This window comes from Gymnoscopelus microlampas, assembly GCF_963454915.1.
Source record: "Gymnoscopelus microlampas genome assembly, chromosome: 7".
Taxonomy (NCBI): Eukaryota; Metazoa; Chordata; class Actinopteri; order Myctophiformes; family Myctophidae; genus Gymnoscopelus; species Gymnoscopelus microlampas.
In genome coordinates, this window is record NC_139944.1 from 49,287,074 (window position 1) to 49,358,332 (window position 71,259).

Below are 71,259 nucleotides of genomic sequence, written 5' to 3' on the forward strand. Positions count from 1 at the left end.
ACACTAGATGGGGCTCTGACATAAAAACAGCATTTTATTTGGGTTTAGTAGCCCCTCTCTCTCGTTGACGCTTTAGAGCAGTTGCTTAGTGACGGAAAGCTGTGTAGAAGCCACTGATATGGTTTCCTGTGTTGTTTTGAAAGTCGTCTTGTTGGCACTTTGCTAAAAACAGAGATTTATCCAGAGATAACAGTCCAGATTCATAAAGTTCACCTTGCATCCACAAGATGAGAACAAACCATCACTATCACTAAGTGCTGATTGTAAAACGTTAGTGTTTCGGACTGGATCATTATTATGGGATTATAGATGATGAATAACTATGTTTTCATCAGGGTGGTTGGTAAGGGCAGCTATGGAGAAGTTCACCTGGTGAGACACAAGACAGACCGAAAACAGGTGAGAACTAGAGGTTTATGACAGAACAGCATATTTTAAACCTGTATTTTCTCATTCATCAAGGTTATTATGGTACCTAGTAGCCTGCTAACGTTGAGCTAAATCAGCTAAAGCTAACTATTCAAACTTGTGACGACAATAAATAAATCTTAAACAGCTCACTTGTAATCTGCAGTACGACGGTGTCGCTTGGCAAAAATAACCAATGGTTTTGTAGGTCATTTCTTTTTGACAAAGCGACACCATGATAAACTTTGGACAACAAACGAATTTGTTTTATAGCCTACTGTTTAGACTGATTATATGTTCTTAAGGTTCACCTATGATCCTATCCTAGATCCTACTATTTTTATGCATTTGATGTATTACCTCTTGTTTATGTAAATCGTTCTGGATTAAGAGGGTCTGCTAAATGCCTAAATTGTTGTTGTACATTTTGTTCAATTTTAGTTAATTAAAGGGGAATATAACTGGTCCTAGAAAAGTTTGTTTTTGTTGATTGAATACTTTATTAACAGTTTGCAAAAAAAAGCACAGAAAGTACAGTTCCACACAAAAGGATGCTAAAAGTGAGTCATCTAAGCTTAACACCAGAAATGTATACTGTACAAACTGTTTACTGTACATACCTGTACGTTTATTGCTACTAATGATGATGATGTCTTGTATATCACTGTACATTATTCTATGTGTTTAAATGTCTTGTGATGAATTGAATACTCAGACTGGACCACAATGGAAACACTTTTTGTGTTATCCTTTTAGCATCATGGTAAAATCGTACCACAGTATTTGCAATCTGTTAGTAAAGTATTCAATCAATCAATCAATCTATCAATGCCACTCAAAGAAAGGTGGTTATGTCCAGGACCAATCAACATCAATGTTACATTTACCTAAAATAAAGTAGAAAACCTGACACCTCATCATACTGTGCAATAATATGCTTCACATGACAGAATTACTCCAGACAGATTGTATTGATGACTGTCAGGAGGACGTGGTAGTTAGATGATAGTACATTTATAAATGATGAATTAAATACAAAACTACTGTAAAATTATTCTTATTGGGAATTGGGCACAAACAAGACAAGACAAGCCTACTCTTTAATCTAAGAATTGATCAGTCCATGATTTCACATCTTAATGAAATAACACTTTTAAATCTTAGCACTCTAGCGCTGTGGTCCTCAAAGTGGGGTCTGGGGGGGGGTGTCCAGGGTAGGGCTGAACGATTTTGGGAAAAAATCTAATTGCGATTTTTCTGACCGATATTGCGATTGCGATTTGATTGCGATTTTTTAATAAAAAAAATAAAAAAATCTTAAACATTTTTTTAAAGTCAAGCTTCAGTTTAGTATTCACTGTGTACGTTTAAAAAGTAATTGGAAGTAATGGAACATTACCAAATGGCATACCATTTATTTACTGTTCTAGATTCTAATAAATAAGGATGAGAACTAAAAGATATGAATTGCTTCATTGCTTCCAACATGTATCTTCCAAGTACTTTTTTCCCATGTATATATTTAAACATTTAGCTGGAATAGAAATAGCTTATTTTTGTAAACAACCCAACATTGAACTTGTTAAGTCATTAACTTATGGCTCAAGAAGAGAAGCTTTTTCTGAATGAAGTTCAATAAATAAAAATAAAATCAAACAAATAATTACCATTTTGTGTAAACAATTCACAGCAGTGAAATAAGTAGGTCTTTCACTTATGGCTCCAGAAGCATATTTACTGATATCCAGTATTTAGCTTATGTAGATTAACATTCAACTAAAATGTAACACTTTTTTTGTCTCACAAGGCAAAGTCCTCTCCTACTGTACATTGTATTACTACTACTCCTTAGAAGTGAAAAACTCAGAATACATAACGCAGTGGTGGAAAGTAACTACTGTAAGTACATTTCCTAAGTACTGTACTTAAGTACAATTTTGAGGTACAGTATTTGTACTTCACTTGAGTATTTCTAATTTCCAATACTTTAACTCCTACTCCACTACATCTCAGAGGCAAATATTGTACTTTTACTCCACTACAATTATTTGAGAACTTTAGTGACTAGTTACTTTGCAGATATAAATTATAATATTATAAAACCTACATTAACCACCTTAGCCCTATTTTATACCTAGGTAATTTGAAAATAGCCGATCTACAAGCTCACAACTCGCCGCGATGCGACGCGTGGTGAGCTTGTAGATCTGCTATTTTCAAACATTAGTACTTTCACTTTTGGTACTTTAAGTACATTTTGATACCAATACTTTTGTAGGCCTACTTTTATTCAAGTCAATTTTGAATTTGGGATTTTTACTTGTAAGAGAGTACTTCTACATTGCAGTATTGATAATTTTATTTAAGTACAACATTTGAGTACTTTTCCCACCACTGTACATAAGTGGCAAAGATACAGTTCATAGTCGCTTATTTTGTTTTGGGCTTGTTTTCATAGACAGGGTTGCTTATTTCTCTCACAAAACCTGGCAACACTGACCAGGAAGTGCTTTACTGTTTACATTGGATCACAGCATCCAACAGTAATAGTTTAATAATGATGGGAAAAATATAAGTTACACTTACAGAAACAAACATAGATAGGAGCAACATTACTACTACACTACTTGTGTCGCACCGAAAATAATGTTTTACCGCTACGCGCGACATCGGGGACTTCGGGGACACGGCCGTTCGACAAACTTTAAATACTCGCAGCCGACGGCGAGGGGGCTCTATGATGAGAGGGACAGAGCGAGAGAGGGGGGGGGAGCGGGGGGCGCTACCCTCTCGCTCCCTGTAGAGAGGCAGACACTCTGGAGAGAAGGAGACAAGTCCCGCGGGTGCTCTGGGATTAATATTAATATTAAAATGATTTATTATGATAAAATAAAAATAAAAAAAATCGCGGCCTTTGCGATTAGCTAATCGCGTGGTTTCAAATCGCGATTTCGGTTTGAAAACGATTAATCGTTCAGCCTTAGTCCAGGGGGTCCCCAGCTAAAGTAGTTAATACAGCATCACAATCATTTTAAACCACTTTATCCATTTATATGTTGTCTATTCAAAAATAGCATATCTAGCTCACAACGCCTCACGTTGCGAGGCGTTGTGAGCTTGTATATCTACTATTGTTTTCCTTTTCCTTTTATATTATATTCTTGCTTTTTTTTTAGGTATTAAAAATGTCTTAAAAGTCCTTAAATTGTCACTTCACTGTCATGTGGGGACACCCCCAAAATCATGTGGGGACCCCCCACCCACAGGTTAGCGGACCGTCCTACCTAAACCTTAGGAATCATGTTTAGGAATGGTAAAAGACCTCAATTCCCAAGGACAAATCCAGAAAGGAAATCATGTGCCTTTTTTTCTTTCTTTTTTTCCCTCCCCCCTCTCCTCCTCCTCCACAACAACCAGTATGTCATAAAGAAGTTGAACCTGACCACGTCCTCCAAGAGGGAGCGCCGTGCCGCCGAGCAGGAGGCGCAGCTCCTCTCCCAGCTGAGACATCCCAACATAGTGAACTATAAGGAGTCGTGGGAGGGGGACGACTACCAGCTGTACATCGTCATGGGCTTCTGTGAGGGAGGGGACCTGTACCACAGACTGAAGACACAGAAGGGAGAGCTCTTACCTGAGAGGCAGGTGGTGGAGTGGTTTGTCCAGATAGCCATGGCACTTCAGGTATGTTGAAGAAAAAGAAAAATAATAAACTGGCACACTCATCTGCTCCAATTACCGGGCGGCAGTGGCTCAGGGGTAGAGTGGCCGGGTAGAGTGAACTGGAAAACCGCAAGGTTCCCAGTTTGATCCCGGGCTGGGGCTCCCCTAGAGTTAGTGTTGAAGTGTCCTTGAGCAAGACACTGAACCCCTAATTGCTCCCGATGAGCAGGTTGGTGCCTTACATGGTTTCCTCCGCCATCGGTGTATGAATGTGTGTGTGAATGGGTTAATGGCACAATCAATGTAAAGCGCTTTGGATAAAAGCGCTATATAAATGCACCATTTTACCATATAGGAGATGAGTGTGCGGGTTTATTCTTTTTCTTCATGATACTTTCCAACCCAGCACCTCAACCAAGTGATGTGCATATTCTATTAGTTTTTGTACTTCAGGTATGTTATCAGATATACAGTTGTACACATTTCATGTGTAAAGAACATGTATGTCATGGCAGTTTTGACTTTCCAATACTTTCTACAACTCTTATTTTTCTGTGATAGGTTGATTAGAGCAAATACTTCTTTGTCACAAAAAAAAAAAAGTTTATTTATATAAAGTTTATTTTATTTTCATGAATGTATTATGGGGTTTCTGTAAATGTGACCAAATCTGCTGGGTCAAAAATATACAAACAGTAATGCTAATAATAATAATAATTATTTGGTTGCATGGGGTCCCCACATGATTTTGGGGGGGTTGCATGACTTCATAGACTAGCCTTCAAGTAAACAAAAGCTAAGGCCCTTAAGAAATACAGTGGCAAACATATAAATTATATAATTACATTTCCGTGTTTGCTTTTATACTTTAACACCATATATAGTATCTGCATGAGAAGCACATCCTTCACCGGGACCTGAAGACGCAGAACATCTTCCTGACCAAGACCAACATCATCAAAGTGGGAGACCTGGGCATAGCACGGGTCCTGGAGAACCAGAACGACATGGCCAGCACGCTCATAGGGACGCCCTACTATATGAGCCCTGAGCTCTTCTCTAATAAACCATACAACCACAAGGTAAACACTCTCATACTGACGCCCTACTACATGAGCCCTGAGCTGTTCTCTAATAAACCATACAACCACAAGGTAGTTGGGACAGCTTCTCCATCAGCCATCATCATAATAATAAAAATAATAGAATTTAGGAAAACATGTTAGGTCTACATGCAGTAAAATCCTCATTGTTAATGTGTGTATTTGTACAAATGTAATGAAATGGACCCCCAACCCATAATGAACATTTTTCAACATGGAAACGTTTATGCAAAAATAATTGTGATTTTCTCAAATAATAATGTAATTCGGTTGTTAAGACGTGACGTTGCGCCCCGCTAGAATAACTTCCGGGTCCCAGTGTGTATTTTCCCAATATGCGCAGTGCTGTGTCCCTCGCTGTTTTAACAGATCTGAGACTAAAATAACGGCTAAAGTGTCATTCTACCGCTTTCCTGGCAACGACAAAAAGAAGAGGAAATCGTTTTTTTTATTTACATCTATATATAAATATATATATATATAAATAGATATAAAAATATATATATTATAATGTTAATAATAATAATAATAATAAACTGTTAATACACTTTTACTGTCTATGATATTAGCATTAAGACCCTTATTAACCCTCAATGGTTCATTTCTGAAAAAAGGAGGTTATCGTAAAAAGATTTACGGGTTCCAACATGTTTGTTTACAATGAAGATTGGACGGCGCTGGTGCCTTTTGGACCCGGACGTGGCGTCGGACTACAAAATGACCTCAGACTTAAGAACCGAATAATTGTGACAGGCCTACTATATACTCTCTGACTACTCCTTTGTGTGTTTCAGTCAGACGTATGGGCGTTGGGATGCTGCGTATACGAGATGTCCACACTGAAGCATGCCTTCAACGCCAAGGACATGAACTCACTGGTGTACCGCATCGTCGAGGGGAAGGTACGTTTCTTCTCTTCCAGCTCGTAGTCATAGTAGTCTTTGTGTGAGTCGTTTCCTGATAAACCTACTTGAGGATCACTTACTTTAGACTCAAACTAGTTAAAGATAGGGCAACAGATAAGGGACTACTTCAGATATTTACATACTGTACCTAGACAACAACATCAGTAAAACATTGTGATATAATTGTTGAAAAAGCAGCTGTCTGGGTATGAAGAATCATGACATCACTAGTGGAGGAAGTTGCTAGTTATACAGTACATACTTTATTGACTGTACTTGGTATAATAATATTGGCCAATAAATGTACATCTTTAATGTCTAGCAGTTACATACATCTGGTGCCCTGTCTTCAAGTAGTTATATACATTTCCTTTTTTCTTTTAATCTCAGACAGGGCAGGGTAACTACAGGTAAACTGTGAGTTTAGGCCTTGGTTAGCTTTCTTTGTGTCAGCAGCTAAATTCTACCATTCTTGGTAGGCCTTTGATATTTAATGATTTTCTGGATACAAATGAATGTCTAGTGCCAAATATGTAAAACGGTTAATTAATGGTAGCTGAATACTGAATAGTAACACGTTCATTTGTTGCCTGCCCCCTATTCAGTTGCCTCAGATGCCCAGTAAGTACGACCCCCAGCTGGGAGAGCTGATCAGAAGCATGCTGTGTAAGAGGCCTGATGACAGGCCTGACGTGAAGCTCATCCTACGACAGCCATACATCAAACGTCAGATCGCCATGTTCCTAGAGGCAACCAAAGAGTAGGTGACGCTCACACATATGTTCCTAGAGGCAACCAAAGAGTAGGTGTTTATGGCGACTATCAAATCGAACTTATTTAGTCACCGAGAGGGGAAACGTTTACCTTCCACACACGCTGCTTGTCAAGAAATCACATAGCTGGACCCTGTATTCTCTTTCACTGTCACAGTTTGTCCATGTCCTACGTTTTCGTTCTCTTCACACTATATTGCCTCACATTTTTTAAATAGCTAAAATAGCCACTCACAATGCAATCACATCCTGATGCGTTGTGAGCTTGTAGATCAGCTATTTTAGTTATTTTCTAAATGTTTTTGAATATTTTCGTCTATATTGACAACATGCCGGGCTGAACGTGGTTGAATAATTCACTGCACTAAACTATCTATTCCTGCCCTCTTCTTCTCCATTGCTTTCTGCTCCACTGCCACAAGCTATTTAATTAGACACGACTGATCCCGTCTTGGATGTCTGTGTTTGTTTGTTTGTTTTGCTTCTCGCCTCTCCAGGAAAACCGCCAAGTCGAGGAAGAAAGCCACGGGCTGTAGCAGCGACAGCAGGGCCAACAGTGCTGCAGTTTCTGCAGTGTCACCTCAACCTAAACCAGAGAGGCAGTCACAACAACAAGGTCCCGAACCTGAGCCTTTACCCAGGGGAAGACGGGTGAGAGAATGAAGAAAATTTAATCCGGGGGCCCGCAGCAAAATGTGTTAACATAGCATCAAAATCAGTTTAACCACTTTAACCCTATTTATATGTTGGCTATGCGAAAATGGCAGATCTACAAGCTCACAACGCGTTTTGTGATTGTGACATGTTGTGAGCTTGCATATAAAAGTTCAAATATGATTATGTTAGGGGATCACGGCCTGAAAAGCTTGAGAACCACTGGTATATACCATAAAGATGACAGACTGAAGAAGAGAAGAGGTTAAGATGCCACATTTAACACGCTGTTTGTTTTTCTTCCCTTGATCTTCAGAAAGAGCAGAAGTCACAGCATAGCAAATTGGAGAACGGCGTCTCGGAGCTTCACCGAGTCCAGACACCTCCCCCGCCGGCCAAGTCACCTTCACCCGACGCTCTGCAAGGCAGCGCCGTTTCCCTGGCGACGATAAGCGGCGTCGACGTCGCTATCCAGCCGCAGGACGACGAGGACCGGGAGGAGAGACGGGTTCAAAGGCCACATTCGTCGGCCGGGTCAAAGAAACCGCCGGCTGATAATAATAATGAACCTGTGACTCACAGTGGCACGAGGAACAGGAAAGCGAGAGAGAAACCAGATCCCTCGCCCCCTCCTTCCCCCTCACAGCACCGCGTGAAGCCACCCTCAGGTGTTGTTGGGGGCCGGGGAGGCGAGGAGAGGAGACCACCCAACGTTCGCTCACAAGCCGCCGCACTGAAACCCAGGGACAAATGGCCGGCCTCTGCAGTGGATGAGATGTTGGACGCAGATGATAAGGACAATACCTTGGAGTTACTTAAGGGGGCTGTGGTGGAGGAGGGTCCCGCAACGCCTGACCTCGACAGGCAAGAGGCTGTTGGTCCTCCCGGTGCATCTTCTGACTCGTGGTCTGACCATAAACCCATCAGCAGCATAGAAGATATCAGGGAGGGCAACTTGGACAATAGAAATGATACCGTGATTCTCCTCAAGGGGGCTCCACCAGAAAGCCACATGGCAGATATACTCGTAAGTAAGCGTGCTCTAGTGGATGGTCATGTTATTATATCGTCTCTGTCAGGTGGAAACTTCATACAAAAAGTTAAAAAACACAGAGATAAGAGGTTTCTGCCCGACAACAGCGATATACAAAAAAAAAGCACTCAATTCCCAATACAGAGGCAAATTCATTCCCTAAGAATATATGTTTTAACTTTTCAACCTGGTAAATTGCAGATCTTCAAGCGCACAACGCTTTGTGAGCTTGTAGATCTGCTATTTACGCTATGAATACCTTGAGATTTCGATTTGCCCATTGGTGTGTGTGCCTTCCTTGGGCACAGAAAGTTTTGAAAACCACTGCAGTAGTAGTAGTAATGAGCAATGATCCTTCCCCTTGTGTCGTTAGGAACTGTTCTTCTACTTAACTACTTCATACACTCATAAGGTCTTTTTTCTTTGCAGGAGAGCCTAGAATCCACAAAAAGACTATTAGAGCCCTTTAAGCCCGTCGCAGCACTGGTGAGAATCCATGTTCTTTTCTCCGTTCTTCTATCCATGATTCCATGACCTTACTGTAACATTAGTAATATAATCCACTTAATCCATTTATATAATAAATAAATACATTCATTTTATTTTTTTTACTGTATTTACTATATGTATTACTATTTATACCTATTGTTAGTGCACTTGGACTACATTTATATCTATACCTGTTAATAGCTCATAGGGTGGTCCAAGTGCAGAGGGCCAAACGAGAGCACTGTAATACCTAAATGTCCTTTAGTTCTGGTACTTTATTCCTACTTCTTTTTTATTCTTATATTTTTTATATCATTATTTTCTTTACTCCTAGCTTTATCTCTTGTCCGTGTCTGTCCTGTATTTCATAATTGCTGTCATGCCATGACAACTGATTTCACCCCCATGGTATCAATAAAGGTCTTATCGCTCTATGTTTGTTTAGGACTCTTTTCAGGAGGAATCCCACCAACATGTGGCCAGGCCAGACCCCTCTGCTCCGTACCCGTCCTTAGAACCTTCCATCTCCCAGCACACCAGACCCAAGGACACAGGACCAACACATGGGGAACAACACAAGGTACAGTACATACATGAGGTGGTTTACCCTTAGAAACCTTCAGGAATAAAAAAAAAAGTGAACACATAGTGGGGATGATTGACCTTTACTACTTTGATTGACTTTTACTGACGTATCTATGGCGTAGGACTCCACATTTGGGCACATCGCGATCAGAGCCCCATTGACTTCCATTATAAAATGAAAGTTATATATTTCAAAAAGTGTACATAATGTGTAAAAAAGGTACTTCTGTGGAGTAACTAGAAGCGTGCACAAGAACACTGATCGGTCCAGTGGGTTTGTGACTTTATCTCCAGACAGACAGACTACATTCCAAGTTTATGAATCAAACAACTTGATGAATGTGTTATATTGTATTTTGTTTTGGCTCTTGTCAAGTCTAAGGTGACAGTTCCTAGACCTCTGCCTCCTCCCCCTCCTGTTGATGCTGTTGCCATGGAAGCGAGGAAGAGGAACAAGGGGAGCACAGAGAGGAAGAAGATGACTGTAGAAAGTCTAGAAACATCCTCCTCCTCATCGGTTTGTTCTTCTAAGGATGGACTTTTACCACTGCCACAGGTTAGCCCCCTTGTGACTAACACTCTCTCAACTTATGACAGTAGTTCATCTTTCTGATGCAAAATATAAATGAGTTGTTGTTGTTGTTGTTGTTGTCGGCTCTATTGGGTCTTTCCAGCACCGTCCTCTCACTGCCAGAGAGAGAAGACGATTGAGACAGTCCCAAGACACTAACGTCATCAGCCAGCCAGGTAAATCACTTCATTTTATTGTTATTGGAAAAGGTGATCGATTATGACAGTAAAGCAAACTGTTGTCATTAGAGGATTGGTACATTATAACATCAAACTGAGCAAACTGACCCCCATCTCAATATATTTTGTTCCAGGGACCCCCAGAAGCAAAGATTTGAGTTGAAAATGCTCGCTTTAAAAAAATATATATATTCAAAGATTTGCTGAAATGTTCACGATTTAAACAAAATAGCTGTTGTTTCGTTTCACTCACTGTAGCTTTCTGCTCTTCCACAGCTGATACTGCTGTAAGAAGGGCGTCTTATGATGTCACTTCCTCCACGGCAGAGAACTACAACACACCAGTTGTCCGTTCTGTTTCTGATTCCATCAGTGAGATCATCAATAAGGTATAGTTAAATCAGTCACTACAACTAGGTCTTATGAATGTCTTGTATTGCAATGCCTTGTGTTATTAATACTACTACTACTACTAATACAAATGATAATGCTAAAGGCCAGGGATATGATTTTATTGTCCTACATTTGCTAAAGTTTGTGTGCCTTTCTTTGTTTAGATTCCAGACAAGGTTTTGGGAGGTCAGGGTCTTACAGGGATAGGTTGATAAACCATAAAGAGTGCAAAAGAGATATTGTTTGTATCTTTAACGAGGCATTTCCTTTTCCAGCAGGACAGGTTGCGGCGGCGACCGTCTGATGAGGATTACTGCAGCTCCTCCACGAGTTCCACAGAACGCTCAGAGGGGGACTGCAGGGAAGGGTGAGGGCATTGCACTGCCAAATGAGTGTAACAATGAGCTAAAGAGTTAAATTACAAAATGTTGCAGTGGCTGAAAAGACCATGTCTGTTGAATCATCACACTTCAAGTCGAGCATGGAGTTGCCACACTGAATACCATGTTAACCACTTAAAGGAGTAGTTAGAGATTTCTTAGTTTTTGTTGCATTCCTAAGCCAATAATTTGACCGGCTCATCAGTCAATACTCTTTGAATATCCGCCGGTCATCAAATGATTGCCTAAAAAAATCTACTCTCTATAAGAGAGTATGCACATGCGTCACATACGGTGGATTTTCATGAAACAAAAACTTTGCAGATTTAATATCGTTTAATCGTTTAATACAATCAGACAGGACTTTCCTGTTTGGATGTATGAGCTGTCAACGCCAGAAAGTAGTTTTTGCCACTCCGGGTACAATGATCACACGCATAGCCTCTATTCAAGGCTCCATTGGGTGTGTAATTGATAGAAAATAAGTATTTTTGGGGGTGAACTACTCCTTTGAGCCATATTTTATATTTATACTTAATTATATTTAAAATGCATAAACGTCTGGCTGATGGGCTATTTAAAAAAAAAAGAAATGTTTGAATATATATGTTTGAATATACTATAATGACATTACGCCCAAATTAGGGACACCAAGGCTGAAAGTGGTTAAAATGACTCTGTCCTGCAGAACCTAAATTTAACTTTACAATACATGATGTTTGTGGATTGTTTTACAGGAAGACTGACTGCAATGATATGCAGGACCTCGTGCTGATGATGACCCAGACTTTGCGACTGGAGGGCAGAGACGGTGGGAGCGAGGCAGACGGAGAAAGACTAGGCTCTACTGCGCTGCCTGAGTTTAAGCTAAACAGGAAGTACAGGGACACCCTGGTGCTTCATGGGAAGGCTCACGAAGACAAGGACCTTCCACTGAGCGAATTACCACTGAGTGAGATTAAAGCACACACCGTACTAACAAATATAGCTACTACTTAATAACTTAAGTTCCCTAAGATTAATATTCAATGTTAATTGATTTAAATTATGCTTAGTTGTGCACAAAATTAGCTGAGCTTGTAGATCTAAATTATTTGTTGGCGCGCAAGTGTAAATAAATCAGGCTTTTTTCTTGCCGCAGCCAAGGTATACAAAAACAGCTTCTGCTCTCTGTCAAAGGTTCCACCTCTGGTCCAGCCAAGATCCGGAGGGCCATTGAGCACCTGAGGACAGACGTGGTGAAGGGTCTTGGGGTCAAACTTCTGGACAAAGTCCTGGACATCATGGAGACGGAGGAGGACGATGACAGACTAGAGGTATGAAATCACACTGCTGAACATTCATAACGGCATATAATACTTGATTATAAAAATGGCCCTCATTCACGTGGCCATTTTGTAGACACCCTCACAATATAACCACTTAAAGGAGCTACACCATGAATTTAAAAAATAATAATAATATTTGATATCATATTGTTTATGTCCCTCAAACGTTTTTCAAAAGGTTTGAGCCTAAATCAAGCCTCAGATATACTCATTCCAACTAACTTCTCTCTGGCTTATAAAGCACTTTCACCTTTTTTTTTGGATTTTTTTATTTTGGTTAGAACTGAAAAACGGGAGGAATTGTTCCCAGACGTGACGTAGGGTGGGTGAACAAATCTGACGGACTGTTTTCAGACCAATTTACATGAAAACCACAGATAGCCTATGAAAGCCTGCATGCTCGAAGTCGGGTATTTGTTGGAACAGAAGAGAGGTGGGGGAGACCAAAAACACACAAAAATGAAGAAAAAGTTAAAATTCATGGTGTAGACCCTTTAAGCCCTATTTTATACTTTGTTGCATGGTGGTGTCACATGGCAAAAATCTAGTATTCACCATCTTACAGTGCGTCACATAACGACGCAAGTGTTTTGAAGTTTCGAGCAGGAGATGGGGAACCCCCTCTTACTTAACAAACACAGCAGTGGTTACTATCTTTTAAACTTTTTTTTGACCTGAGGCCGATTCTACAAATGCCCTCTAAACCAGTAGTTCTTTCAAGATTTTTCAAAAAATCTCAAAAATAGCAGATGTACAAGCTCGCAGCGTGGCATGAAGTGATGTGAGCTTGTACATCTGCTATTTTTAAATAGCCAACTAAAATTACAGATTCTTTCCCGGTTTTAATGGGTTAACAGAAAAATATCACAGCACCTTCAAGTCACAGAACTGATTTGCATAGCGTTGTGTAGAGATTGTCTCTCTGATGTCGTATTACCACTATTGCTTTGCTCTTATCAGTTACAAATGTATTTAACAAAGTAAACTGCATTCAAATTATAGCAGCATTGTTCAGGGAATTATTTAAACACTCAATGTCAGAATTGGATATCCGTAGGCTAGGATTTTTGAATAGTTATAATTAGTCAAACATTACGTTAATAAGTCCCAGTGGATAAATGGATGCAGTGAACTGGAACTGCTCCAATACAGCAGTAGTGTTTTATATATTCACATCACATAAATCAAGGGCAATGTTTAGGACTTGGCATTTTGAAATCTGCCTGTAACAAACATACTTGGCTATATCAAATGTCCATTTGTTTTCAAAACATAATCTTGTGTGACTTTGCAGCTGTGCCTTCGAGAGCAGATGGGAGAGGAGAAGTATCAAGCCTTTGCTGTGATGGTGAGACAGTTGAAATTCTTTGAGGATGTTTCCTTCAAAGGTTAGGAATCACAATATATGCCCAAGCATTAGCTGATTTTGTATAGGCAATAGTATGTCAATGCCTGTAGACATTTTTTTTGTACCTCACTGTCCAGCACATACAAGAAAATTGTGCAACTTCCAGACTACCTATGCAACTGTATTGTGGGTTCATTTTTAAGTAGACTACTTATCATTCTACCTACCATATTAGAGTACTTATGTAAAATGGTTTATTTATAATGAAAAGTAGGTGTTCACAAGAATTGTATATGCTGTTATCTTTAGAAACCACATTTCATTTGTGCAGCCTTTTGTATTGTATTATACAAAATGTAGATGTACTGTAGATATTTAATTACAATCTTTCTAATAAACATAAAAACATCTTACATTTTTCTGTTCTCATTGGCCCTGATTCATAAAGGGATTTGCGACCATATTTTGTACGTACCGGCATTTAGGACAAGTCGTACATATCCACCTGATGCATAAAGATTTTTTGGTCTGTGTTTTGTGCGTCAGGTGCGCACGTTCTCAGGTCAGCCCCGAGGCTGGCGTACCAGGGCTGAAATGTGCGTATGTCTTTAGAATGCTTTATTCTTCATGTCAAAATCAATTACAACAGTGGCAAACCTCAAATAAAATATGTATGTGCCCAACATTTGTCAACACGTGAAAAAAATAAAAATAAATGTCAAACGATGTATTGCTTAGACATGATGTAGATTCCACCGCTTTTTATTTATTTTCTAGTCTATGAGTCGCATTTAGAGCTGAAAAGGTCCCTCAGTGTCACGTAATAATGAAAATAGGCTATCATGCCTTAATGAGACTAAGGAGGGACTGACGCACCTCAGTGTCCGTGCCACGGTATTAATTTGTAGGCTAATAGTCTACTGTAGGCTACTCTACTGTATATTGATCACATGAACGCCACACACAACAGCCTAATAAATATTACCATCTGATGAGGAAACTAATAGTGGATGAAAGCTGTGTCCAGAAGATCTATTCCCCATTCCGACGTAGGACAGTGATATATTAATCAAAAAATAACTAATTTAATCAATAAGTAATCAATAAGCTCTGGTCCATAATCGGATAGCAGCGTTCCACTTGGATGCTGGATTTCATAATCTTTTTACCTTGGTAAAGGTGCGCAATGTTCATTAGAAAAGGCTTATATAATATCCTTTCCACGTTTTATTAGCCTTTTATTTGGTAATGGGGTTAAACCTTGTAAACTTCTTTATTCTCACATGAGCATTTATTACGTGATCCGCTTCCAGACAGAACAGTAAGTTGTCAAGGCGATGCGACACCGCATCTGTTATCTTTATTCTTTAGACGGCGGAGTTGAACTTGCGTTGCCAGATGTTGTGAGAGAAATAAGCAACCAGGTCTATGAAAATAAGCCCAAAAGAAGCAACTGACAGCCCATTATAAGCACTTTAATTAAACCGTAGTGAGCTTGTAGATCTGCTATATATATTTTTTTAAATCTTGTAATAAAATGTGGAATATTTGGAATATTTTTTAAACATTTTAACAACACAAATCTGCCTCCAGCGGGCACAAAAAATGTTCAGATGGGGCTTATAGGGATAAATTAGCCTACATATTAACTTGGGGGTCCATGACATAAAAATATTTGACAACCACCGGTTAAAATAATTGAACAATTGTTAAGCAAGCCCAAATAATGAACTACACTTTAGAAACAAGCCCAAAAAAACGCACCCCACAGCTACCAATATTTACAAGCAACTTTACAGAAAAATAAGCTCAGATTCGCTTATAATAAGCGGACATGGCAACGCTGTTCAGTAAAGTGACAGATTTGATCAGAGCGAAACTGCTGAGTCACGGTTCACGCCTTTTATGGTGCAAAATGGGGCGTGGAGCAATGTAAATGAACCTCTCGGGATCATCACGCCCAGCTGGCTGTCATTATAATATAGAACTGGTCATACGCACGTCTCTGTCATATACGACACCCCTTTTGAATCGCACGTCCCTTAGTGAGTACCAAAAATACGACCTCCTTTACGAACTTCATTTACACCATATTTACGACCCTCGTTATGAATCAGGGCCATTGTTGCCGTTTTTATATATAACTGTTGCAACAGTATATTGGTCTCACTCAAAATATATATATGTTACAGGTAGATTGGCATTCCAGGTAGAATGGAAAAGAAGCGCTTATTTTCACCGCCCGTCCGCCCACCAGGCATTTCTGTAGAACCAACGCTAGAGGGCAATAAAAGCCAGTCCCACACCACACACGCGCACAACACAAACGAGCACGCACACATGCATGCGCGCGCACAAGGGGGCAAGCCTGAGGGGGCGGGGGCGGGCTGGCGGGCTATGTTAGTGCAGCGAGTGGCAGTTCAATGGGGCAAACCATAGAGGGGCAAACACAACTAGAGTTGCACCGATACCGATACCGTATCGGTATCGGCTACCGATATGACTTATTTCACGTATCGGATATCGGACATGACATAACCGATACACGTTCCGATAAAAAAAAGTTAAAAAAAAATAAAATAAAAAAGTTTTTTAAAAAAGGCTCTGGTTTATAAATATATATAATACAATCACACAATTTTAAGACCATAACCAAACGTTTTAGCAAATTATTATTAGATAAAACGATCCAGCAAACTTTTTTTTTTCTACTGTTATTGTACTTTAAAATATTCAGTAATAAATGTCTTTAATTGAAAGGTAATGCATTATTTTTTGTATTTAAAGTTTTACTCGGATATCGGCATATATATCGGATATCGAAAAATATCCTAATTGATATATCGGATCGGATCGGAATTGTAAAACCTGTATCGGTGCATCTCTACCCACAACATCATTTACGATTCTGTCCCTATCGGTACATAACTCGAACGGCGCTGATTCGAATCAGCAGACCTTGAGGCTGAGGAAGTCGCGCCCGAGCGCCTCCAGGCGCGAGTGCCCGCGACAACCAGCCGATGGTCTGCGCCTCCGTCATGGTCCAAAAGAACTATACTTTATCGGCGAAAAAAAGTAGTCCGCGGTTGTTTGAAAAAGTAATGTCCCAAGCGGCAGTCAAACCCAGACTTCCACTGGTAGTGGATGGGGAGTCTAATGATTATCGAAGTGCGCCACTGAAGCTGGTATGTATGTACATCCATGTTGTCCTCGTCGCCGTCCTCCTGGCATCGCAGCCCCGCACCGAGCCTAAAAACAAGCGCTCCACTTCCATTCTACCTGGAATGCCAATCTACCTGTGACATATATATATATTTATTTTGGGGTGAACTATCCCTTCAAGTAATGTCTTATTGTGATAATAGCCTGCAAATTCAGACCACATCTTTACTTTGTAGCAAGAAAAAGGTCTGAAAGAAATGTTACAACTACAAATCATACACAACACTGGATGTTTATTGATTGTATGTACGATTGACTGGTAGACACTATAACAAAGTTATATTTTCAAATGCTGTAATTTTTTTTAGACCAAAAAAAAAACCTAAAATCTGTTGTTTACATTGTAAAAAAAAAAAAAAAAGGAGCTGTACTACTGGGGCAGCGGTGGAACGGTTCTGGTTGTTGAGTTTACTTGTGCTTCTTCTTCTTGAGGGTTTCCTGTGGTTTCTGGCTGACTTCCCCGCAGGTCTCTGGTACCGTCGGCTGCCAGGGGAGAGGGTTGGTTCTGTACATGGGCCACGGGGGCAGTGTCAACTAAAAAACACAATGAGATGAGGGGGAGAAAAGATGTGGTTAGATTATGGTAATGACCATGACATATGGTGATATATGCCATATTATGGTTGTACGTACTTTAAATCTAGTCACTGCCTCAATTCCTCATCATTATGGTCAATAATAGACACACTAAGCATTAAGATCATCTTTTTCCCTAAGATGATGATGAAAGATGATGCACACTCCTAGATTTCTACCTGTAGGGAACTCTATTGAACCATGTCTATGGCATGACAGATCACATGTTGAAAACGTATAAAAACTGGTCAAAACATGACCAGGAACTTTGGAGAAAGGTGCTAAATAAATGCACAATGGACCATTTGGACCCCTCAGATTTGGACCCCTCAGAATTTCAATGCAGTGTGGTCAGTAGTTCTATATATATTATTCTGTAACTAGTGGACGTGGTAGCGTATCGTTGCTGTTGGGGAGAAACCTCTTTCCCCCATATTCTAACTTTGTTTTTTCGTAAATTAACGCCCTACTTGATCACGCTACAGCATCACACAAAAGCATCAAAAGTAGCAGATCCAAAAACTCGAAACACGGCGCTAAACAACGTGTTTTGAGCTTGTACATCTGCTATTTTTGTATTTGAATCCTGAAAAGTAACAGTTTTGGACATATGAGGTTTCCACCCGACAGAGACCATAATAAAGAAACGTGAACAAAATAAAACTTACCACACAGGACACAGCGAAACCTGCCAAAACGATATAAACCGTCCACCCAAATTGTTCAATGGCGAAGCCATAGATGAATCCAATCACCTAGAAGACAATCTTGATGGGTCAGCTTTCAGAATACAGGCAAAAATCACAGTAATATGATTTATTTTAAGGGAATGTTGTCTTGTTGTGTAATAATTACCGCTGAGACGAGTATAATCCCCTGGAAAATCTGTTCAGCAAGCTTCTGACCTTTATAATCCTGTTACAGAAACACACCAGACAAATCAATAAATAAAACAAAGTAAATAAAAAGTAGATAGTTAAATCCTAAATCAGACATGCAAAAGTGTCACTTTTCAGCTACAGTCACCTTTTTGAACCCAAATAGGGCAATTGTGTGACACCTGACCCGAAAGAAAACAACATGTTGTCACCTTTTTCACCTCGGGGCTGTTTGCATGCCTGCTAAATACTCAATGTTTATTTATCCATTTGTAACTCTGAGTGTACAAATGTAACCAAATGGACCCATTTGTACAGTGTAAAGAGTTAGATTAGGATTTCACTGTGGATAATTAGTGAATATGCCAGACACAGGTTGATTTGAACAACAATCAGAGAGCAGTAGATAGCCGACAAAAACTCAACACAATATATATTAATCCTATAGTCAGTGTTCTTTCTCATTCTCAACATGGGGTTCAGGGACATGGATGCCCTGGGGTCCTTGAGCGGGTTCCAGTTCCCCAGCTATATGATTCATAATGAATCTTCACTGTATATTAGAGCAGTGGTTCTCAACCTGTGGGTTGGGACCCTCAGATGACAGTGAAGTGTCAATTTAATGACTCTTTAGACCTTACTACCTTAAAAAAAAGAACATTATTGCATCAAAAGTAATCAACAATCTATACTATAAAAACTGTGGGGTGGGGGGGGGTGGGGGTTCAGTTGTATATTATCTATTGGACATGAACAGGAGTTATTCTGGATCAAATGACAGACTGTATTGGACCAAATAATCAATGTCTAAATACAAATGTTCTTAGATTGGGGTTCCAGAGAATGCAATGAGATGATGTTAAATAGGATTCATGGTGGCCCAATGCAAATCACACAGGAGATCCTTGAAATTTAGCCTTGGATCAGAAACTATCATAGATGTATTTGATCAAGTCTGACTTTTGCTTTTCGTGTCAGACTGGATAAAATACATCTATGATAGTCTTGATCCAAGGCTACTTGAAATCACTGGTTTGAGTCTCATCATCTCATGTATCGTAACAACGATATGTGAAACCAACCAGATGGCAGAAGATGTAAATTGTGTACTTGAGACGTTTTATACAAAGCAAACGCAGTGTATTTATAATGTTAGTTTTCTAGGCATGTACAATGTTATTTAATCCGACATAAACAGTTGGTGAGGTGTGTAAACAACAGCATTAGTTTATATGAAAGACTAAACATGGTGATAATGTGGCTTTAGCAGCAGCATAGCTACAATGCATCTACAATCTACAGCAGGAAACAGCAGTATTATGTATGCATAATGCAATATGATATAAATACAAGTCTTACCATATGTGTTGGAATCGAATTAAATATTGACAACATCTTTGTATCTTTTTTGACAAATATTATTCAAACCAAACAGATACTTTGTAACAATAAAAATGAACGCAGGTTCCACTTCCGGTTTTCAAAAAGCTACGTAGAGCTTTAAGAAGGACCCCTGAGGGTTGTTGGTGAGCGTCATAACTGCGCCGGGCTGCGGCGCATTCACAGAGCTACACAACATGAGGGTTGGCCTTCTTGTTCTAAGAATCTACAAGCCAACGACCCGTACATCTACATAAACGTTCAGATTTCAAATATAAAGTGTTTACCTCATGGCCACGGATGTTACAATTATGTAGTACGGCCCATCAGAAGTACCTGTATCTTCTGTATTGTTCAATAAAAAGCCTTTTAATCCGATCGGTGGCCATTTTTCCCGTATGCTTTCAACTACGTGACCCTATCGGTTGGGAGGTGTATTGCACCTGATACATTATAACTCTATGAGAAAATGGCCACCAATCGGATTAAAACACCTTTTATTAAACAATACGGAAGATACGGGTACCTTTGAGGGGCCGTACATAATTGTAACATCCGTGGCCATGGGGTAAGTACTTTATATTTGAAATCTGAACCTATATGTAGATGTATGGGCCAAAAAGGGAGAAAGTGCAAACACAATTTTGAAGATCATCCAGGACTGTCATATAATATATGACGTCTTGTATCAAGGCTAACATTTTACGACAGGCGAACATACAACATAATATGTGCACTTTGTTATAATATTCTAAATGTTCAAATCTTAAATGTTATTTTTCTACAATTATTACATTTCATAGAACGATTTTTAAATTCCACCAAAAGTATAAATATACACATAACGTTAAGGTCTAGCATTGCAAAAATTCTAAAATAACCGATCTACAAGCTCACAAAGTGTCGTGCCTGTGACGCGTTGTGAGCTTGTAGATCGGCTATTTTATATGTATAAAATAAGGCAGTCGGCATTTCCACTCTCAGGCAGATCGACGGGCGTCTAACAGACAACAACACAGTGAGTGAACGTAAAGTTGCTGATGTTGAGGAGGTGGCACTTTGGCTTTAAATGTGTTCAGCTTTGTGTTTAAATAGCGGCTTCACATTGACTTGTCTGTTTGTGTATTTGTGGTAAAAAAAAATAATTAATGAGCACTTTCAGTGATATTTCACCTGGAGATTGAGCTGTTTGTTTGCAGACGTTTCGTTGGTTTGTAACAATTGAAGACGCGCAGAAAACAATACATTACGTGTATTGTAACGGTTTTCATTCACACAAAAACCTGCTGTTGTTATTGTGGTTGAACCGTTTCTACAGACTCTATGAGGACGTTATTATCATCATGACACTGAGGAGAGGTGAGTTTGTTTTAAGATGCAGTGTTTGTTTATTGTCGATCATTGTCTTGTGTTTGTGTTGGATCATAGTTACATACAAGAATAGTGGGCACTAGGCAGTCTGGGCACTTAAGAAAGAGTGGGCACCTCGAAAATGTGCTATTTTGTCCAAATGTAAAATAAATGTAAAATAAATGTATGTATATATATATATATATATATATATATATATATATATATATATATATATATATATATATATATATATATATATATATATATATATATATATATATATATATATATATATATTTGAAAAAATGTCTTACAGTAATGTAAATTATACATGATGTGAACATCATTATCATCCTCTTGGCTTTTATGCCCTCATGTTTTAAATGTTTTGTTTCAGTTTCTTAGATGTTTTGCAACTGCCTATTGTGGCAATTTTCACAAATGTAAAGTGCATTATAAATAAAATCCATTATCATTTAAAAAACATAGTGGTGCCCACTCTTTCTCAGTGCCCACCCTGATACCTTTTTGTTTTGCTGGTGTAAATATTATATACACACCAGGCAAATTCTAAGGCAAAATAAAATGATTACCCTATTTAACCAATATCTCTGAAGACTAGAAAACGCTGCAATGACACACTCTAAATAGTAATGAAACCTTAATTGCTATTTAGAACCCCTCCGCTTCTTTCTGTAACACACACACACACACACACACACACACACACACACACACACACACACACACACACACACACACACACACACACACACACACACACACACACTTTCCCCCCTTTTTGTATATCTACATTTGCATGTATCCTGTTTTGTATAATTATATGGTATTGCTTTTTGTCTAATAAAAAAAGCTATTTATTACATTGCTTTATAAAACCTCTAGGACTTTGTCAGGTGTTAAATATTAATTGGCAGCTTGTTAAGGTGTGTGTATGTCATCTTCTCTTTCAGTGAATGTGGTGATTCTTGCACTTCTGGCTGTGGCGTTTCTGATCATAGTTCAACGAAATCTCCTGAATCTCAATGACTTTCTGAGGAGCCGACAGAGTCCAGGTACAAGCTTTATGAATGATGATTTCAATTTGTTATGTGTTTTTGTAAATGAATGGCCTACTTTGCCATGCAACAGTGTCACACAAAAGTAGCAAAAATAGCCCATCTAATGTTCTTTAAAGTGAAAGTGGTTAAGTGTCTGCGGATTTTATAAATATTGAACCAATAAAGTATTAACAATAGCTTGCGACTAAATAATAAGTAGCCAGAAGGCTCGCCCCAAAACACACTCGCCCCCATTTTTCCACGGACTGCTCACCCCCAGCGGTTCCTGAATTCTTGAATTTGTTTTACTGATGTTAAGGTTAGAAATAAGTTTGGTTTAGGCATCGTTTTACTGAGGATAGGTTTAGGAATAGGGTTAGGTTTAATAGTTTTACTGTATTAGGAATACCTGGTGGCGACCGTTCCGAGGTCGCCGGATTTGACCCAGGGCGAATGTGGAACAGTTTGTTCTTTTTTTTTTTTACATTTCCTGAAAAGTAAGTTTTGGACATATGTGGTTTCCACCCAGCAACAGCAACAGCAACAGCAACAAGATGTTAAACAAATATTTGCAGTGTATTGTTAATATGGCTGCAAGCTGTTCTGTAAGTTGACATTTTGCTGGTCTCCAGTGCATGTAGTATGGTATTGTATTATGGAAATAGAAAATTGCTCATCTCTCTCATCTTGTGAGTAAAAGGTCCCCATGACTGTTGTCTTCACCAGATGCAGTGCCAGGCATGGTTCTTCCCTTTGAGTCAGAGCTGTCCCCAAACCTCCTCCGGACTGAGTCGGCAAGGACAGGAGAGGAGGAGGAGATCCCTGTGGTTCTCACTGCTGCTGAGGAGAGACTAGGCGCTGTGGTGGCTGCCATGAACAGCATCTACCACAACAGCAAGGCCAGTATAGTCTTCAACATCGTAACAATGAATGACACAGTGGACCATCTGAAGTAAGTCAATACATATTTTTTTTAATATTATGCTATAAGCGTTGAATGTACTTTTTTGCAATGCATTTTGGTAACAGCCAGGGACAGCTCAGATACTAGTGCAGACAGCCGACTAATTGATTAGTAACTAATCATTAACGGATTTAATCAACAAACCTGTAAAATTGTGTTTGCTGCAAACAGAGCAGCATTTTCAGATTGCTGAGGTTGAGAACTGAACATTCTAATGTTGATTTCACAAAGGCTACTGGCTTTTGAAAGTTATACAGACTGGCAGAATTAAAGGGTTATATAGATGTGCAAGGGACACTAAGTCCAAAAGGACACTAAGTCTTTGTTGACTAAGACCAGACCGGCAAATGATTCGACCAGGAGAAGACGGCCCTAAAAGCAACGACCGTAATTGTCTGAATTGATGTACAGTATATTGTCAGTGAGCTGTGCTTCTAGGGACAATGTGTGAGTTTTCCCTTTTCTTTTTCAATGAACAGGTTGTGGCTGAGTGAGACTCCGTTAAACAATGCGAAACACAAAATTATTGTTTTTGAACCTCAAATCCTCGATGGGAAGATCAGCAAAGATCCGGAGAGCTTGGAAACCGTGAAACCGGTGAGACAATTTATTCCGTCACCACCACTGCTATATAAATACTGTTTACGTACTGGCTGGATCTAAGTAGAGCTTTTCTCTAATGCTTTTGCTTTTGTAGTTGACCTTTGCCAGGTTCTATTTGCCCATGTACCTACCCAATGCAGAGAAAGCCATCTATTTGGATGACGATGTCATCGTACAAGGTAATGAAATAAATGAATGAAACATTTTTTGCATAAATAACACCTCTTGTACGTGTAAAGGAACAGTATTGATAATGGGTATATATTCTGTTTGGTTCCAGGGGACATCCAGGAGCTTTATGAAACCGCCTTGAAACCAGGACATGCAGCTGCCTTCTCAGATGACTGTGATTCAGCCTCTGCTAAGGGCATCATACGAGGAGCTGGGAATCAGGTACTGTAGCTGATTCTGAACACTGTATAGACAAATATTGATCATCTTCACCAGTATCCATAACATCACATACATCAACAAAAACAGCCTTTTTGGGGGGGTTTAGTTTATTTTGATCATCTGAAGAATACATACATTGAATACATTGAACTCTTTTAATGTCAAGGATCCCCCAAATTGATTTGTCTGCGGACCCCCATCTGAAAATGTTTTGTGCCAGGGACCCCCAGAAGAGAAGATTTGTGTTCAAATCACATTTTTCAAAATGTTCAAAAATAGCACATGTACATGCTTGCAGTGCAGCACGAAGCGATGTGCTGTGAGCTTGTAGATCTGCTATTTTTGAATAGCCAACCTGTAAATGGATAAAGTGGTTAACATTATTGTACAACTTTTGCTGGAATGGTTCTTTAAGCCTGGTCCTCAGTAATCTTCAACAACATTTTTTGAGAACTTCCTTGTAAATCTGATCCAGATTTCAGTAAAGTTGGGAGGGGAAACCCAAGGTAGATGGCAGGTCATCACAAATGACTAAAATAAATATTTTCCCCCCCCATTAGAACAACTACCTGGGCTTCCTGGACTTCAAGAAGGATTCCATAAAGAAGTTGACGATGAGAGCCAACACCTGCTCCTTCAACCCGGGAGTCATCGTGGCCAACCTGACCGAGTGGAGGAACCAGAACATCACCGCTCAGCTGGAGCACTGGATGGAGCTCAATGTCAAGTAAGACATTCGGTCTGAGGTCGTCTAATGATGGCTGAACACCATGACTCCAGGGTTAATCAATTCCAGAAGAGCTGAGTGCTGTCTAATGGCTACATTAGAGATATACTGTATAGGCTTTGACCAGTGGTGGAAAAAGTACTTGCATGTTTTACTTAAGTAACAGTATCAATACAGCAATGTAGAAATACTCTTAAGTAAAAGTCTGGAATAAAACATTTATAAAAATCTTTTTAAAAAATGGCAGATCGGCTATTTTCAAATGGCCTAAATGTATATGCGTAGGGCTGAAGTGGTTAATGCATGCCATGTTTTCTAAAAAAGTAACTAAAGTTAGCAAATCATTGTAGTGGAGTAAAAGTATAATATTTGCCTCTGAAAAAGTACAGTACTCAAGTAAATATACTTAGTTACTTTACACTGCTGGCTTTGAGCAGATTTACAATCCCATGAACTGATGGGAATTACTCATAATGCAAAGATTAAGTGATCCAAACACGGAATCTTGAACCCTAGAATCCCTTTTCTGGGGGGGAGACGTTTAAGATGTTAATCAACTTCCATTGTGTCACCAGGGAGGATCTTTACAGCAAGACCCTGGCAGAAAGCGTCACCGCCCCTCCAATGCTCATCGTCTTTTACAAGCATCACTCCATCATCGACCCCATGTGGCATGTCAGACACCTTGGTAAGTACTGGCTGTCTTTCTTTTCTTTTTAGCGGTGCCAACCGCTCTACACGTGGCTTTGACTCTGTGTCTGTCTGTGTGTCTGTGTGTCTGTGTGTCCGTATGAGCCCGGGATGAGCACGGCAAAGAAGCAACACATACAAACACGCGCGCGCACACACACACACACACACACACACACACACACACACACACACACACACACACACACACACACACACACACACACACACACACACACACACACACACACACACACACACACACACACACACACACACACACACACACACACACACACACACACACACACACACACACACACGGACTTGGAGATTGCCTATGCCATCTCTCCTCTCATTTGCCACACGTGCCACCGGTTATCAAAGAGGGGTCCAGGGACCCCCAGGGACGTCCGCCCGTATGAGCACGGGATGAGCACGGGATTTTAAACAGCTATAACTCCAGTTTGCAGCATGCCACCAAGTCCAAATTTGGTATGTGGACTTAGACCACCAATACGGGACCAGCATGAATTGCTCAAGCCCCGCCCCCTCTGTCTGCCCATTGGCTGGGCTTTAAACAGCCATTATTCCAGTTTGCAGCATGCTACCAAGTACAAATTTGGTAAGTGGACCCAAAGGCACCGCTTCCTTCACACAGGGTGTGATTTTTTTTACTTAATATTAACTGAAGGAACTCCTGATTGATGTCATGCCACCAGTCAGGACCAATTATTTTTTTCTCCAGGGATGGTCATCTGGTATGGCATAAACAAATGTGTTATTTTCTCGTCATGTGCTGCTTTGGACTATAAAGCAAGATTTAGCAAGACCGCTTAGTATCACCCGCAAAGAGCAGGTTGCTCCTGGTGGAGCTAATCTACAACCCAACGCCTTGACCATTTTCACTCAGGCGTCCCTATTTTTTTAGGCTTGTTTACTGTGTATATAGTAATCTTTCAAAAATAGCGAATCTTACAAGCTCACAATGCGTTGTGAGCTTGCTTCTATTTTGACTATTTGTTGTGTGTGAAGTACCGCATATTGAGCTGAAGTGTGGGATGGGGATTCCAGCTGGATGGATGGTACAGTGGGCATGAATGTGTTACAGTATCATGGACTGGCCACAAAATAATAACAGTGCGAGCTAAAAAAACTTAATGGAAATTGTTATAAAATGACAGGCAATCCTTGTTTTGTGTTTTCTTTCTTAAAGGTACTACAGGTGCAGGAAAACGCTACTCCCCCCAGTTTGTCAAAGCTGCCAAACTCCTCCATTGGAATGGACATTACAAGCCCTGGAGCGGAACGGCCTCCTTCTCTGACGTGTGGGACAAATGGTACCTCCAAGACCCCACAGGCACTTTTAATCCTGTGAGAAAGCACTCTGCAGACAAATGAGAATGAGAATGAACTTTACCAACGGGTAAACCAGCTTAGAGACGGTCATGATTCACACAGGACCTCGCCTTTCCACTTCTCAGGAAAAACACAACCATTCCACATGCCAGCCCTGTATTTGTATCTTACCATGTTAAAGTCATGTCGTCATTGCCTTGAATGGATGCCTCATGCAAATCCAGTGCATTTTTTTAACCTTGGAGATGAAACGTTACACATTGTGTTTGGTATAGTAGCCTTTAAAATTGCTATGGTCAGGGCTTCTTAAAGCATTTCTATTTCAAATGCAGAGATAAGTTAAAGGAGTAGTGCGCCCAAAAAAGTACTTATTTTCTATCAATTACACACCACATGAAGCCTTTAATTCATGGAATTTGTTTTTGTTGCATTCCTAAGCCAATAATTTGATGACCAGCGAGGAGTCTCCTATTGAGCGATGACGCGGTCATCAAATTATTGGCCTAGGAATGTGACAAAAACACTCCTTTTAATGTCAACATATTCTATACATCTGCAGTCTAGTACTGTATGTATACTGCAGAAGATAAATGTATTGAACATTTTATGGCCCCATCCATACCCTATGATGTTGCCAGACCAACAGCATGTCCCCTCTGTTACACCATCATTCTTTATAGTACAAAAAAGATGAAGGGTGATTCATGTTTACATACCGTGTAATTGTAAATTCATAGAAATTGACTTTTGTTCCAAATTAAATTGACTAAGGACCTCAACTGTAAGGGAATTTGGCTTCAACCTGAGTGTAATTTCAGCTGTTTTATACATCAGCCCATGTCATTGACTAGTTTCAGTGCTTCTTGAGAACAGGTACAGGTGTCTTCATTGGGTATTAAACATTTTTCGCTTTCTTCTTACAGATTTTAAATATTATTTAAGTATATTTTAAGCTGTTACATTTATTATTTCTGTGTTTTTTGCAGGAATTATCAATTTGTTTTTCTTTTTATGTTTACAGGTCAACTCCATAATCAAGTAATTTGCGTATATATAAAGTTCACGTGTCGTGGCTGCGAGTGCAACACGTGAACTTGTAGATGAGCAATTTTTTTGCAGTGCGACACTGCACAAAAATGGTTTCCATTTCATAATATGTGAACCACTACCCTAATAACATGTTTGTTTTACTACAAGGCAAATTTTGCACATCTTTTATTAGCCCTTTTTCATCAGGGATTTTTTTTTCTCTTTAAACAACCTTGCTGATGTAAATATTTGTACTTTTGTAAGGTAGATTAAATAAAATTGCTCACTTTTAAATTCTTCAAAAATGAATTATTTTGACATTGTGCTCTTTAAATTGTCTGCATTTTCTAAATGCTGACAAAACATTGTCTGGAGTAACAACAAAGTCTTAATTGTGGGCTCGCTAAGGCACACAAACTAACCTGTCCTCACAATTTGTTATTCTGCCCGCTTCTTGGCACCCATCAGTCCTTCATACTTTTAACTAGAAACACTGTTACAACTCTAATAGTCATCTTGCTTAGGGCATCTACTATTTGTATTTGACATTTACCCCACCCCTCTTTGCCTCTTTCCCACTGACAAATTGCTATGGGGAATGGAAGCAGGGAAAGCTAAATGATTAGCCCATACAGATTAAGGTAATGAACAATTTATTACATATTCAAGCTATATACAATAATCTGCATGAACAAAAGTTGTAAGAAATTACCTCTGGACATTTCACACATGCAGAGAGTACACAACCAAACATTGTACAGATGTTTTTCTTTCGGGGTTCCACAATTGGTGATGGCACGGCTCATGAACACCAATCTCAGGTCCTTACTGTGCCTGTCCTAGCTCCTCTAGCCTCACTCCAAGGTTCACAGAGGAAAGGACATCTATGGCATGTTCCATTTGTTAATAGTCAAATGCATGCATTTTAATGGTGTAATTTATTTTGACAGCCTCTGACAAGACTTGAAAACCCATTACACCAACACGGAACAATTTGGTAGCCACACTAAAATATGTATTTATATCTGACAGCTTTACATAGCAAACAGGATACGGAAAGCAACCGTCACACAGAATGCAATCTACACATATTTGCACTTGCATAACATTCATACACATGTTAATTGACATTTGAAGTAAAAAGAATCAATTCTTGTGAAAAGTGTTTGTGTCTTCCCCATAAAAGTATAAATGTATGGATTGCAGACTACAGGTTCAAATTTCAGTGAGTTAAGAGTGCTCAAATCAAATCTACAAGCACATTTTGCAACATATCTAGCAGCATCACATACTGTAGGTAATGGTATCCTTTCCTTCTCTCTTTACATAACCTTTTAGGAGGATAGACGAGCTAGGACGGAGCAAGAATAAGGACCTGAGATGCAGCCCTGTCCTGAAACCACTAAATAAGGATGCATTTCAGCTTGCCAGGACAGGCATGGGCTTACACAGCACCCTACATTAGCACGGTAAACAGACCTTTATTTGATCCTGTGCGGACATTCAGGCGTTATCAGGTTAAGGAGTAGGTCACATTATTTTGACAAGCACAGCACCTGCCTAGGACCACAATAATGATGACTATAAGAGTTCTTGGGCATTAAGAGTTCAAAGGCAGCACAAGGGCAATGATCATTTGAAATCTGTGTTGAAGTCATAGGCATCGTCGTCTGTCTTGACTGCAGTGAGGCTGACATCCACTGGGACCGACTGGAACTGCACTTTGGTTGGTTCCACAGGGACTGACTGGAACTGTACCTTGGTTGGTTCATCTGGAGGAGAGGACATCAAATGTGTGAGCATGTGAACCTTATTATCATCAATAATTATCAATACTCCTGTATGGCAGAAGCCTCTTATCTTCATATTTTAACTTTAAGTTTCGTAAATTGCCCTACTTGATCATACTACAGTGTCACATGAAAGCATCAAAAGTAGCAGAGCTCCACAAGCTCGAAACACGGCGCGAAGCAATGCGTTTCGGGCTTGTAGATCTGCTACTTTTTAATTTGAATCCCCAAAAAAGGAACAGTTTTGGACATATGAGGTTTCCACTACGACAGACGATAGAATACATTTTCAAAGGTTTTACTTTTGACTGGGGTCTCCTGCAGTTCCTCTGTTTGTTCCTCTTCTTCTGGCTGTTCCAGAATATCTTCAAGCTGAAAGTACACAAAACAAAGTGCACCTTTAACACTTGAGCCATATTTTATACTTTTCCAAAAATAGCAGATCTACAAGCTCACAACGCGCTGTAAATCTGCCATATCTGACTATTTTGGCGTATAATATGCTCAAAATAGGGACACCCAGGTTAATGTCATTAATAACAATCCCATTTACTAAGCACTGATTGCCCTCAAAACAAGGTCTAAACCAGCAGGATCAGAGTTGGATTAGAAGTCTTCATTGGTTGAAGTCAAGACTTGCGTTTTATCCTCATTTCCATGCTGGTATGCAGACCAGACTATAGTGGGTTTTCTATAAACGGCAGTAGTTCGCCAGACAAATAGTTTTGCAATTAAGAAAGTGAAATTAATCACAGTTATGCCATGTTACATCTCAGCTAAGCTATTCTTCTTGGCCAATGCTTGTAATTCGAGTTAATTACCCCTCCGTTCATCATCTCTGACTCTTCGTCATTCTTCATCTCTGAATCGTCATCTTCCTCGATGGGGACACGGATGGTTTTATCAGCAGGGATTTCAAAGACATTCAGCAGGCCGGCAGAGGGGCCTTTAGTCAAGAAGCCAATACTACTGGCCTTGTTGGGACACCTTACACCTAAAGAGGAAGACAAAATCATATATGAAATAAATCCAGATGAAATGACAGGGTTTGTTAAGTAGCACAGGTCAAGTGTTACACACAATCCCATTTATAAAGCACCGATTACCCTCAAAACAAGGTCTGAACCAGCAGGATCAGAGTTAGAACATTAGAAGTCTTCATTCAGAAGTCAAGACGTGCGTTTTGTCTTCATTTCCATGCTGGTATGCAGAAATTATGTGTATATTATATCTATCTATCTATCTATATATCTATCTTATATATATCAACTCTTCATCTTAGAAAAGGTTGTTGAAACAACCCCAACCAAATCCAGATAATGATATGCGACAACAGTATGGCTGTTCATTTTTAAATCTTAAGATAAAGAACTGTACCCTTTATTGTCTCCTCGTTGCCTTTTTTCAGTTTGTCCAGATCCCAGCCCTTCTGCATCTCAGCCACCACGGCCTCAGACAGATAGGGGGCCGGGCTGCAGGTCTCTGGTGCCTTACAATGGTAGCTCAGCTTCGCTCTATGAAGACAAACCAGTGGAATACAGCTTTGGATTTTCCCAGTGCAATAATCATAATTTAGCCTTCTATCTATACTGCTCAAAAACACTGGAAAGCAGCCTGGCAACGCATTTGGATCAGAGTTGGATTAAAGTCTTCATTATTTAATCAAGACTACAAAATGTTGTCCTCATTTCCATGGCGATGATGCACAAGCCAAAGGCCGTCCACTCACAATCCTACAGCTCAAGTAAAACATGTTTACACTCACCCTGTCCAGTCATTGAGGAAAGCATCGGCAGCCTGGTCTGTGTTCAGGACTCCACCTTTAAGCATATAGCCACGTTTCTTAGCAAAGATGCTTAAAAACTCCAAGTGGTTTCTGAAGTCTGGGATGTTGTACTGGAGCATGATCTGAAATATACAGATGCGAGATTAATTTATGGGCCTCTTACATCCGACATTGCTAATGCATTATTAACTTGAGACTGCGTTTTGCACAAACCTATATATCCCACAACACCACCCAACACCTGGTTCTAGTGGCATTGTTTAAGCAGAGTTCTGACGGCCTCCAGCACAGGTTACGTGTTACACACAATCCCATTTTAAAACAAGGTCTAAACCAGCAGGATCAGAGTTGGATTAGAAGTCTTCATTGGTAGAAGTCAAGACTTGCGTTTTATCCTCATTTCCATGCTGGTATGCAGAAATGATGCATCCATCTATCTACAGTATATATCAACTTTTCATCTTAAAAAAAGGTTGTTGAAACAACCCCACGCAAATCCAGTTAATGATGTTTCAACAGTATGGCTGTTCATTTTGAAATCATAAGATAAAGAACGGTACCCTTCAGAAGGACTGCGTTTTGCACAAACCTATAGATATATCCCACAACACCACCACACACACACACCTGGTTCTTGTCGCATTGTTTAAGCAGAGTTCTGACGGCCTCCTGAACAGACTCCTGCCCTTCCTCCACCTGCAGGCTTCTCAGAGCCATGGAGACTGGCGTGTTGGAGGGGGACGCCACGATCCCCGGGCTGTCCAAGAGCTTCACCGTCCTGGAGATGTGCACGTCCTGCATGGTCCTGGAAGAGATGGCGTGCATGGTGGACATTTAACATCAGGATAAACAATACAACGTTGGATGAAACAAGGTTTTTATGTGGAATGGAAATCCAAGTATTCGTATTTTTCAGGTAGGTTGGGTTGGTGCTGTGTTCACAACACAGCCTTCAGCTCCGCTATGGCATAACAGAGCCAGCAGGCTGCGCTGTTTGTTACTTTAGGAGGTTAATAACCAGTTGGGGCAGCACATCAGCTGCTCAACCTTCTCAATCCTCCTTCACTAACAGTGACTTCTGAGTGACGCTAAAAAGAATCCTTCAATAGCAGAACCACCTAAATGAAATGCAAAAACACTAAAGGGCTATGTGCAAGCAGCTATTCATGAGTGTTAATTTTGTTGACTAAGACTAAAATTCAGATATTTAGTCGACTAGACAATTTCAGATGACTAAAACAAAAGGGTGTGTTATTCAAAAGACTAAGACTAAATCAGAATTTGCTGTCAAACTTAACACTGCTACTCATGGGCTTTAATGATAGCGCCAATAAGCACACTGTTTTCTTGCATTACATGGCTTCCTGTCTTTTTCATTTATTCTTTTAAGTGCCCGTTCGGACCACTTTCCACCGAAAATAGTTGATCTACACTCTCACAGCGCGTCCTGACGGGTTGTGATCTTGTACCGTTTTCGTGCAACATCATTGTACGACAAAGTATAAAATAGGGCTTAAGTTGGTTACGGCCTAATATTCTCACCCGTTGAGGTGACAATATTATTGTTTCTTAGTTCTTTCTTCTCCCACACAGTCAATGGGCTCATGGTTAACAGTAATGAAGTTAACACTTTGTTTGATATTCTTCTACACAACATTATTCGTTCAGTCGATCATGTGACTACAGATCCTCGCACTAGTGTTGCTCTTTACTCACTTGGTGATGCCTCTCTGGACCCCAGCCATGCACGCCCGGATCCCCTTCACACTGTTGATCAAACTGCTCTTCCCCACGTTAGGGAAGCCTGAGGATGGAAGGAACAAGAAGCATCGCAAAACAGTGATGAAGCAACACATAGATGCAGCGATATTTAACCAGTTAAGCCCTATGTTATACTTTGTTGTATGATGGTGTGGTGTGGCTGGTGTGACCATCTACAAGCTCACACAACATCGCTTGCTCGTAGCTCTGCTATTTTAGAATCATTTTAAAATGTTTAAAAATGCCTATAATGACATGCCCAAATTAGGGATGCCAGGCGGTTAAGAGCAGGATGGTGGGGGCGAGTATATAAACTCAAAACGACAATAAAATCCGCACACCAGATTGCTGCTCGCATCGTGGGTTTTTACATTATTGCTGGTAACTGTTAACGTTTAGAGACGGGAGGCTGAAATGATAGTTTGTTAAGTAGCACAGGTCTAGTGTTACACACAATCCCATTTATTAAGCACTGATTACCCTCAAAACAAGGTCTAAACCAGCAGGATCAGAGTTAGAACATAATAGAAGTCTTCATTCATAGAAGTCAAGACGTGCGTTTTATCTTCATTTCCATGCTGGTATGCAGAAATGATGCGTCTATCTTTTCATCTTAGAAAAGGTTGTTGAAACAAACCCACTGCCCGTGGCAAGTAAATAAAACTTTCGGGCAGGTGTTTGCTTTCAGGTTGCCCGACAGGCAAGTGCATGCCGTCTTCATACAATATAATGGGCTATTTATGAAGAACAATGCCTCCTTTTTACAACTAGCAGTTCCACTCATTCTGTTTTTTTTTCCAAAGTGACTGTTGCCACTCTGCAGCTATCGATTGGATTTCACATGAATTTGTTCTACAAGCGCAAATTTCACCTATCATTTTATAATGGAAAATCTACTTTTCGGGCAAGTGGGCATGACCTTTGGGCAAGTAGAACATGACCTGTACTTGCCCAAAGGGCAAGTGTCTCTTGAGACCTTTGTGTCAACCCCTGTCTGACATAAGGTTTTCACTTCATTGGTAGTAACTGGTTAACGTTTCACAACGGGAGGCTCTTCCTCAGACAAAAAAAACTGTGCAAATTATCCACAGCTTTTCCAGGATGCAACATATTCTAATGTCTCAGTTGTACAGTGAAATAGTTAAGTGAAGAGTGCAGGTAAAAGCTGCTTCAGGAGAGAGGGATGCTTACCAACGACGCCCACTTTCAGCATGCCTTCCTTCTCTAGCGTCGCCAGGTGACCTTCCAGTAGCTCCAGCAGACAGCTGTTCCCCAGACACTGCGCCGCCCTGGATTTGTCCAGAACTCCATTCGCGGCGGCTATCCTGTTTTTCTTTTCGTTCTGATTAAAAAAAATAATAATGAGAAAAGGTAATGAATGATGACATGCTAGCAAATAGTTTGTTAACTTTAGTACATAGTTGTTACATTAAATACATTTCTATCAATTTCCAGACAACCCCAAACCAGACTATGCACTGTGTAATAAACTGCATACAGTAGAACAATATCCTCCGACTATAAAATTACAGACAGAAATTTGATCAATAAGATATCAACAAGTTCATGAACATTGTACACTACACTGGATGTTCACAACACATCCTTAAGCTCTGCTATAGCATAACAGAGCCAGCAGGCTGCGCTGTTTGTTACTTTAGGAGGCTATAACCAGTTGGGGCAGCACATCAGCTGCTCAACCTTCTCAGTCCTCCTTCACTAACACTAAACACTAACACTAAAAGGAATCCTTTAGTAGAACCAAAATGAAATGCAAATTGTCTTTACACTAAATGGCTATATGCAAGCAGCTATTCATGGGCTTTAATGATGGCGGCAATAAGCACATTGTTTTCTTGCATTTCATGACTTCCTGTCTTTTTCAGTTTTTGAGTGGCTGTTTTTAAGTGAGCTGGTTAAGGCATATTCTCCACCGTTGAGGTGATTATCTTCGTAAAACCGCCCCCAGTCTATAAGTCCACCTATAAATTCAGAATGAATCTGTACTGTCATGTTAAATAATGAATCTGTACTGTCATATTGAATATGTCCAAAGTGAATGCAGCCCCACCACTGTTCTGTCCTGGAGTTGCATGGCCGACTTGAACGCCAAAACGGGAAACTCCTGCTGTAGACACTGAATCCACTTCTCCACATTCTCCTTAGGGACCAGATCTAAAAAATAGAAGATTAAAGTCAAGTTACAAAGAAGATGTCGTTTGGTAAAATGTATGCAATATCGGCCACAAAACTATCACACATAAATGGCAAGCTTAAATTGCTTATTGTTACAATATCTTGCATCCATTTACCTATTTTGGTTAAAACAAAGAGCAATTTCTTGTTGCCGTCCCTCTGAAGCACAGCCTCCTCCAGCTGTGGGCACCTGTAACCCATGGGGTCCCTGGCATCCAAAACCTCCAGTATGACATCAGCTGCGTCTATGACCTAAAGAAGCGTAGAATTCAGTTTAAAAAACAATCAGATAAGATTTACAGCACACACAATAGTCATCTCTAGAGACGTTTCGAGAGGCTGAAATGATAGGGTTTGGTAAGTAGCACAGGTCAAGTGTTACACACAAACACAATCCCATTTATTAAGCACTGATTACCCTCAAAACAAGGTCTAAACCAGCAGGATCAGAGTTAGAACATATTAGAAGTCTTCATTCGTAAAGTCAAGATGTGCGTTTTATCTTCATTTCCATGCTGGTATGCAAAATTATGCACACAATTATCACTTGATATAGTGAAGTGATATAACAGATCGTCTTACCTTGTTCAACTCTGCACACAGAAACTTTTTTGAACTTTTCTCTGCAAGCTTTTGCAATGTCTGTCTTTTTTTCTTCTCATCCTGTGAAAATGAAACGAGAGTGAAATTCAAATCCATTTATACGTTCCAATTCTTAACATTATTTCAGTCTTTTTTTTTGTCATTTACCGTGCGAGCCTTTTTGGTCTTGGGTGTTTCTTGATCATCTTCTGAATTCTTCTTCCTCTTATTTGTCGCCCTTGCTTCTTTTTTGGCCTGCTTCTTTTTCTCCTTCTCCTCTTCAATCTGTGAGAGATTATCATTATTTAGTCAGTAAGCACAACCCCTACATGACTCCCATCAACTCCCACATACTTTACAGTAATCTAATGGTAAGGCAAAAGACCGGTATTCGTCAAAATGATTGAATACCTTATTAATTAACAAGATTGTTAACAGTACAGGTAGTACTGTCAAAGGTTATGCTAAAAGCACAACACAATACCACACACAAGCTCACACAAATAACTGAAAAAGCAGAATGGCAACGCATTTGGATCAGAGTTGGATTAGTGTCTTCATTATGAAATCAAGACTGTTCGCTTTTGTCATCATTTCCATGCTGTTGCACAAGCCTTAAGAAATTAAGAGACCAATTCTATAGATTCTTCTCTCAAAAAGGGATAGTTCACCCAAAAATAAACAAAATAATCTATTGATTAGTCATCCCATGGAGACTTGAATTCATGGATATCGTTTTGTTTTTGTCACATTCCTAAGACAATAAATTGATGACCAGCGGACAGGTAAGTCTCCATGGGGTGACTAATCGATTAAGAGGGAAAAAAGTCATTTTGGGGGTGAACTATCCCTTTAAATCAGCATCTCTACATTTATGCCTGCCATTTGATTCTAGTGTTTGTTGAAATTCAACAAAAAACACAAAAAAGTTTGAATATGGAGATACAAGGTTTATGCCCGACAGCAACGCCACGTTGATGATAATGATCCTACCTGTAGCCTTTTCTGTTCGGCTTCTCTGAGCAGCTCCTCTTTGAAGGGAGCTTTGTTGGGCACCCCCAGATCCTTCTTCTGTTTCATGTGGCTCACTCCTTTCTTTTTTGCCTCTTTTCTTAGTTTTTTGTGGTGTTCCCGCACCTGAAATGAAAAAAAATGATGTCTTAGGTATAAATTCTCAAATCAGGAGTGGGCGCAAACTCAAAGCTCACACAAATAACTGAAAATCAGCCTGGCGACGCATTTGGATCAGAGTTGGATTAGAAGTCTTCATTATGAAATCAAGACTGTTCGCTTTTGTCCTCATTTCCATGCTGGTGCGCAGGCCTCAAACAATAAATCAGTATTCTTCTAAATATTAATTTCTGAACTCTTTTAAGGACCACTTCACGCATTGTCAACCTTATCTTCATATAATGATCCTCACTAATGCTCATAGGGAGATGGCACCATTTCTGCCTACTCTGTCTCTGTCTCAGAGAGAGGGGGGGGGGGGGGGGTGTGTGGACAGTTCAGAAACCTGCCAACCAGTGACATCATTGGTAGGCAGTAGACCTTCTTACGAGCATTAGTAAGGACCAAGTAATGTGAGGATACGGTTGAAAATGTTTGATGTGCTCCTTTAGGTAAAAAGAATATGTATGTATTGTATAAATCTATGTAAACTTGCTTTCTTTGCATCATTGAGTGTTTTGACAGTTGTCAGTGTCTGCAAATAAGTGTTCTAAATACTGCTAAATGCCTAAATTGTAAATATGTTTTACATGGAATTTAATTCAATGAAACAAAATTCAAATGTATTCAAACACATACCAATAAAAACTGATTTTTGCATAATTGCTCTCAATATCTAGATGTCTATAGCTAGAGCTGTGTAATTACACACGTGTTGAAATGCAGTCTAGCCTAATGTCCAATGCTCCCTGGTGGGGGTGCAGTGTGTTATGCCAGTTGTTGTTCCTTACCTTCTTCTGTATCTTGTACTTTTTGGAACATGATACCCTCTTGCTCGCCTTCTTTAACTCTAAACACAACAACAGTGAAATGCGTTAAAGGTTAATGTTGACACTTGACAGCCTGGCATCGTGATATTTAGATGACGGCTGTTAGCAGCTAAATGCTAACAGCAAAACGTAGTAGGGTTAACTAGTGGCTTAACTAACTCCCAATCTAAAGCGCTTATTGAGTTCATTTAAGCATGAAACGGAGACAAGAGAGACATGATGGTTGAAGGTAATGTTTATAAGAGTGATAATAACACATAATGTACTTACTAGGACGCTTCATAGTGGATGTGTGTGTGATGGACTCCTGCTCATGCAACTGCACGTGGAAGAGTGATGGAGGAGTGGAGGAAAGGAACTGACTGCATCCGTTTATTGGTCAGCGGGGTGTTTGTTATCATGTCGCCATCTGGTGGACTGGAGGAGTGCGTTTGACGTGATACTACTTCATATTTAATATTGACTGTTGATTGATTGAAAACTTTAGCAGTTTGCAAAAAAAAAAAAAGCACAGGGAAGTACAGTTCAATACAAGGTCTGCTAAGAGGATTTTAAACCCAAGAATGCCCATGGCTTGTTTCCATTGGGGTCCTTTGTACTCAATTCATCAAAACATTAAATGACAGACACATATTATACACTATATGCAAAAAAAAATCATATAAGTTTGAAAACAAAAACAAAAATATGTGCAGTAAACAGTTCGAGGGCTAGGCGTTGACGTGCTCTTTTAGAGTTCACATGTTTTCATCCATGATGATGCCTTTCGCAGTGTTCGTTAATACTGTACTAGAGGACCCACCCGACATGAAGTGACACATTTATGTATTTATTTATTTAGTTGTAGAATGGCGAATCTTCTAAGACAGTGGGTCTCAAACTTTTCAGGCCCACGACCCCCCCCCCCCCCCCCCCCCAAAATAATCATATTTGAACTGGGGACCCCCCAAAAGAATCAATCTTTGAACTGGAGACCCCCCACCTACAAGCACTTGGAATGTAGAAGTTAACTTGAGGCATTTAGATTTGCCTCAAGTTCCCCCCCCCCCCCAAAAAAGAAAATGTGGGGACCCCCATGGGTGTCCCCGAACTTATCTTTAACTCTATGGTCCCGAGCCACAGGTTGAGAACCACTGTTCTAAGATAAGTTTTCTTTTTTGCAGCTGCCTTTTTATAGTTACCTTTTTCTTCCTGTTGTACTGTTTAGTTTCATTAAAGAAAACTATAAATAGTGGCTTAGAATGGTTAAATTCGGACTCACATGCATTAAATTGAGCAAAAGAAAAAGAGTTTAAATCAGGGGTCTTCCGTCCGGGACCCCTAGGGGGTCCTCAGAGTTACTACAGGGGGTCCGCCAAATCTTTGTGTGATATGATTTTTGTTTTTACCTTAACCACTTGAACCCTAGCATCCTTTTTCTGAGGAGAACTTTAGCAAAAAAATAGCAGATCTACAAGCTCACAACGCCTCGCAGCGTTTTTGGCAAAGAGGTATATAGGTGTAGAGGGAAAAAAAGAGCAGACCAAGTAAACAAAAAAAGTTGAATCTGAAACACAATTTTATACAATATAGAGGGGGTCCCTGCTTCATCTCTCTCTCTCAGCTAGGGGGTCCTTGGCCTGAAAACGTTGAAGACCCCTGGTTTAAATTACCCCTCTCCCCGTCGTCATTACGGTAATATTCCCCCTGTCACGTGACCCCCGGCTGGCCCTCTGAGCAGAGAGCAGCATCTCTTCTCTCCTCCAGCATCTTGGATGATCTATCTGTAGCTCCGTGTTGCTCCTCCGTTGCAGCGGCAAAGCATTAAAGCATATTAAATACAATAAAATGACCAAACTGCAGTTCCTCAACGTCTTCCTGACCGAGCGGCTGATGCTCGCCGCCCAGGAGATCTACAAGTCCGTGGAGGACACCATCCTGGAGTACCAGGAGGAGATAGCGCTCCGGGAGCGGGAGAACGACCATCTGAGGAGGCGGCTGCGGGAGGCAGGCATCGAGATATGGCCAGGTTAGCGTGTTAGCATAGCATAGCAGCGTTAGCATGTTAGCAATAGCATTAGCATGTTAGCGGTAGCGTTAGCATGCTACGTTCTTGCCCTGTGGTTGCCATGTCCGCTTGTTAAAGGCGACTTTGGGGCTTGTTTTTCTGTAAAGTTGCTTGTACATGTTGTTGGTCTCATTATTTGGGCAGTGTAGTTGCTTATTTGGGCTTGTTTCCTAATGTTGTTTAAACCAGTGGTTCTTAAATATGTTCATGGCAAAGACCCCCCCAAATGAATATGTAATTAATTACATATTTCCCAATCTTTTGAGAGTATTATGTGCCAGGGACCCCATATAAGATTCATCCCATATTAGACTGTTAAAATGTTTTTAAAAAATAGTCTAAATTTTTTACATTTTTCCCAAGATTTTTTTTCGAAAATAGCAGATCTACAAGTTCACAACGATCGGCTGTTTTTCAAATAGCCTGATGCATAGGCTTTTAAAAGTGCTCATGTGGTCACTTCTTCTGGGCTTGTTTCCATAAGCCTGGTTGCTTATTTCTCTCGCAAAATCTGGCAACACTGCATGCTACATTCTTGCTAGCACTGTTAGCACGTTATTATTATGATTAAAAGTCGCACCCGCTTCCACATAAACGCGTCGCATAGCAAAGCACAGACTTCTAACACTGAGTATTAATGATGAAGAAGGCATTTAAAAGGGACAGATCGGGCATGTTTTGAGCTTTTATTGCAGGCCTACACATACATTCCAATCTGGCTAACACGTTAGCTTTGTCGGCTAGCTGTAGTTCTAGATTCAGCCTGTGTTGTGGGGCTGCTGGCGCTAGCCCGGTTTCAACCTTTGTTCGTTAGCCCAGCTAGTTAGCTAGCCACTAGCCAGCCAAGTTAGCTGAGTGGCTTTTAATAAAGCACTGTAGCTTTAAGATATGATTCTTCTCATGCTTTTCATAGTCAGTGATTGTAGTTTCACTGGATTGTAGCGTCATTGCTAGTTGCATACGTTTATTGTTGTTTTTTGTATTGTAGATGATAACTTGCTACTCTCCCCCCCTGCTGTGTGTGTGTGTGTGTGTGTGTGTGTGTGTGTGTGTGTGTGGTCGGTCAGACCGCCCATCCATGATGCTGGAGGACGAGGATGGTGAGCATCCCAGGCGCGAGTGGAGTCCCAGCATGGGGCACGAGGAACGCCTTCCTCTCCAGATCAAGGACAAGCGAGACCTCCGGTCCTCCAACCAGGGAGGCAGCGAGGAGCAGCAGCTCCGCGGCGGTGGCGGCGGACACGGCTCGTGCAGCACGCCGGACTCCATGTTCACCCCGCCCCGCGTCAGCCAGGAGTATCCTCAGGAGGCCGCCCACACGTCCAGTCTCCCCCCGCAGAGCCAAGGCGTGGAGAACAGGGAGAGGGACTCCGGTTCCCGGGGCTCGTCCAGACACGTGAAGGCGGAGGGCGGAGCGGGGGGACACAGAGGATCCTCGGGGTCCTCCAACAGCGCTCCCCCTCAGCCCTTGGCGCCCGTCAACCCCAACTGCTCGAACGAGAACAACATTGACATTATCGGGGTGGAGAACGGGGGACAGATGGTGGGCTCTAAAGGAGGCGCCGGAGGCAGCAGAGGAGGACAGGGCGCCCACATGCGTAACCAACAAGCTGCCAACGCAGTGGACCCTCACCAGAAGTCGCCCCTGCAAGCCCACATGTCGTCGTTCTGCTGCAAGGTGTGCGGCGAGGCGTTCAGCCACGTCGGCCACTTGCACGTGCACGTCCAGGTGCACACGCGGGAAAAGCCCTACCGCTGCGGCGTGTGCGGCAAGTGCTGCAGCTCCTCCGGCAGGCTCCAGGAACACGCCCGCAGCCACACTGGCGAGAAGCCTTTCCGCTGCCAGATTTGTGGCAAGGGTTTCACGCAGATGGCCCACTTGAAGGTTCACATGCGGATCCACACCGGCGAGAAGCCCTACAGTTGCCCCGTGTGTGGCAAGTGCTTCAGCCGCTCTGACAAAATCAAAAGGCATCTGCAGACCCACAGCCGCGAGGGAACCTATTTCTCAGGGCAATGAAACCGGGGTGTTTTCTTTTTTGTTGAAAACGACCCAGTTTGTGAATCATGTTGATATGGGACACTTAAAAAAAAAAAGAAATGAAGCTAATTTTGCTGCCATTAAGACGAGGCTTTTCTTCCTACTTTCAAAGAACAAGGAATTCTGCATCTCTTAGAATGTTTTTATCTCTAGCCTAACACTTCTCCATGCCATAGTCCTGCAATAGAAGAATTTGTATTGCATAGTCAGTTTAGTACGTGTCATTTACTTACTTTTTTACTTGTCACTGAATATGAAATCTCTAAAGACACAATTTGATGACTTATTAGCTAACCTTTTCTGAATTATTTAGCCTTTCTTTAGTCATATACCTAGCATGATGAACACAGTCACATGTCTTCCACACACCTTGAAATGAGAGGCATTCAGAATTGCAACAATGTGCAAACATTCCACCACTTACAACGTCGCTGTCGCTTGGAAACCTTGTATGTCCAAAACTGTTCCTTTTTTATTATCATTGTTTTTAAATACAGTGGTGAAAATAGCCGATCTACAAGCTCAAATAACACTTCTACAAGCTCACAACGCGACCCATTGTGAGCTCGTAGTTCTGCTATTTTCACAACTTTTTTTGTGACACTCTTGTATGATGAAGTAGGGCATACATTTTACGAAAAAATATAAAAAGTTGAAATATGGAAGAGATACAAGGTTTCTGCCTGACTGTAACAATATGATAAGCTTGTCTTGATTTTAGACACTTCAAATCCATAGGTTGTCAAGTTACACTTGACTTGGAAATTAGACTTGAGACCTGACTCGTAAACAGTCTGCTTGGAGACGAGGCCTTTGCTACATGAAATCAACCACATCATTTGTAGACGTATTATAACAGGAGAGTATTTCCAACTAAAGAAGTTTTTTTTTACCCCAGCCCCATTTAATACAACAGGCTCTATTCACAGCAGCCATATTATGAAGACATTCACAGGTGTTGCCAATGATACTAATGAAGGCTCTGTTCCATTTAGTGTAGCACAGTGGTTTCCACGACCCCATAACTCTGAGAGTGTACAAATGGAATCAAATGGACCCTTATGGGTCCATTTGGTTCCATTTGTACACTCTCAGAGTTACACACCTGTAAGGGGCCATTTGGAAGCCCATGAGGGTCCCTGGACCCCAACTGTAGACCCACTGGTGTAACAGAGTATTTCCAGTGTGCACAATATCAGCACCCTGACTCTGTTTGACCAGAATGGAACAGAGCCTTCATTAGTATCATTGGTAACACCTGTGAATGTCTTCATAATATGGCTGCTGTGAATAGAGCCTATTAGGCATGGTCATATCTGCTTTATTACATAACATTTAAGGTTAATAATTAAAGGGCTATTCAGAAAGATGCCCCCAGAAATATGGATTTATCGGAAGACCATGACTAACTTGCAAGTGTCAGAAGTGCTTTACCCCCTAGATTTAATTTTCTATCAAGACGGATCATTTGAAATTCACAATTGTCACACGTTTTCTAATTTTTTTCCATTCTAAACAATAGTTGACTCCTGTAGCTGTGTTACGATTTGACCAAATATATATTAAAAAAGGTTTCTTACATAAAATACAATGTCACTTGGGCAAATGAGGTGTGTTAAATTGGTAATTCCCTGATAACATTGTTGCAGCGCTGAGTACAACCATGACATGTTATTTATACATGTTGTCCATTGAACTATTGGAGAAAATCTATTGTGAGACTGCTCTACTCTTTCATAAGATGATGTGATATTATTCTGTAAAAAATACCACTAGTCCCGATGCTATCATGCAATTTAGGAGTTTTGTGGTGTCCTTTTTGTATGACCTGCACTTATAGCATAATGATTGAGACGATGCAGAAAATGACTGCATCCATCACACAGGCCATACACAGTATTATCCGAGGCTATGTATAAGCTTTTTTTCAAGGGGGTCGGTTAGTCAGTCTGTGCAAACTACAAGGTTTATATATTCACCAATGTTTCTTATTATAGCGCAGGTCTGTAAATGTCAGTTTCTTTTTTTAAGGGTGGTCTCGGTTGGAGGTCATTTTTAGGAACCAATGTATGATTCATCTTTTAGAATCCGGTGCTTGCTCAGTGCCCACTGCCCAACTCCAGCTGACCCTCTTTCGAAGAACTAACTGTACAGTTACTTTTTCTCAGGACTTAATGCTGCATTCATGTCATATTTCTTTTAGCTCAAGACCCAAAAGAGAAATTTAAGACTTTTGCCCGGGACCCAAACTCATGAGAATAGCAGATCTACAAGCCGCAACGCGGTGCAAAGCGACACGTTGTGAGCTTGCAGATCTGCTATTTTCACTACTTCTTAAACATTTTGTTTTCTAATTTCTGGAATTTCTTTGATTGTTTTTGTTATTTATTCATGAAATTTCGTTGAAAAATCATTGAATTTGTTTTTAATTCATGAAACATTTAGCATTTTTTTGGAATGTTTTTTTGAAAATGTTTTGAAAATATTAAAAACAAAATGTAGGAAACAAAAAATAAAGGGTTATTTACTCGCGATCCATATAAATTGGTCTGCGACCCACATATGGGTCCCGATCCACTGTTTGGGAAACAGTGATATATATAGAGGCTGTCAAAAATATGTGACACCTAACTGGAAAATCATACACATGCTGTTCCATGTATGAAAGGTTTGAGTTTTGTGGTGTGAGGGTGGGCTATGATATATTATATAATTTGCCCTCGCCATCAGAAAGATATTGTACCAAGGAACAACTCAAAACCCCTCAGTCAATGAATGAAAAAGCTGAGCATTCTTCAGCCACATTAACCCGCGTGTCCCTAATTTGGGCAAGGTTTCATAATTTCTCCAAATTGTCAAAATGTTTCAAAAAGTGCAGATCTGAAAGCTCACAACGTGTCACTACAGCGAAGTATATTTGGCTTAAAGGAGTAGTTCACCCAAAATATTAATTTCTATCAATTACACACCCCATGAAGCCTTGAATTCATGGCTCTGCTCAAAGAGTAGGAGTCGGTCATAAAAGTATTGGCTTAGGAATGCGCCCAAAACAAAAAAAAATCCATGCATTCAATTCAAGGCTTCATGGGTTGTGTAATTAATGGAAAATAAGCAATTTTTTTGGGTGAACTACTCTATTAAGTGGTCAAGAGTGTAGCATAGTAGTGTCCTCTTCAAGTTGTCCCCACATGTGCCATGAATGCAGCATGAGGCGACTGCACTACGTCCTCGAACCATCGACCAGCATCCCTCCTCTTCAGTCTAGCTCTCTGGGACAACTTTGCTCCCTCCCTCTCTCCCTCACACAGACATACATACATATTACTGTACAGTGTTGTATCATTGTGTATTAAATGTTATTTTTTAATAAAGTAGTAATTGAGTATTTTTGGTTTGTACAGCTGTTCATTCTTTTTGACTGGGCATGGATGTAAACAAAACAGTGGAGGAAAAGATCAGCCATCCTGGCTGGGAGTTACGGAGACACGCCAGGGTATATTACGGTAACGACATGACGTCACCGAGGCAGCCGACGACGCCATCTTTTTTTTGCGTCAGCCTGAATTTAGTCGGCGTGGAAAAAAGCCGATCTACAAGTTCACAAGCCTTGTGAGCTTGTAGATCGGCTGTTTTCGCGCGCCACACTGGCGCGCAACTACAGTAACCATCTCTGGTGGCGCGCCTTATCGTCAGTGTTGCCATGTCCGCTTATTATAAGTGACTTTGGGCTTGTTTTTCTGTAAAGTTGCTTGAACTTGCTTGTAAATATTGTTGGTACGGTAGTCTTTTTTTTTTAAAGCTTATTTCTAAAGTGTAGTTGCTTATTTGAGCTTGTTCCCTAATGTTAACTTGCTTAAACCAGTGGTTCTCAAACATTTTCATGGCAAGGACAAGGACCCCCAAATGAATATGTATTTATTATATGTATTCATGCAAAAAAATATTCCACATTTTTCACATTTACTTCCAAGATTTTTTTGAAAATAGTAGATCTACAAGCTCACACACAACATGTCGCATTGTGAGCTCATACAAGTTATAAAATAAATATTCAATTTTTCCCCCACATTTTCTTCCAAGATTCTTTTGAAAATACCAGATCTACAAGCTCACAACGCGTCGCATTGTGAGCTCACACGAGTTATTCAAAAAATATTCTTTTTTTTTTCAAATAGCCGACGCATATTGGTTTAAGTGCTCATGTGACCTAATAAATGCCCTTATTTATCATTATTAACTTAATAAATAAGTTGTGCTTCTTCTCCCCCCTTTTCAAATATGCATTTTTATTTTATTTTACTGTTATTCTGAATTATTTGCTTTCATTTGTTATATTGTTTCAAAAATGGCCTTATTCGAAATAAACTTTTCAATTCAATAATAAATAGTTTAGCTTCTTTTGGGCTTGTTATCCTAGACCTGGCTGGCTACTTATTCCTCTCACAAAACCTGGCAACGCCGCTTCATGATGATCACGTGACCCCTCGCCACAAGGAAGGCATGCGTTGATCGCAGGAAGAGTAAACAGAGGCGAGCAGTCAGTCAGTCAGTCAGTCAGTACAACAACAACAACCACCAGAACTAGCAGTTCTACACTAACGATGACTAAACTACAATACCTGAACACATATCTGACCGAGCGGTTGATGACCACAGCCGAAGACATCCTGCAGGTGATCAGACAGACCATCCATGAGTTCCAGGAGGAGATCAGCCGAACCAAAAGTGAGAACCAGTATCTGAGGAGACAACTGGCTGCTCAGAGCACCGACACCAGAGGAGGAGGAGGACAAGGTAATAACAATGATAACCAGTGGTGGAAGAAGTACTCAGATATTTTTTACTTAAGTAAAAGTAGCAATACCACAATATAAACTTACTCTGTTACAAGTAAAAGGCCTGTGTTCAAAATGTTACTTGAGTAAAAGTACAAACGTATTGGCATCAAAATATACTTAAGGTATCAAAAGTATAAGTACTAAAATGTTTTAAATGCGCGATGCGACGCGTTGTGAGCTTGTAGATCAGCTATTTTCAAATAGCCTATGTATGAAATAGGGCTGAAGTGGTTAATGCAGGTTTTATAATATAATATCTGCAAAGTAACTAGTAGCTAAAGTCTTCAAATAATTGTAGTGGAGTAAAAGTACAATATTTGTCTCTGAGATGTAGTGGAGTAGAAGTAAAAGTATTGGATATTGGAAATAGTAAAGTACAAATACCTCAAAATTGTACTTAAGTACAGTACTTAAGTAAATGTACCTAGTTACTTTACACCACTGATGATGACAAACCAAGATGATCCTTTCTTCTTCTTCTACGCTAACAGTCATCATCAGGATGAGTATAAACACATGACAAGTTGTTGTTGGATCAAACTATGTTCTACTTAAAGTTAAAAAGCTACTGTGGATTACAAACTCAATATAAACTCATGTTCCCATCGAAAGGAGGTGACATTCACTTCCTTTTTATGTGTGTTTGTATTATAGTTTTTTTCCCACAGAAAGGAGGTGACATTCACTTCCTTTTTATGTGTTTGTATTATTGTTTTTTTTCCCACACAAAGGAGGTGACATTCACTTCCTTTTTATCTGTTTTGCATTATTGTTATTTTTATGCTGATGTTGATGAATTGAATACATAGGGTCACAATAGACGAATAGAGACAAGTCCCCAGGACCTTTTTTGTACTATCCTTTAAGCCTTAATGTCACTCTGACTGTACCTCGTGCTGTTTACATTTCTGACTAATTTTCAGTCAATCAATCAAACAATGGCAATCCTCCAAGGCTCCAACCTTCCCTTTAAAGCACATATTGCACTTTGGAAGAGGTTTGGATTGTAGTTATACCTTATACCTTACCTTGCCATCATGTAACTCCAAATATTGGTGAGATATCTTCAGTTTTTTGCTCCATTGATTAGAAATTGCTCATCCAAATGATTCTCCCCATTTATTTACTAGGACCACAATGGAAACAAGTCCCCAGGACTTTGTTTGTGTCATCCTTTTAGCCTAAATCAATGTCTGACTGTACCTCATGCTGTTAACATCTCTGACTAATACAGTATTCAATCAATCAATCAAACATTACAAGGTGAAAAGTCAATGTGTTAGCACGTAAACTAACACAAAGTGTTCTGCCAATTAATCCATAACATGACAAAACCAGTTTCCTCTTTTTTGTTGATTTTTACTATTTGAGAAGATCCGGTATTAAGAAACATAAAATTAGGCCCTGGAGCCACCTTGGAAGCAAACACAGTTTTTCAGCACCATAGACAGCACCTTATTTTACCCAAAGGCAGTCTGTGGAGGCCTATTTTCCAATCAAATACAACGTTTGATTGGATTTTACCATCACCATCAGCTTACTGAGCAATGATTACTATCAGAATATATAGCTATTTAACACTTATTGTAAGAAAAAGAAAAACACTATAAAGCACCTTGTAAATGTTGCCAATACAAGTTTTGATATAATACAATAACAATAACAAAACAATCTGTATCTCTTATCAAAATGTCTTTGGTTCACATGATTGTGAATAACAACAAGAAAAAAGCGCACGTCGGGCGCGTAGATGTTGTATGTGGGGCTGTATGTACCCAGTGGAGTTATGGACAGAATAGAGTATTTGTTCGAATGAGTAATTGTGGACACACACACACACACACACACACACACACACACACACACACACACACACACACACACACACACACACACACACACAGATGTTGCTCCCAAATATTTGTGCAAATTACTTTTCCAGGGTCAGCTATCCCACCACCAGAGGTAGCTCCACAAACATTGTGCCATGCACGCAGGTTTAAAACCTGGATGGGAGAAAGGACTTTTGTTTCTGCAGCCTTATGAGGAATGGTTTGCCTGCAGGCTTCAAGTCAAACGGCACCAAAGAGGCTGCTGCTGAATACCAGTTGGTCCTGATCATAAAATTCTATGTGTTTTAGATTAAAATGTTCTCAACACAGTTTTTCGGTTTATTTGCTCCCTTCTGTTACCCAGAAGGGAGCAAATGTGCTCACAGTGGAAATAAGCTCTAGGGCATTTCTTGTGTTATCTTTGTGTTATACTTTGGCACAGACAGTGCAGACATTTCCAACAACCTCTGCTACACCAATGATCATCAATAGTAATTCTATTAACTCAAATCTCGTCTCTGTCGGGTGGAAACCTCATATGTCCAAAACTGCTACTTTTCAGGATTCAAAATAGCAAAAGTAGCAGATCTACAAGCTCAAAACGTGTCGCTTCATGCCACGTGACGAGCTTGTAGATCTGATACCTTTGATGCTTTTGTGTGACGCTGTAGTATGATCAAGTAGGGCATTCATTTACGAAAAAACACAAAGTTAGAGTTTGGAGATATAACAATATACTAATTTTGTCACTCAAAGTTAGTTTTGGAGCAGAGATGTAGGTCAGTGTTAAAAATGTAATTGCACCTGAGTAATCAAGGCTTCATTCCTCACATGTATATGTGTGTATGTATGTACTGTATACACGCACGCACACGGTAATATATGACAAATATGTTGTGCTTCACCACAACCTGAAAGTTATAGATAGCACTAAACAAAGGAAATGAACACTAAAACTGTAGTTTTAGTGCAGCCCTTGCTACATCCTCTGGGTATATCTGCATGGTACCTGCGCTACAGTGCCATCTAGCAACTCAAATACATTGAGCTCATGCAATTTATTTTCCCATTGCAGCACCGCATCAGACCGTGTGGGTTCGTGTCGTTCCGCCGGCCCACGACAAGCAACCATGTGAGCTGGACAAGAGTCCCGGTGTTGTCCGCGAAGACCCACAACCACAACCTCCACCACAACCTCCACCACAACCTCCACAGATCAAGGAGGAACGGAAACTCAGAGCATGTCGAAAGGAGGGAAAACCTCAAGAGACACCTGCCAACACAGCGGGCAACAGTGACCTCAGTGCTTGTGTTTATGGGCCGACTGATAACGGCCGCACACCTCCGCAACAGCCAGACCAAACTCCACCTCACGTCAACGCGGAAGAATGTGACTTCCAAGTAACGGATCAGTTCAAAACCGAAACTCAACAAGAGGAGTATGGCGAGTCAAAGACACTTAGTATTTACGAACCCGAACCTCTGGCTCCGGTCGGTGCACAGTGCTCTAGAACTCACAGCGAGTGCGCGGAACGCGTGCTGCCGAATCAACGGGACTGGGACGAAGAAGAAGACTTGATAGCAGCTCACAGCAACAGCGGCCCTCAGTCCGCAGAGTGCATGGAGTCCTTCACCTCACAACAGCAATACCTCACGTATCACATGCAATCACTCAACGACAAACTGGGATCGTCCCTCTGCAACATCTGTGGCAAAACCTTCAGTTCGTTGGGGAAGTTAAAGGAGCACCAGAGACTCCACACAGGGGAGAGACCTTACTGCTGTGAATTCTGTGGCAAGCGCTTCAACCAGAACTGCAATTTAAAAGTGCACGTCAGGGTTCACACCGGGGAGAAACCCTACCCTTGCCCAGTGTGTGGCAAGGGGTTCAGTCAGTCCAGCCAGGTCAAAATGCACCTCAGAACTCATAGATAAATCTCATCCGACGTTTGCTTGGATCTCTCTGCAAAAACAAAACATTTTTGGGAAGTGTATGAATGCATATGACATGTACTATAAGACATTATTATGGAAAAAGCTATGTAGAATATGTCATATGATTAAAGCTGCATATTTTTCCAGTCCAGAAAATAGTGAAATCTGTGTGAAGATAAAATATATTATGATACCAACCAATATAGCGCAGCAGTTGCGCAGAAGGTAGGAAAATGGAAGATCCCAGTTCGATCCCCAGTTCGAGTTCAAGTGTCCTTGAGTAAGACAGTGGTTCTCAAACGTTTTCATATCAAGGACCCCCAAAATGATATGTATTTGGCCGCGGACCCCCATGTCAAAATATTTTGTTCCCAGAAGCAAAGATTTGAGTTACAAATGTTCACTTAAAAAAATATTATATTCAAAGATTTGCAAAAAAGTTCACCATTTAACTTTTTTTTTTTAATAGCCAAAGTATAAAAGGTTAAAGTGGTTAACATTATTTTGATACTATATTAACACATTTTGCTGGGGACCCCCTGGAACCCCCCCAAGGACCCCTGGGGGTCCCCGGACCCCACTTGTATTACCAACGGAGTAAGACACTGAACTGCTTCCCGAGCGCTGCTAGATGTCTCCGCACCCAGTGCCCTCTGTCAGAGAATTGGATCTATCTGAACGGATCACTGCTGACCTCTATTTGTCCCCTGCTGTTGACAGCCGGGTTTATTGTTAGGCGTGTCAAGCTCCTGTCAGATCTGTTGGAACACTCAAGCTGCGTTCACACCGGCAGATGCAAAAGATACAAAGATACACAGGGCTCCCACGGTCATGAAATTCCTGGAAATATTTAGAAATAAAATAAACTGTTTTCCAGGCCTGGAAAAGGTTTGGAATGAATCAAATGTTTTGGAAAATGTTTGGATATCATTTTCAGTTTTTGGCTATTGATTTTGTAAAAAGAAGAAAGTCCCAAAACATGTCTAGCATTATGTGAAATATGTGTGGCCTAATGTATACAGGACTTCATGTGACAAAAATAATAGATCTAAGACATGCATCTGTATGTTGCACCGTGGCGTTATTATGGATCCCACTTCAGTTCTAGGCAAAACCCGCTGTGATTGGCCAGTAGTCGCTGTGATTGACAGTTCTTGTTTTTGCAACTATGCCTAAACCTAACCTTAACCTTAACCCTAACCTCAGTAAGACTATGCCTAAACCTAACCTTAACCCTAACCTCAGTAAGACTATGCCTAAACCTAATCTTAACCCTAACCTCAGTAAGACTATGCCTAAACCTAACCTTAACCCTAACCTCAGTAAAACGCTGCACGGTGAGACGTTGTTAGCTAGTAGATCTGTTCTGTTTGTCACATGACACCTTTGCTCGAGTCTGTCTTGGTGCATTGATAGAACACTGGTGTGTATAGCCTCATTATTGCACCATAATTGCTGTAGGCCTAGAAATGGGGTAAAATACTTTTGAAAATGCATTGTTAAAAAATGTGTGGGAACCCTGGATACAAAGCTACACAGCATATTTGTAGCTTTGTATCTTTGAAGCTGAAGTTGAAACCAGCTACAAACGTTTTTGTAACTTGTAGCAGATACAAACATTGGGTGTATCTTTGTATCTTCATGTCGCCGGCTTTCTTTTGAAAATTAATGGTAGCCCATGTATCTTTGTATCTGGCAGTGTCGGGCAGAATCAAAGATACAATCTTCCAGATACAAAGATAGGAAACCACAATTGTAGCTCCGATGACGCAGCGCTTGATGACGTCGACGACCGTTTTGAGCAACACAGATACAAAGCGACCGAGTGACAAATATGCTGTTTATCTTTGTATCTTTGCCCGTGTGAACGCACCATTTACTCTTTAAAGAAAAATTAAAACCTGCTCACCCTGACCACTCGTAACCATGCTTAGGGCGCGGTCCCACCAAAACATGGTCGGCCGCTGTTAAACCCAGGTTGTGCACGGCCACAGATGTTTTGCCAGCGCATTCTAAATAAACCTGTGAGTGACCCACCTGTCACACACTTTCAGGACCCTCCCACGCAATAGCTACAACCAGTTGCGAAAAAGCAGCATAGAGCGCATAAACACAAGGTGTGCGCGAGCGTGACAAGCGGAAAGATACGCTCTTGCGTGAATCCACGCATTTGCATTGACAAAGCATTGGCAGATTCCGCCCCAGAGGTAAAATAAAAGTGCGGTGGGACCGCGCCCTTAGTGTGGAGTTTCCAACCACGGTTATCTGTGCAAAAGGTAATAATGACTTGATTGCTGAACTACCTGCATCTTCACTGGTGATAATAAAACTGACACACTTTGATTGGATTCATGTTGGCTTCTGTAGGTCGTTGGGTGCATGTGAGTGTTTAAAGGGATATTTGACTTTCAAATATGTTTGAAAGTGAAATGTCCCTTTTAATAGACGGGGATGGGGAGCTGGTCGGGGAGGGAGAGAGCAATTCATTCAGTCATTCAGCAGGTTTAACAGCAAGGGCTGCATACTGCACAATGTACTGTAACTTTAATGATAAATGGCCACTTTTCCTTAGACCCAGTCCATAGTGCTTATGACAGAAGCTGCTTAAAGTGTTTTTCAACTGAACTTAACTCAGGCTTTTGTGAGCACCCCAAACAGTTTTAAGTAGCTTGATTCAGTATTTAGATATTTGATATTAATTTGATCAGACACGCCCGGTTCCTATACAATCCCATATTGTCCTAATACGTGAGGGGGCTGTGTCATTTTTTCAATTACGTTTTTCATGCATTTTACTTTATTTTTTATTAATTATTTTCAAAAGAAATGATAAAAAATTCTGAAAAAAGGTCTTCTAGGTCTGCTATTTTCGGCGCACGACACCGTCGTGTGACAAAGTATGAATTAGGCTTTAAATGAATCAAGACTCAGTTAAATGAGCGTATCGTAAATGAATGCCCAACATAATTATACACTTACACTACAGCGTCACACAAAAGTATCAAAAATAGCAGATCTACAAGCTTGTCGATCTGCTATTGTTGGAATTTGAATCCTGAGAAGTAACCGTCTTGGACGATTATAATGTAATTTAGGTTCAGTTTCTGTGTATTGCACTTTATTACAATCTCTCAGTCAGTAACCTCCTTGTTTCCCCCTGTCTATAACCTGTATACACAGACAATCATATAACCATTGTAATGATGATTTCAAGTTCAAATTTATTGTAATATATCATGCACATTCAAATGTGCAATGAAATGCACGTGACCTGACTCTCAGCCCTTAAAAAACATATAGGAAACAAAGAGGTAATGAACAATAAATAACAAAAACAAATAGATAAGACAGGAATCCCACAAAATAAGTTAAGTGAGCCTAACTGTAGGTGCATATACTGTTAAATATTCAGTCTGAGACTCAAAGTAGTGAAAATGTCCCACATTTTATCCAGTGTGTACACGAACAGAACATATCAATTAACATTGTTGTTACAAATGCAGAACACTAGGTGGCAACACTGACTATGCTTTAGTGTACTTCATGAGCATATTGGGCAATGTGCATACATAGCGACAGGGTCCTTGTCCTAGAGCAGTGATCTTCAACCCTTTTCATATCAAGGTCCATTATTGTCTCCGCCAGGCCGTAAGGCATGGCGACATTGGCGAGAGAGTATGTTTTACCCTCCGTCCGTGTGTCCGTCCGTGTGTCCGTCCGTGTGTCCGTCCGTGTGTTACCACCAAATCTCCGGCACCGTTGGCCCGGTCGCTGCGCAACTGTGCACACACACTCCCTGGATGCCAATTCAGAACCTCTGCCTCAAATTTTTCACATGGGCCTGTTATAGCGCCACCAGGAGGCCGATTTGTGCAAAACCCATTTTTTCACATTATTCCTACAGTTTTTAACCAAACGTCATGCAAATCGGTACACAGTATCTCTATAGTCATGTGATCAACCCTGATCTGTCCGATTTCCCATATTCCATCCTTATTGGTTAAGGTTGCCATCCAAAGTTTGCAGGATTGGTCCGTTTTGAACAAACTGCCTCAAACCATGAACGCAGCGTGCGATTTCCGTGAAATTTCACACGCACATTCCCACTAGGCCGAGGAAGAAATGCCACCCTTTTCACATTGGCCTGTTATAGCGCCACCAGCAGGTCTAATTTAGCAAAACACATTTTTGGAACAAAATGCTTCAAATCATGAATGCAGTGTCCGATTGCCGTGAACGACCTAAGAGTAAATGGCACCCTTTTCACATTGACTTATTATAGCGCCACCAGGAGGCCACAATAACGTATCTGACCTGGCGGAGACCTGTGCTCCGAGGAGCACTTTATCTAGTTTATTGGGCATTTGAGCCAAGGACCACCATTTGATGAAATTTAGACTCTCAGACCAAAAACTTAGAATATTTTGTTTCACAATTCCATGCTGTATTGATGTTGGAACCAAGGAGGGACAACAGGCAAACATTGATCAAAATAACAATTTTGTAATTAAGTAATGCAGATGTTTAACAATAATTTAATTCTTGAGAGCGTAATTATTATAATTTTTTTTACACTCGATAAAAGATCAAATTCATTATTCAGGGTTCATTTGGATACCAACTCTTCATTATTTAGCTGGGGACCACCTGGAACCCCCTCAAGGACCACTGGTAGTCCCCAACCCCAGACCACTGGTATAGTGACAGGGCCCTTGTCCTGGAGGCTACATCAAATCACCACAGTATGACAATAAGCTGCTACAGTATTACTTTGACTTAATTATTTTACAGCAAATATTACTCCATTTACAATGACAAATGTTATGTCTGATTTTTCAGTACATTGCTCTGAGAATGATGAGAATGTGCAAAATGTTTAGTTTTATAGTGTTATATTATACATTTTCCTAATAAATTCACATTTTCAAGACCAGATGTGACAAGATGTGTTCTCTATTAAAAGGCTCCCTGGCTAATAAGCCAAATATGCCTTAATACACTATAATTGCCCTTTAACTAAAATCTAAAATTAAAAACAGGTTGATGATGTTATTTGTCCATGTGTGGTCCAGCCATATGGAATGCATATGCTAATAAATCAAATATTTAAAATGTTGTTTTGATGTTCATATTAACCATAGGAAGTATTAAATTATTTTTTATTATAGGACGGTTTTGTGACACTGTATGACGAAGTAGTAGGGCATTAATTTACGGAGGAAAGAAACAAAAACAAAAATTGAAATACAAAAAAAGATACAAGGTTTCTGCCTGACAGCAACGATATCTATTTGTGTGTGTGCAGTGGTGTAAAGTAACTAAGTACATGTACTCAAGTACTGTACACACACACAAAGAAAATAGTGCTTCAGTGGTTCTTTGAGATTCTTGTGGTGCTATATAGCATCACAGTGGTTCTTACGTGGTTATTTCATTGGGTGGTTGTGGTATATATATATATATATATATATATATATATATATATATATATATATATATATATATATATATATATATATATATATATATATATATATCGTTTTTGACAAGTGACGTTGAGTTAAAGATAAGCGTTGAGAGCAGAAGGGACGCGCGAACTTTGAAGTTCGTCGCGACCTGAGAATGAAATAATATAACTGCGTCATTCATTGTCAACAAGATAGAAGAAAGCAGCTTAAAGAGTTTTTTTAGGTGAGTGTTTAATGGCAAAGAATGTGGCTTTTGACGTCACGAAACTTTATTTTGGTAATTTGCAATGTTGTACCATGTTTTTGTCGTGTGTTATGGTGGCTTTGAAGACGGTGATAATTGGCTGTTAAGGATATTAGGCCTATGTTAACAATATGAGCCTCCCATGTGGCAAAAACAGACTTTAACTAGACGTATCTTGATAGGTACAGTTGCCCAAATGATAGTATTATTAGAGACATTTTGTGGCTGTCAACAGAGTTTAACAACTGTCAACCTGGCGTCCCTATTTTGGTCATTAAGTGAAAATAGGGAAAATAGGCCTACCCTATTTACAAGCTCACAACGGTAGCATAGTGACACGTGAGCTTGTAGATCTATTTAGCCATTTAGTACTATGGTGGTTCTCAAAGTAAGGTCTAAAGGGATGTCAGTGGGCCCCAAGCAAACCACCATAATTTATAGTCGCCCTATTCATCTAGTATTTACATTATTTATGTATAACTGAGTAGGTATTGGTATGAAAGTGTTAATGTGTCACATTGAAGATTATTTAGGCTAGTTTTTATTTTATCCATTGTGTTTAAACCAACTGAGGTACCATGGCTAGATTTTAAGTAAGGAAACCCCCTGTATAGACCACTTACCTACAAATGCTCACATATTAGGTTTAGTTCTACTTTCATTTGCTTCTCATAAGAAGCTATAGGCCTATTAGTGGATTTCATACATTGTGATTGCCTCCTAAAAACAGAGTTAAGCCTTTTTGAGATGCTGATGGAGATGACCATAATAGTAATTTCTTTAGCTACTGATGATTTTATTATTTTATTTTAATATAAATTAGCATGCTGATTATATGGTTATAGGCTAACATTCATCCTATAGTTAGTACAGTAATGTGTTAACTGCCTCCTTATTGATCTGTACCCAGTATTACAGTTACTGTAAGAGGTGTAAGGTAAACATTATTGGACGCTTGTATTGCAATACCGGTTTTTTTATCAGTCAATTTGAGTATGCTACTGATCGTTAATCAGATATCAGCCAAAATGTTAATATTGCGCATCACTAATTTGAGTAGTAGTATGGAAGTAGTTGAATTTACCTTTCAAATAAATGTGAGACAAGATGGTTAATGCTATTCCCTCTTCCCCAGGGCCAAGCTCAGACCAGCACTTCTGGCATGTCAACACCAATGCAGTATGACCACATCGTGCTCACATCGGATGGCCAGGTGATCACAGATGAGAGTGAGTACATCTCCATGGCACTAGGACTCCTATTGTGTGTATATTTTGTGTTCAGAATCCAGTACCCGGGCCTAAAAAGGACTGAACAACGCGTTGTGAGCTTGTATCGGCTATTTTCAAATAGCCAAAGTATATTATAGGTCTGAACTGGTTAAAGTATGTTTTACAAAGTAACTAGTAACTAAAGTTTTCAAATAATTGCGGTGAAGTGAAGGTATAATGTTTGCCTCTGAGATGTAGTGGAGTAGAAGTAAAAGTACTGAAAGTACTTGGGAATACTCCAGTGAAGTAAAAGTACCTCAAAATTGTACTTAAGTACAGTTCTTTGGTAAATGTACTTAGTTACTTTCCACCACTGCCCATAACATTACGTTCAATACCTAAAATACATTTTGAAGGTCACGTTTAACCTTCTAATTCCACAATTGTGCATTAACAAAGGGCAATCAAATGCCCTGCATATCTCCAACATTAAAATGTTATTGGCTTTCTTACTTAATAGCTTATATTTAATCAGATGCAATGGGTCCCTTGTGCCCTTACATGAAGGGTCACTGTCTGCAATAGAAATAATCTGATGATTCATAATATCTCTTGATCAGCTCCACTGTTGGGCTCCTTATTCCTCAAATGTTTTTAAATCAAATATTTCTACTAAACGTCTGGCATTTACCTATCATTAAGTATTACACCCAAAGCACAGTGGGGACTTGTGACCAATATTTTTTCTAAGCTTTACACACAGATGCTCGGTGATATAAGTGATAAGTGGAGTAATTAGATAGAATAACACTGTTTATGGGAACCCATTCAGCAAAAAAGGGGGAACATTGTATTTCTTTCTTTGTTTTTGCCTCTAGGGGCACAACCTCCTTTTTTTTGTAGAAACAGGAACTCAGTTTGTCTCCTCCCCAGTGATGCTGACAGATTCTGCTGTTAGTGTAGATTCTGTCTTGAGAGATTAATATGAAAGTAAAACCCAGTCCGCACACACTAATGAGTCACGATCTGGCAACCACTTGCAGCAGAACCCCCAAAACTGTGGTTTGCAACGTCATAAAACTGGACAATCCACATCCAATAAATTGCCGACCTGCAATGGGGCAAATCAGACCACTGTAATTTTTCTCTGTAACATATTGCAACGGTTTCGTTGCATCTCGAATAATTGGTGTGGACTGGAATCGTATTGTCTTTTTTTATTATAATATCATGAAATTGTATGCCATAAATCATCATGGTTCAGTGCCAGGCCTAACTGAAGAGCACACATCACCCAGCCTATCAGCTCTTATGGGGGGCAGTGACTGCCCATGGGATCTGGAAGGTCCCTGGTTTGATTCCCCGCTTCACTGAACTGTAGGGGTGCAACAGTTGATCGAGCTAATCGATTATTAAAAAAGAATCGATACTTTGATCAAATAATCAAATCCATCATTGATCCCTAGTTTTGGCATGTCATTTTAGGTGAAAAGCATAAAAAATATATGATTTTAAAAATAAATAATGGTGAAGTCATAAAGCATTGCGATGTGACAGATTGTGAGCTTGTAGATCTGTTATTTTCACTAGTTTTGCACAAAAAGATTCTTTGAGTTGCACTTTGAAATGCACTTCTAGATAATTAAATGAATCTAAAAAGTGATCGATAACATAATCGCTAAGAAAATTATCGAACTGCTCCCCAGGCACCGCTCACCCTGGGCAAGACCTGCGATGTTGGTTGTCTAGGAAGTTGACAACCGGAAATGATTGAATTTGGCGGAAGTACCGCCCAAGGAAATGACGTTGATGCTTTACAAATCTGTTAACATTCTCCGTGAATGAAACGAGTGTTGTGATTGGTCAAAAAATATCGTTTCCGGGGGAAACGGAAATCTGTCCACTCAGGACTTCCTAGACACTCGCTGCTTTAGGTCGTGACCAGGCTCTTCTTTTCGCAGATGAGTGAGGCTGGGACCGAGGTTAGGCACCGCTAGGTGGAATCTCCCCATACTGATAAAATACTCTTCCCCTTTAAAATAAATCTCAAATTAGTGCATCACTTAGCTGTCATTTAACTGTCCAATGCGTCCATGTTATTGCCAATTTAGTGGCAATAAAACACCATGGCATTTTTGCAATGAAGATCTGAGATACTATACAGAACTAATGACTAATACAGCCTGTGTCAGAACAAGTTTTATGGTAAATAATGAACAGACTAGCACAAATGTTTCAACAACATTAAAACAAAACAGCTGTTACAAGGTCGAGCACAAACTTTTCTCATGGTGTGAACATTTTGGCTGTGGGGCCGTGGAACAGATGAGCACTATCAAATATATTGCCTCCGTGAAATCACAATATTGATGTATAATTATTATGACAGTAATGAACCACTAACAAAATTAGCACAATTAACATCCTATTTTACTTTTCCAGTGCATGGCTTCCTTCCTTATTAATCCATTCAATCTGCGAACGCATATCTGTCATTTTTGTTTTCTTTGGCTATTAAAAAATAGCAGATTGAGCTTGTAGATCTGCTATTTTTGAAAAATCGTGAACATTTGTGCAAATCTTTGAATATATCTTTTTTTAAAGCGAACATTTGTAAAATATTTTGTTCCAGGGACCTTCAGAAGCAAAGATTTGAGTTAAAAATGTTCGATTAAATACAGCAGAATGTTAATTACTGCAAAGAGATTTCACTCTATAAGAAAAACAAAGGTATAAAGTATTATGCAAATGAAAAGAGGGTTTGAGCAGCAGCATGTTTGCTTCATTAGTTTATTGGTAGCAATGTGTTTTGGAGGGATAAAGCTTCCTCAGGGTACGGTATTGTACCTTTTGTCGTTGAGGTTGTACTTGGCAAAACACTGTTGAGGTGCAGTGTTGTTATTCCCTGCTTGAGTGAGTGCGTGCCAAATGAAATAAAACACTCTTGAATATCTTGAATCTATTAAGAATGTATGGAGGCAATTGTCACTTCTCGTTACGTGAAAATGACATTGATTGCCATGTTGTGCCTTGTTGATTTCTCAAAATAGCACGGAGAATTAATAATTTGCCACGGTTTAAATGTCAGGCAGTATAATATCGCTGCCTGGCGGGTGAGATAAAACAAGAAAACGTCATTAGTTTCTGTTCTGTGTCCTCTCAAGTGCTCTCAAGGAGTCGCTTGCTATTCCATTATTAATGAATGTTCAATGCAGAAGAATATGGATTTTTAGGGCGCTCGGGTGGCGCAGTAGTAAAGTCCCTGCCCACAACCACGGAGGTTGTGGGTTCGAATCCACCGTGGTGCATCCGGCCTTGTCGGGCGTCCATGCGAACACCATTGGCCCGTGTTCGGGGGAGGGAAGCCGGAGAGGGAGGATGATATTGTTCATTGCACGGCTACTCTAAATTTAGAATGAAAATAGGAAAAAAAAGTATATCAAATCAGCTTGTAGATCGGCTATTTTCAAACATTTTAGTACTTTTACTTTTGGTACTTTTAGTACATTCTGATGCCAATACTTTTGAACTTTTACTCAAGTATTTTTTTTATTCTGGACTTTTACTTGTAACAGAGTATTTATATATTGCAGTATTGATACTTTCACTTAAGTAAAGAATTTGAGTACTTTTTCCACCACTGCCACTAATAATATTTTGTGGTCAGCAGCTGGGTGTCCATTGAAAGCTCTGTGTCGGACAACAGCAGATTCTATACAAACTGTATTGGAATGAGATGAAGCAATGTTGCTCTGCTGTATTGATTGATTGAATACTTTATTAACAGTTTGCAATTAGAGGTGCAGTTATACAAAAGTGCTAAAAGGATAACACAAAAAGCCCTGAGGGCTTGTTTCCATTGTGGTCCTGTGTATTCAATTCATCAAGATAAAGACATACAATACTATACAAGAGATCATCAATACTAGACAATACTAGAATAGAGATTTACAAAGTGTATGCAATGTGTGAGGCTTTGCTTATGTGAGGCTTCCTAGTATTACACATACATGAATATTGTATGTGTCAACAAAACGTGATGTCGCATAGTTAACACGCTTAGATATGGTCTGTGTATGGTAGCCTGGCTCCAGCCCCTGAATCGCTATAGCCAGTCACGTCCATTAAAAAAATCTAGTCTGTATGGTAACGGTTGGTCACAAAAGGGAACTATTTTTGTTATTTCCTTTGAATTTGAAAACTGAATAGGATTAATGAAGCACATGTCATAGAGAAGAATATGATTCTCACACACACACACACACACACACACACACACACACACACACACACACACACACACACACACACACACACACACACACACACACACACACACACACACACACACACACACACACACACACACACACACACACACTGAAGAGTCCAGTGCACATCATCAGTTTCATATTGTGTGGTCAGAGAGGGGAGACAGTATGCACAGTCAGAGGCAGTCTCCTTGACCTTGTAATAGATGATGGATATTCTCGCACCTCTTATCTATAACCTGTATGTCTATATATGCCCTTATAACTACGTACCTTGCTCTGGTGCAGTGGTTCTCAACCTGTGGGCTGGCTTCCACTAGTGGGCCGTGAGGATAGTGCAAGAGGGTCCCCAAATAATTGGCAAAAGATATTATTGATAATATAACTTTAATATATATTTGTTTGTCATGGTTATTTTTCCTTTAACCCATTAAGACCAGGAATGCATCTGTGTGTCATTTTTAGATTTCTTTGGCTATTAAAAATATCAGATATACAAGCTCATAGCGCGGCACTCTGTGCCGCGCTATGAGCTTGTAGAAAAATCATGAAAATGTGTGCAAATATTTGAATATATATATATATATTTTAAAGGGAACATTTGTAACTCAAATCTTTGCTTCTGGGGGGTCCCTGGAACAAAATATTTTGAGATGGGGGTCCGCGGCCAAATATATATAATTGTGGGGGTCCTTGAGAACCACTGAATATAGCAACATACGTTAAAAAAAAAAAACTGTTAGGATTTAGAAGACATTTGTAGAATCCCCAGACACAAAGATTTGAGTTACAAATGTTCGCTTTAAAGAATATATATATTGAAAGATTTGCACAAATTACACAATGCCGCGCTATGAGCTTGTAGATCTAAAACCCTTGAAAAGTGAGTTTTCATTGTGATGCTGATAAATGGTAACAACCAGTGGTGTGTTCTACCGTGTTACGCTATATACATAGTATACCATCCCAGACAATGTTTAAAATATGTTATACCGTCTTCTAACCATTTCATTCGGTGACCACATGCGTGCATGTCGTGGGTGTGCATTGAATAATTATGGTATACCCTCTGAAAAAACCTAGAACACACCACTGGTAACAACGTACGTATACTAACTACGTTGGTTCCATTGATCCAAGCCGGAACGCAATCCATTGATTGATCATTGAAATAAACACGCCTTGAAAATGCACACGGCCCACCCATCTGACCAATTAACTATGCGGTCAGATGGGTGGGCCCGCTGGGGCTGGGCTGCGAACGCTTTTGAGATTTTCAAGTGGGCCCTGATCCAGAAAAGGTTGAGAACCACTGCTCTTGTGCAGTGTTCTCACATCGTCTCTGTCGGGTGGAAACCTGTCCAAAACTGATCTACAAGCTCAAAACAGGTTGCTTTGCGCCGCGTTTTGAGCTTGTGGATCTGCTACTTTTGATGCTTATGTGTGACGCTGTAGTATGAACATGTAGGCCTAGGGCATTAATTTACGAAAAAACACAAAAAGTTAAACTATGGAGATAAGAGGTTTATTTAAAATATATACATATTTCGAGTTGCCAATATTTCCCCCCCCCCCTTTTTTCTCCGCAATTTAGACGTTATACCAATTGATTCCTCCCAGTGGTGTGTTCTCGTGGTACGCTGTATACGCAGTGTGGCCTGCAGATTTTTTTCGGTGCCATCATATACATCCAAAAACCGTTCGAGACCGTATCTGATACGTTGATACGCATCTGATGCGCTGCACGCAGGAGGGGCTGGGGGCAGCAATACAATCAGCAAGAATGTGGTCTGACTGACTAGACTCTGAGGTGAAGGCTTATCATGTGTGTGGCTATTGTTCTTGAGGTGATAATTAATGGCTGCTGGCGAAGGAATTCACACATTAACTGACCTGCCATTCACTGCCATTCACTTCATTGAACATAGGTCACTGAATTGAGTACTTCATTAGTATTCAAGTTGCGCGTCATAGCACAGCAAAATCTTGAATCTTCAATACAGTTTGTGTCTTCAATGCCAAGTTAATACTATTCTGTAATAGATACAGGAATGCTCGCTGTTAACACTGCTATTATATCTGATAAGCCTAACCAGCATGTATTTATAACAATCCTTCCTTGCACTATTCTATGGTAATAATCCATGCTTTGCATTGAAAATGCATCTAAAAAGCTAAACGCAGTTACAGGGTGATTAACATTAGAAGCAGTAGAAAATCAGTACAAAGCATATTGTAATTGTACTCAGTGTTACTGTGAAACTGGGCCTGAGTGGGCCTGGCCGAGTTTGTGTTGGGCAGAAACGAGCTCGAAGCACGCCCAATTTTTTTACATTAATTAACTATACTAGACCATACCCGGTCGACGCATCCGTGGGGGGATATGCGCACATGATCTGGCAACCCGGGAGGCGACATTGTTTGACACATAAACGCTAATAAGAAGCTGAGATTTGATGAAATTGAAAAACGGGCTCCACAGTTAAGTTCAGATGGTAATGGTCAATGGCTGTGTGCAAAATCAGAGCAATTGGTCCAGCCACTGAGGAGAACCGGGTAGCTTCACTCACCTACCACTACAGACAGAGGTTACTAGAATTATAGTAGGATACGCGTGCGTGCGCGTGCGCGTGCGCGTGCCGTGCGTGTGGGAGGAACTAGGGAGGGAATAGTTATAGTATACCCTCCAAAAAAATCTAGAACACACCACTGATTCACATTTCTGTGTTGTCACTGCTGTCGTATCCTACTGACTCACCTGCCAGTGAGGAGCCCCAACCGGGAGGACATAGGGCCTTCGTCCTACTCCTCCCGCCCAACACTCCTCGCTGACAGGTGCCGCCCTCCAGCCCGTAGGAGTTCGTGCAATGACCATCATCCTCCTTCCCCGCTCGGCTTCCCTCTCCTGTCGTAGATAAGAGGCTTGCCCGACAGCGATGAAATGTGGGAAGACTTTTTTTCATTTGCACCCGCCAGGCTCTGTGGACCAGAAGATGATTGATAAGGTCAATCCCCACACAGAACCCATTTCGTCAGACTGGGATACAGAGCTTTCCTCTGCTGCTCTATCTCTCCAATCAATGTAAATAACCTGAGCTGCTTCAGAGTTCAAGTAATCTCCGATACCACCATGTGCACTGACTGACTGCAGTCATATCCTGTTCTTCCTCAGCAGCATGCATGCGCACTGTGTGTGTATTCACCCTGTGTGCATTACAAGAGCAACACACACACACACACACACACACACACACACACACACACACACACACACACACACACACACACACACACACACACACACACACACACACACACACACACACACGTTCATGTGTGCACGCATTCACACACATTTTAACAATGTATTCATGTCCACATAAAGGAGAGCATACTGGAAGACAAATATTAAAGGTGCAGTAAAGGTTACTTTCACAAAATCATGGTATATGTCTCCATGCATACAATAAGCATATCACTCAGTACTCACACACACACACGCACGCACGTACACACACACACACACACACACACACACACACACACACACACACACACACACACACACACACACACACACACACATCCACACACACACACACACACACACACACACACACACACACACACACACACATGCACATGCACGTGTTCACGCATACACACACAGTCACACACACACACACACACACACACACACACACACATGCACACACATTTTAACAATTTATTCATGTCCACATAGAGGAGATACAACAAGGAGACAAATATTAAAGGTACAGTTAAGGTTACGTTCAGAAAATCATGGTATCTGTCTTCATGATACAATAAGCATATCACTCACGCACGTACGCACGCACGCACGCACGCACGCACACACACACACACACACACACACACACACACACACACACACACATTTATACAGTGTGAGCCAACCCATGGCTCATAGCCAGTGATGGAAGAAGTACTCAGATGTTCTTATGCTTAAGTAAAAGTGGTTAGACCACAACATAAGAATAGCTACTCTGTTTACAAGTGAACTTGAATAAAAGTACAAAGGGTATAATGGCATCAAAATATACTTACAGTACAAAAGTTAAAGTACTCCAAAAGCGCTGTGAGCTTGTAGCAACTATTGGATGGGATGTGAGCCTTGGCTTGGCTCCCATGCACAGTATAAATGATGCTTAACAACCAAACAGGTTTATGTGACAGCAGGAGTGCTTCAGGGACACTGGGCATGATGTCGTTGCTGTTGCTAGGCAGACAACCTTGTATCTCCATGTTGCTGTCGGGCAGAGACCACCTACATGTATTTCCATATTCTACTAACTTTCTGTGTTTTTTTTCGTAAATTAAAGCCCTACTTGATCATACTATACTAGCGTCACCACAAAAGTATCACAAGTAAAGCAGATCTACAAGCTCAAAATGCGTTTTGAGCTTGTAGATCTGCTACTTTTGCTGTTTTTGACTTTGAATCCTGAAAAGTAACTATTTTGACATATTTCTCCTTTGACAGAGACAATATACTTTTCATGCTTTTTGTAAATTAATGCTCTAACACAAAAGTAGTGAAAATAGCAGATCTACTAGTTCACAATGCGTTGGGAAGCATAAAATGATAATCAAAAACTAGGAAAAGTGCTCCTCGATCGGTCTTGATCACTTAACTATAGAGATAATGCATGTGTATCGATTTGCATGATGTTTGGACAAAACTTGTCAGATTAATATAAAAAAAATGTTTGCCTCCTGGTGGCGCTATAATAGGGCAATGTTAAAAGGGTGGCATTTGTTCCTCAACGTAGTGCGAATGTGCGTGCAAAGTTTCACCGCAATCGGAAGCTGCGTTCATGATTTGCAGCATTTGTTCAAAACAGGCCACTCCTGCAAACTTTAGATGTCAATCTTAGCCAATCAGGATGGAATAAGAAAAATCTAACAGATCCGTCTTGATCACATGACTATAGAGATCATACCGATTTGTGTGAAATTTGGATAAAATCTGTAGGAGTAATATAAACAAATGTTTTTCATAAGTCGACCTCCTGGTGGCGCTATAAAAGGCAGATGTGAAAAATGCAAGGCAGAGGTTTTTCTTTGGAGTGCCCATACAAAGTTTTACACAGATCGGTGCAGTTATAGGTAAAAAGAAAGACAAAAATAACTTTAATTGTTGTATGACTTAAAAAACTAAAACATTAGAAGAAAAAGAAAATGGCCTAATCGTTACTGGAGGACAGTAGCAAATGTGGCTGATTTAAAACCCTATTAAAGGAACCCAGCATGTTCCCATTTTTGAGCGTGACGAAGGTGACTTGCATGAAATAGAAGTGTTAGCCACATCCTCAAACCTTATCGCTGCAGTATGTTTTTAAGGGAAAGGGGAACTCAGATGTCCTAAAAATGGACTTCACATCTGTCACACCAGCCCACATCACGTCAGTGAAATGATGAGAATCTGCTGCTAAGTGTCAGGAAGGGCAAACACAACAAGCTAGCCTTATTTAGACGAAACAAAAAGGTTTCTCCTATGAAGGCAATCGGGCAGGTGCTCGAGCACTGGTTGGCTCCTATGTGTGCTTGTGTCTGATGGGGGAGTCACCCAACTCTGCCAGTTCACGTAGGCTCAGTGATATATGTCTCATCCGTCACCGTAACCTTTTTCACATTACTCCAACGTCACAGTGTGAATAGTAATCATGTCGTTATTTTGATATAGATAATCAATACAAGAGAAGAATATACAATACAGTTACTATTTGTATAAGGCTCTCTCATCCTTGATGTCTACACATATTTAAACCATGCCAGACTTGAGAAAGAGTGATAGAGGAAAAGGACAGAGAGGGGACTCTGAGGACAGAGGACAGTTGGAGGACAGAGTGGTGGACATCTATGAGAGCACAGATGTCAAACACACAAAGACACGTCTACATATCGCCATTCATCTCCTCATCCTCTTTCCTCTGTCTCTTAGTTGACGCTGAGCTGTCAGAACTTCCACAGGAGAGAAGCGCGCACGAGCGCACGCACGCACGCAAGCACGCACATTTACATTGTGCTGCAAATGGTCTATTGGTTATTCTGCAGGGTGTGCCATTTTTTTGGACATGCACACATGCATGCAGTGGCGATTTTTCTCTTTTTTTCCCGACTAATGCCCAGTGCTCCACACTCCAGGGGGCTGTTGTCACGCTCACTATCCGGAGCATCCGCTCATGTTGCTATTTTCATTTAATTTGAAATACGGCTTAAAGGGATATTTCATTTTCAAACATGTTTGGGGTCATTTTAACGTCTGGCTTTTGTGAGCACCCCAGACAGTTTTTAAGTTGCTTGATTCAATATTTAGATATTTGATATTCATTTTTATCAGACACGCTCCCCTCCTATACAAACCCATGGTAACTTCAAACTACATTTTAACCATGATGGATTGATCGAAAACACCTGTCCTTGGTTCTGGTGTCTGATATTGGCCTTCTAATGCGTGATTTTTCAATTACTTTTTTCATTTCCTCCGGTCTGAAAGTTCCTATCCCAATACAAACTGTGTGAAAAATAATTATTTAAACACGTTGAATGGAGGAATTCATGATGTTGTATGGTTATTTCAAAATAAGATAATTAGCAGATAAGTGGGAGCAGTCGCTCTACAGCTGCGTCCATGCTCAAAACCTTCAACAATTAGAGGAAAAGTGAGAGAAAGAGAGAAAGATAGTATTTTCTAAAATCTACAAATTATTTTCTACGTGTGTGATTTTCTACATACAGCGGCAGTGGCTCAAGGGTAGAGTGGCCGGATGGAGAACCGTGAGGTTCCCAGTTCGATCCCGGGCTCCCCTTTAATTGTCGAATTGTCCTTGAGCAAGACGCTGCATGAACCCCTAATTGCTCCCGATGAGCAGGTTGAAGCCTTGCATGGTTTCCTCCGCCATCGGTGTGTGAATGGGTGAATGTAATGCACAATCTATGTAAAGCGCTTTGGATAAAAGCGCTATACAAATGCACCATTTACATACACATCTTTTGATTGAAACATATTGCCTCCTTTTTTATATACTTTTTTTTCAGTTTGTGTGGTATAACTTTAGAGAGATCATGAAGCTACAGGAAAACGGTGGTGGTCACTTCCAGCTTCCGTTAGCACAGCCTACTCATTGTGGTTGATATTTAGAATGCCATTTCATAAGAAAAGGTGTTACCTTTTCCGGCCTAGAAAAGGAGTGTGTGTGTGTGTGTGTGTGTGTGTGTGTGTGTGTGTGTGTGTGTGTGTGTGTGTGTGTGTGTGTGTGTGTGTGTGTGTGTGTGTGTGTGTGTGTGTGTGTGTGTGTGTGTGTGTGTGTGTGTGTGTGTGTGTGTGTGTGTGTGTGTGAGCTGTCATATGCTATATAACAGTACTGTGAAGATACAAATCTTCAAATGTTGTGAAGAGCTGGACCAAATAACGGCAAGAAGAATTGAAGTCATAACGGTACAAATGGCTGTGGCTAGTCATTCTGAAAACATTGAGCTCCAAGAGGAAGACCATATAATCGACTACGAGAATGACACCACAGCAAGAAGAATTCAAGTAGAAATGGCTGAAGAGGGACATTATGAGCGCCTTGATCTGCAAAAGATAGACGATGCCGTCTATGAAGATCTTCAGACCAAAACCAAGAAGGAGAAAGATCTAGAGAAGATACCACAGTTTGGTAAGATTACTTTTACTATAACTAAAAATCACAGACAAAAATAATACTTTTCCATAGGTTCAAAGATCTTAACTGATCTCACTCACTCCTTTTCTCACTGTGTGTGCATGCGTGCATATTTCTGTCTTGTTAGTCCTTGAGCAACCAGCCACATACAAAAATGGTTACATTTAACTATGTAGCCTGTGAGCTAGTTCAGGAAGATACACTTGAGAGATTTACACACATGCACACCACTATGTGCGCGATACATGTGACATGTCAAGCAGCTGACCAAGTCTTTTTAATCTCAACTCATTCAGTTCAACACCACCAGTGTTCTCTGCTTTCCCTAAGAGTTCTGTTTTCCCCTGGAGGGATTGTTAAATCCTGTATACTGTGTGTTCCCCTTAAATGTTTTTTAATGTGCTGAGCATGGATAGCAGAGCCTGAACAGCAAGATAAAATAATATTCACACTTGTATTTACATTTTATAAATGAATGTTTACAATATATTTGGAGTTATCTGAATGAACTCAGTATATTTGTATATTTTAGTAGCTAGCTAATGTAGCTATCATGTAATTATTGTGCAATTTTGACAAACGCTCGGGTAGCGCAGTGGTAAAGTAGCTGCCCACCGCGGTGCATCTGACTTTGTCAGGCGTCTATACTCTTAGTCCATGAGCCAGACAAGATTTCATTATCGAAAGAGTGGGCCAAACCTTACCTATATTAAATTGTTTATACGGTCAATATAAGTAAATAAATATATGATAACCTTTACACAGGAGTAGCTTTTTCATATTTATCACACATTTTGTTATTTTCCCCATACGTACATGACAGGTGAAAAAATAAAAATAAAAAGTTATCATAATGAGACATTCATGAGGGACACTGAGGACAGTGAGAGGAGTGATGTGTCAAAGTATTTCAAAGCACTTTGGTCCAATTGAGTGTAAAAGGGCATTTTATCTTATTTTTGTCAAACAGTGATAGTTGTTGCTGTCTGTCTGGGGATGCTGTGTCTCATGCTGCTGGGTGTGATCATAGGCCTGGTCGTGCACTGTGAGTATTTCATGTCACAAAGCTACCACATCACTCACTCAGGGAATTTGTTGCCTGACATTTTCTTTCATATTTTTTTTCTTCGAATTCTCATTGTTTCTTTTTGTGTATATTATTGCAAGCATCTGCAAAGCATGATGAATGAAGTGGTGTTGACTTTAATGCATGTAAATAAGAATAACAACATTGAGTTTTCTTCTTCTCAAATAAAACTTTCCACACACAGATGCTTGACGTCATCATGAACAGTAGCGACAACTGTGTTTATCATCACCATTTCTGTCCTTTGCAGATCATTCACCCAGTAACAGCATGACCAACGACAATCTGGTACATGATTATAACCAGCTTAAGTCCAACAACGATACCCTGACCCTGGAGAATACCCGGCTAAAGACCAACTACGCTACCCTGATGCAGGAGAAGAACGAGCTGACAACCAACTATGCTACC

General features: G+C 40.3%; 7 protein-coding genes across 10 annotated transcripts in view; 5 read left to right on the forward strand and 2 right to left on the reverse strand.

Annotated features, from left to right (window-relative positions):
* Nucleotides 1-248: 248 nt before the first annotated feature.
* On the forward strand, nt 249-14,495 carry nek4 (NIMA-related kinase 4). 4 transcript variants are annotated; one of them, XM_084062937.1, is made up of 16 exons: nt 249-399; nt 3,826-4,092; nt 4,956-5,153; nt 5,969-6,076; nt 6,685-6,839; nt 7,350-7,503; nt 7,823-8,533; nt 8,969-9,025; nt 9,474-9,608; nt 9,990-10,169; nt 10,288-10,360; nt 10,640-10,752; nt 11,032-11,123; nt 11,874-12,088; nt 12,316-12,452; nt 13,759-14,495. In XM_084062937.1, the coding sequence occupies exons 1-16, from the start codon at nt 310-312 to the stop codon at nt 13,855-13,857; spliced, it is 2,784 nt and encodes a 927-aa protein (XP_083919063.1). In that variant the 5' UTR covers nt 249-309; the 3' UTR covers nt 13,858-14,495. The 4 variants fall into 4 exon arrangements, with proteins under 4 accessions (XP_083919063.1, XP_083919060.1, XP_083919061.1 ...); XM_084062934.1 differs by lacking the exon at nt 249-399 and having other exon boundaries at nt 2,958-4,092; XM_084062935.1 differs by lacking the exon at nt 249-399 and having other exon boundaries at nt 2,958-4,092; nt 11,035-11,123.
* Nucleotides 14,496-17,250: 2,755 nt separating this feature from the next.
* On the reverse strand, nt 17,251-19,984 carry spcs1 (signal peptidase complex subunit 1). Its single transcript, XM_084062468.1, has 4 exons — nt 19,848-19,984; nt 18,466-18,525; nt 18,279-18,365; nt 17,251-17,568 (listed from the first exon to the last, which is right to left on the reverse strand). The coding sequence occupies exons 1-4, from the start codon at nt 19,881-19,883 to the stop codon at nt 17,443-17,445; spliced, it is 309 nt and encodes a 102-aa protein (XP_083918594.1). The 5' UTR covers nt 19,884-19,984; the 3' UTR covers nt 17,251-17,442.
* Nucleotides 19,985-20,913: 929 nt separating this feature from the next.
* On the forward strand, nt 20,914-28,277 carry glt8d1 (glycosyltransferase 8 domain containing 1). The gene is made up of 9 exons (XM_084062567.1): nt 20,914-21,227; nt 22,196-22,297; nt 23,009-23,234; nt 23,726-23,843; nt 23,944-24,028; nt 24,130-24,242; nt 24,803-24,969; nt 25,545-25,657; nt 26,876-28,277. Exons 1-9 carry the CDS (start codon nt 21,212-21,214, stop codon nt 27,058-27,060), a joined length of 1,125 nt encoding a protein of 374 aa, XP_083918693.1. The 5' UTR covers nt 20,914-21,211; the 3' UTR covers nt 27,061-28,277.
* Nucleotides 28,278-28,683: 406 nt separating this feature from the next.
* Nucleotides 28,684-38,521, reverse strand: gnl3 (G protein nucleolar 3). Its single transcript, XM_084063604.1, has 15 exons — nt 38,433-38,521; nt 38,124-38,182; nt 37,156-37,299; nt 36,331-36,447; nt 36,163-36,243; nt 35,697-35,832; nt 35,456-35,559; nt 34,576-34,726; nt 33,340-33,427; nt 32,251-32,428; nt 31,603-31,745; nt 31,215-31,351; nt 30,659-30,831; nt 30,140-30,209; nt 28,684-29,819 (listed from the first exon to the last, which is right to left on the reverse strand). The coding sequence occupies exons 1-15, from the start codon at nt 38,443-38,445 to the stop codon at nt 29,680-29,682; spliced, it is 1,734 nt and encodes a 577-aa protein (XP_083919730.1). The 5' UTR covers nt 38,446-38,521; the 3' UTR covers nt 28,684-29,679.
* A 1,345-nt stretch (nt 38,522-39,866) lies between these two features.
* Nucleotides 39,867-43,157, forward strand: LOC311049383 (uncharacterized protein). Its single transcript, XM_084062949.1, has 2 exons — nt 39,867-40,170; nt 41,277-43,157. The coding sequence occupies exons 1-2, from the start codon at nt 39,990-39,992 to the stop codon at nt 42,227-42,229; spliced, it is 1,134 nt and encodes a 377-aa protein (XP_083919075.1). The 5' UTR covers nt 39,867-39,989; the 3' UTR covers nt 42,230-43,157.
* Nucleotides 43,158-46,821: 3,664 nt separating this feature from the next.
* On the forward strand, nt 46,822-53,198 carry LOC311049063 (uncharacterized protein). The gene is made up of 2 exons (XM_084062501.1): nt 46,822-47,044; nt 49,996-53,198. The coding sequence occupies exons 1-2, from the start codon at nt 46,852-46,854 to the stop codon at nt 50,853-50,855; spliced, it is 1,053 nt and encodes a 350-aa protein (XP_083918627.1). The 5' UTR covers nt 46,822-46,851; the 3' UTR covers nt 50,856-53,198.
* Nucleotides 53,199-69,538: 16,340 nt separating this feature from the next.
* Nucleotides 69,539-71,259, forward strand: part of LOC311048616 (uncharacterized protein) — a gene marked incomplete at both ends in the record, with an annotated part of 1,883 nt that continues 162 nt past the window's right edge. Inside the window, 3 exons of the mRNA XM_084061879.1 lie at nt 69,539-69,755; nt 70,732-70,806; nt 71,099-71,259. The exon at nt 71,099-71,259 is cut by the window's right edge and continues 162 nt beyond it. Of these exons, the coding sequence (XP_083918005.1) occupies nt 69,539-69,755; nt 70,732-70,806; nt 71,099-71,259 (453 nt within the window). The remainder of the gene's footprint in view (nt 69,756-70,731; nt 70,807-71,098) is intronic.

Coding starts and splice junctions, on each gene's coding strand:
- glt8d1 (XM_084062567.1), top strand. Junction 23,844..23,943: donor GCTTGGAAACCGTGAAACCG/GTGAGACAATTT, acceptor TTGCTTTTGTAG/TTGACCTTTGCCAGGTTCTA. Junction 24,029..24,129: donor TGACGATGTCATCGTACAAG/GTAATGAAATAA, acceptor GTTTGGTTCCAG/GGGACATCCAGGAGCTTTAT.
- spcs1 (XM_084062468.1), bottom strand. CDS start 19,883: ATGTTGTCAATATTTAATTCGATTCCAACACATATG. Junction 18,526..19,847: donor ATTCGATTCCAACACATATG/GTAAGACTTGTA, acceptor TTTCTGTAACAG/GATTATAAAGGTCAGAAGCT. Junction 17,569..18,278: donor GTTTCGCTGTGTCCTGTGTG/GTAAGTTTTATT, acceptor TGTGTTTTTTAG/TTGACACTGCCCCCGTGGCC.
- gnl3 (XM_084063604.1), bottom strand. Junction 35,833..36,162: donor TGTGTGCAGAGTTGAACAAG/GTAAGACGATCT, acceptor ACGCTTCTTTAG/GTCATAGACGCAGCTGATGT. Junction 30,832..31,214: donor CAACGAGGAGACAATAAAGG/GTACAGTTCTTT, acceptor CTTCCTCTTTAG/GTGTAAGGTGTCCCAACAAG.
- nek4 (XM_084062934.1), top strand. CDS start 3,709: ATGTTTAGGAATGGTAAAAGACCTCAATTCCCAAGGACAAATCCAGAA. Junction 10,170..10,287: donor GACTTTTACCACTGCCACAG/GTTAGCCCCCTT, acceptor GGGTCTTTCCAG/CACCGTCCTCTCACTGCCAG. Junction 10,361..10,639: donor TAACGTCATCAGCCAGCCAG/GTAAATCACTTC, acceptor GCTCTTCCACAG/CTGATACTGCTGTAAGAAGG.
- LOC311049383 (XM_084062949.1), top strand. CDS start 39,990: ATGACCAAACTGCAGTTCCTCAACGTCTTCCTGACCGAGCGGCTGATG. Junction 40,171..41,276: donor AGGCATCGAGATATGGCCAG/GTTAGCGTGTTA, acceptor GTGGTCGGTCAG/ACCGCCCATCCATGATGCTG.
- LOC311049063 (XM_084062501.1), top strand. CDS start 46,852: ATGACTAAACTACAATACCTGAACACATATCTGACCGAGCGGTTGATG. Junction 47,045..49,995: donor CAGAGGAGGAGGAGGACAAG/GTAATAACAATG, acceptor TTCCCATTGCAG/CACCGCATCAGACCGTGTGG.